At 45.5% G+C, this 61,781-nt stretch overlaps 3 protein-coding genes across 4 annotated transcripts; 1 reads left to right on the forward strand and 2 right to left on the reverse strand.

The window, feature by feature from the left end:
- Positions 1-821: 821 nt before the first annotated feature.
- RPA1 (replication protein A1) lies at positions 822-44,497 on the reverse strand. Of its 2 annotated transcripts, XM_063340367.1 has the most exons (17): positions 44,413-44,497; positions 44,071-44,118; positions 43,677-43,755; positions 43,023-43,131; positions 42,121-42,209; positions 37,446-37,532; positions 36,161-36,293; positions 35,088-35,190; positions 33,905-33,973; positions 33,568-33,760; positions 32,323-32,462; positions 30,497-30,645; positions 29,062-29,194; positions 27,807-27,983; positions 26,400-26,507; positions 22,571-22,657; positions 21,189-22,204 (listed from the first exon to the last, which is right to left on the reverse strand). In XM_063340367.1, exons 1-17 carry the CDS (start codon positions 44,443-44,445, stop codon positions 22,100-22,102), a joined length of 1,842 nt encoding a protein of 613 aa, XP_063196437.1. In that variant the 5' UTR covers positions 44,446-44,497; the 3' UTR covers positions 21,189-22,099. The 2 variants fall into 2 exon arrangements, with proteins under 2 accessions (XP_063196438.1, XP_063196437.1); XM_063340368.1 differs by lacking the exons at positions 21,189-22,204; positions 22,571-22,657 and adding an exon at positions 822-982.
- Positions 44,478-51,322, forward strand: SMYD4 (SET and MYND domain containing 4). The gene is made up of 10 exons (XM_063340366.1): positions 44,478-44,753; positions 44,845-44,992; positions 45,120-45,209; positions 46,328-47,480; positions 47,780-47,962; positions 48,265-48,431; positions 49,118-49,250; positions 49,693-49,809; positions 50,168-50,291; positions 51,007-51,322. Exons 1-10 carry the CDS (start codon positions 44,623-44,625, stop codon positions 51,155-51,157), a joined length of 2,397 nt encoding a protein of 798 aa, XP_063196436.1. The 5' UTR covers positions 44,478-44,622; the 3' UTR covers positions 51,158-51,322.
- A 501-nt stretch (positions 51,323-51,823) lies between these two features.
- SERPINF1 (serpin family F member 1) lies at positions 51,824-58,953 on the reverse strand. Its single transcript, XM_063342264.1, has 8 exons — positions 58,852-58,953; positions 56,231-56,316; positions 55,618-55,819; positions 55,383-55,538; positions 54,384-54,587; positions 53,443-53,585; positions 52,613-52,823; positions 51,824-52,232 (listed from the first exon to the last, which is right to left on the reverse strand). Exons 2-8 carry the CDS (start codon positions 56,306-56,308, stop codon positions 51,973-51,975), a joined length of 1,254 nt encoding a protein of 417 aa, XP_063198334.1. The 5' UTR covers positions 56,309-56,316; positions 58,852-58,953; the 3' UTR covers positions 51,824-51,972.
- Between the last annotated feature and the right edge of the window lie 2,828 nt (positions 58,954-61,781).

The following is a 61,781-nucleotide window of genomic DNA, read 5'->3' on the forward strand; positions in this document are numbered from 1 at the left end:
TCTGAGCAACCTGATCTAGTTGAAGATGTCCCTGCTCACTGCGGGGGGGGTTGGACTAGATGGCCTTTAGAGGTCCCTTCCCACCCAACACATTCTATCATTCTATGATCTCACAGAACCACAGAACGGCGGGGGTCGGAAGGGACCTCTGGAGATCACCCCATCCAACCCCTTGCCAGAGCAGGGTCACCCAGAGCAGGTGGCACAGGAACGCGTCCAGGCGGGGTTGGAATGTCTCCAGAGACGGAGACTCCCCCACCTCTCTGGGCAGCCTCTGCCAGGGCTCTGCCACCCTCACAGCAAAGAAGTTCCTCCTCATGTTGAGATGGAACTTCTATGGTCAAGTTTGTGCCCATTGCCTCTTGTCCTGTCCCCGGGCACCACTGAGAAGAGCCTGGCCCCATCCTCCTGACACCCACCCTTTCAGTATTTATAAGCATTGATAAGATCCCCCCTCAGCCGTCTCCAGGAAGGGAGATGGTAACTCTCAAGATCAGCGAGAGAGGAGGGAAGCGCGCGGGAGAGGCAGGAGCAGCAGGACAGAGAGGATACGTGCAGGCTGGAGCGGGTGCGTTCAGCCTTGTAGAGGGGGGGGACAAAAAAAAAAAAAAAAAAAAAAAAAAGGAAAGGTGGTCATATTTGACTCAAGAATGAAGGAAAGACAGCTGAGAAATTATTAGAGGCAATTATGTGAGCAGAGTACGTGAAAAGTAATCCCAGCTGCAGGGAGCTGGAGGGGGGAAGAAATCGTGATGTGATTCAAGGGGGCCCAAGAGAAAAAGCGCAAGAGCGGCAGTGACCTGGTTTGCAGCTGGATCCATTTCTATTTCTGCTCGGATGCCGGAGCCGAGCCTCACCCGGCGTGCTGGGCTCTCCGACGGCTTGCGTGACTCCTTCCCTGCCTGGTGCAAGTGTCGGGCACGTGCGTGTTCCGCGCCTCATCTGGGAATGGCGTCTGCCTTAGCAGCCTGCACAAACGCAACTGCAAACAAAAAAACCCAATCCTCCATTAACACGAACCGTTCTCCTTCCAGCGGAACTATGTTTTTCAGTCCAGTATCATCCCCTGTCCCCGGGTGTCAATATTTGTCACATATGCTAATCACTTCATTTCTGTTTTCTCTCTTATTTTCCACATCCTCGCCAATGAAAGCTAATTCGTTGTGCTGATTCTGATAATTTCGAGTCATGCCACTAAATACAGCGATTCTCGGATTCTTTTTTTTTTCTTCCCCCCCCCCGCTGTGTAACTTCCCCCAAGTTACGCTGTTTACAGAAAAACCAACAGCAGCTTCAAACACCGGGGCAAGAAACCAAAAAGCGGCTCCTACATCAAGTCAGATCCCAGCTCCTCAGGCTTCCAGCACATCTCAACACAGAACTAGAGCAAAAGGGCAGATTATTTAAAGCCATTGCATGTAGGCCAATTTTCACTGCAGTTCCTTTTGGCTCTGATTTTCAGGCCCCAGTGGAGTGGTGAAGTCATGAATAAATGCAAGTAAACTGAGCTTATCCACTCTTATTTTGAGCGGTGGAGTTTACTCGCCTCATGCTGCTTCAGCTGGAACACCAAAAGGTAAGTTTAAAGGGAAAAAAAAAAAAAAAAAAGGGAAAAAAAAAAAAAAGCTGGGGGGGGAAGCGGGGGATAATCTCCCGCTGCCCTCGCCTACAGCGAGTCCAGCACGGAGCGAAGGCAGGGCCGGGATGCTGCAGACCTGCGGCGTTTCACGCGCCGGCTATCGACCGTCCCCGGTTATCTCCTGATGCTGCGGAGGGGCTGGAGGTGGTGTGTCCCCCCGCCCCCAGCCCCGCTGTGCGATGGGCAGGGTGAGGGTCCCCCTGCCCCCGCCGCGCAGGAGGGATTTACGGCGGGTCCTAGCCTCAAACGCGGCTAGCAGAGAGCCTCGCGCGAGGAGAAGACGCCCTCAGACGATACTCCCCATCAGAAGGCAGCGTCCGGGTGGAGGAGGGCGGGATTTCTGACCGCAAGCTACGTTACAGCCTTCCAAATTGAAAATAAATAGAGCAAATATTTGAGGGTTTAAGAGGTCAGCGTTAGCCTCGGAACACTTCACCTGGCCATCAGCGTCCTTCTGATTAGCAAAGCAGGACCAACGACCCAACGATGCTCACCTGAGGACTCTCCCAGGGACACGGCAAGCTGAAGACGCAGACGCTTTCAGAGCTGGCCGACTACAGCACTGCAAGGGTCGTGTCATGAATTAAATATGCTAAATACCCTATTTTGCTCCTCAGATCTGGGGCCGTACTTGCCCACTCGCCTGGTTTGTCCAACCTACGAGCTCCTCTGAGATCTGCCCCAGAGCAGCAGGGCCTGCGGAGACCCACGTAGACGGGATCTGAAGTCTACAGAGATAAATCCATTATGATTATCACATCAGGGAAAAAAAAAAAAAAAAAAAGAAAGAGGAAAGACACCCTGCCATCTTATCTCCCTGCAAGCAACCCTTCCGCTTAGCTCTGACCATAGCGGAGTGACTGCCGCACTTGTCTCCTCGTGGTCAAAACAGCAGCCGGAGCCAGTTTCCTCAAAGTTAAAAGAAAATAATAATAATGGAGTCCCCACATTCCTGCTGTGTTTATAAAGAGATGTTTTCTTCCTGAGCTATACAGCATGGCGGGCTTAATCTGAAATTTCTTTCTAATCATAGCGGGAGTCCCAATTAACGTGTTGGGTAATCGTTCAAGTAGAACTGGAGTTCCGCGGCTGCAGCAAGGCGAGGAAAGGCACAGGACCGGGGTACCAGGGGATGGGCAGGGGACCAGGAGCACACCCGGGTGCCGCCGGCATCCTCGCACCCACCGCCGGGGAAGGGGGGCAGCAGCTCCCCCTCCACGCTATTGACGGGTCCCCGAGCTCCCCAGGCATCGGGGACGCAGCAGCTCCAAGAAAACCCACACGGCGAGGGAGCCAGCGCAACCGGCACGCCGCGCAGCGCCGAATTGCTTTTCCGTGCACCTTCCCAAAGGAAAAAGAAAAGAAAAGAAAACAAAACAAACCCAACCACCATCACAGTCGCTCCTGCTTCCATCTGCAGGCGTGTAATCCAACACATGTGCTTCCAGCGCGCAGGCCCGGGGGGGGACGGGGACCTGGCTCTGACCTACTTTCTTTTGTTGCTGGAAGTGCTGATGTCTCTGCAGAATCCAGCGAGCAGGCAGGAGCCGGGCGTAAGGGTCTGGCTTCACCTCTGCCTTACGCCGCTCCTTACATCACCGCCATGGCCAATTCCAGCCCCAATTAGCCTCGATTTACACCGGGTCCCGGGCAACGGGACGCTTCGACCTCGTCCTGCCTGCGAGCAAGGGAAATCGCCGTCTGTCAGGCAGCGGATTTTGGGCACGCAGGGAGGGGTTACCTGCAGCCTCGGGAGCTAAACGCTATACTTTTACCCGGAGGATGCCGCTGCGGTCAGCACACCCCAACAGCTTACCCAAAGCAGCACGCAGACGGCCTGGCTAACTATTCTTATTTTTATTATTTTTCATTCACAAGGAAGTTGGGTGCGAGTTAGGCACCGCGCTGGCCTGGAGAGCAAAGCTCTTTAAAATCCAACCGTATTACACTCAGGGTGGATCCCGTCGGCAAAGCGTTAGAGAAACGGCGGGCAGGCGAGCTCCGAAAAGGCGCAGGCTTCCTCCTTCCGAGAGAACAGGTCCCACCCTCCTCCAGCATCTCCTGTCAGGATGCTGAGCCGCAGCCCTGAGGTTTGGGAGTTACAGGCTCGCTGCAGTCGCTGGGGCTTGTATAAATTGGTCTTCAGAGAAAACCAGCTCCACCGCCGTACGCAAAAACCACTCCTTAGTAACCTACTAAAGAGCTTCCCTTCAATTCCTCTTCCCTCTGCTGCCGGGTACCCGGGATAAACGTACTGCCTTGATTTTGCAGATTCGGAGATAAAAGGGTGTTATGTTTCACTCGCATCCTTCAGACCTTGGGAGGCGGTTATTTGAAAGAAGCCTTCCCTTCTGCCACGGCTTAAGGACGGACCATTTTAATTGATTAGCTTGCCCATTATGGGTAAGCAGAATAACAGCCTGGCAATTGAACGTGGGTCCTTGAAATGCAGAGAGACATCAGCCTGCAGTGCATTTGCAAGCCTCAGGGGCTAATTTCTGCCCTTCCTGCTCTTCCAGTCTCTCAGCCTGGGATTTACCTAAGCACACTGGATGCGCCTCTACACCAGGCGGGGTTGGGGTTGGGGTGGGGGGGAGGGAATTGCTTCGCGCCCCACGTTCAGCCAACAGATTCTAATGATAAAACAATTTCAAATCCGCACTTTTGATTAAAATCAAAGCCATGGAAAAATCAGGCTGAGGTTCATCTAATGAATTTTCTTTCCCAGACTTTAGCTGAAGCCTGCCAGGGACTAAATCCAAGGGGGTAAAGCTAAATTTGACAGTCTGAGAGTCGTCTTCACCCCAACTCCTGGAGCAGGCTTAGCAGTATAAACAAATCTGGCGTGGCCACCACGAAAATAATCCCATTTATTTAGCAGCAACAATCTACTGGGGAGAGGATAAGAGGCATTTGAAGACAAAACCAGCAATCTCAAACCGCATATATACGAAATTAAAGGACGTAGGTAATTAATTGTTTGATAAGATAATAAAATCTGCGCTAAGCTAGGGCCATATGAGTCAGAGACATCAGAGGGAGAAAATATGTTCATCACTCAGTCCACCTCTTTACCAACACATATTTTCTAGCATTTGTCCAGTGTAGGTTTTTGTTTTGTTTTTTTTTTTTTTTTTTAAGTCAATGAATCAACTTTTTTGATATTCAGCCCAACGCCAAACAGGAGCTATTGGCATTTGCCGAGGATGAATAACTAACTAGTAACGGGGCGGTCTCGTGAGATGGGCCAGGAAAATCCTGGGAGAGGTTCCCCCGGGACACAGCCAGCTCCATCACGCTACCCTCTTGCTTTCTAAAAGAACATATATACCTACGTATATATCTCTCGTTACGCCGATGACAGCCGCCCATCCTTCACCTCGCCGCCGATGCTTTTTTGCCTGCTGCTGCCATCTCCCCTAAATACCAAGTGACTTGTTTTGAGAAAGCTCATTTCTCCCGGCACCCTTACCTCACTCTTAGCAACCTGCTATTTAAAGTCACAATCTGTTGCAGCAAACCAGCTTAGGAGCGTATAAACAAGCTGTTATGACCCCGCCGCAGGAAGGGGAGGAAATGGCCTATGCTTTAAAGTCAGCTGCCTTCAATAATTAGAAGCGAGTAGACAAACATGAAAGCAATGATGCTTCAATGTTCTGTTATTTAAAGGGTACGCCGGGCGCTCAAGTCCCTCGTTACCACCCAGGTATGCGGATCCCATGCAATTAGTCAAGCAAAGAAGAGCGTCACCTGCCACGGGAGGGGGGTCGCAAGCGTTTTCACCATGGCTGTCACTGGAAGAAGGACGTGGGGCTTTTTTTTTTTTTCTTTTTCTTTTTAAACCCATCTTTGTTTCTTAGCACGCAACATCAGCTGCTTCTCACATCAAAAACCCTGAAAGGTTTTTATTAGTCCCAATGCTCTGCAGAAGAATTAAGGGGTAAAGAGCGCCTATGTTCCGCTCTGTCCCAAAGAGCGGGAAAGGGAGGAAAATTAGCTCTTCCGCGGCAATACGGCAACGTGCGCGTGCCTTGCTTAGACCTTCGGCAGCGGCTGGCGAAGTGAACGCGTCCACACGCGCCACACTGCCTTTGCAAAGGAGCAGCTTCCACGTTATCGGCCTGAGAGGGGGAAGCTAAAGGTCCCACGGAGAGCACCGGGAACGTTTCTCGTGGAGCCGGCAGCAGAGGAGACGCTCTCCTCGCGGAAGGCAAAGCGGGGCTCTGCTTCGTTCCAGCCCTCCCAGATGGGAAGCAGAGAAAAAGGCAAAATCAGCACTAACATCACACCTGGGAAGCTTAACAGCGCTGCGCGGTTTAAAACCGAACGGGGCGCGCATCTCCCACCAGGCTGCCGTGACATTACGCTCGCAAATAACCCTCGAGTGCTTTTAGGGTAAAAGCCTGAAACTTGTTTGCTGAGGGACTCGTTCGCATCAGCATCCCGAGCAGGGAGCCGACTTCTTCAAAGCAGTGCTCTTCAGGGAAACACAACGCCACGGAGAGCAGGCGCTCGGCTCTTCCAGGAGAGATTAAAGAGGAAAATTAGCGAAGCTACAGTTTATGCCCATACCAATAAGAGCAGGCGTTTACCAGCGCTTAAATAATTAAAAAGATTTTTCACTAGTGACCAGGTTGTCACTGACTCATCCCGCAGCCACCCGTGGATGCAGGCAGCAGAGTGACGGCTGGGGGATGGCGCCCGGGCTCCGCTCCGAGGGCGTTCGGCAATCCCGGTGTTCCCAGCACAGCGAGCTGCAGGGAGGAGGAGGAGGAGGAGGAGGAAGAGAGGAGGAGGAAGAAAGGCTGGAGGAAAAGCCCCCTTCTTTCCCCAGGAAGCACCGACATGATTTCCTCTGGGATGGGACCCAAGGTTTGTTTGGAACAACCTTTAAGCTAGACCACGTAATACCGGCTACATTAAAATGCGGAGACTTTGGGAGCAATTATCCCAAAAAATAGCACGTCAGGCAGCGCAGTGCAAGCAGGCAATTAGGCTGCATGTTAAGAGGCAGAATCCAGGCATTAGCACACAAGCCGGCGCGCGCGGGATGCGTACCGCATTTAGTGTATTTACAACACATGACCTAATAGTAAAAGCAATAATTAGCTACTATTAATACCGATGGAAGAAAACAGAAGGAAAGGGAAGCCGCAGAGCCGAGCCCAAGTTATTTATACAGAGGTGGCTAACGCAAGCCGGGAGTAAAGATGGCACGGCGTTGCGGCGCGAGCGCGCTCGTCCCAAGCCCCAGCCATGGAAAGTGGGGGACGGGATGGTCCAAGGACGAGGGACGGTCTTTGGAAGCCTCTGCAGCTGCGTCACGGGCGCTCCTGCTCCTGCCGGGAGGACGGGTACTCCAGGCGGGAGGAGGCGGATCCGAGTCCCACCTCCATCGCCGCTCCATGTGCCCAGCTCGCACCTAAGAGCCGCTTCTCTCCGCGGAGAACCTCTCCCGGAATTTCCAAACGCCATTTAAGTTCATACGCAACCCCGCGGAGGGCGAAACAGAAGGATGACATTCCTCCCTGCCTGCCTCCCTCCCTCCCTCCCTTTCCTTTTTACTTATTCCCAAATATTTCCAGGCAGCCGGGCAAGGCAACGACCGCAATGATGCGAAGCAACGCAGCGTCGTCTCCCCGAGCAAGAAACGGGACTGGCTCGAAGCTTTTGTTAGAGAGAAGAGGGTGCTTTCGTAACACGGCCCTTTGTTCTGCCGGAGGAATTCAACCGCTATAAATTCGTTCCCCTGGTAAATGCGGCAGTTATCAGGCATTTTACCACGGGATTCCTGGTCTCCTAGCGAAGTTAAATGCAGTGCCATTACAGCAGCACTTTAACGTGTAAATATTACATTCCCGGTTCTTTAGGAGACGTTCATTTAGTGAAACAAAATCCTGCTAGTAAAACACCTGATCAAACCCTTCAGCCCAACTGGCCCAGTAATTGCTCCAGGACTGGAGGGAGTCCAATGACTGGTTGCGATTTATGACCACTTTAGGGGGAAAAAAAAAAAGTCTACCTTGAAGCATCCGCTAAGGAGTGAGTTGTAGATGAGATCATGGAGTCCATTTACATCGCAGCTTTCTATAACGTTAAGTGGCCACTAATTCGTGCTGAATTCCTTTGTAATTCTGACGGAATCGCATCTGACAATCACATAAATAGCAAAAAAATTCCTCGGGAATAATGTTACTACAACAAGGAGTAAAAAGGCAAAGGAATGATTCATCTTTCATGGTGAGACATGCCCTTTTCTATCATCTCTACTCACCCAAAATAATTCGCCCGGCCCAAATTTCGCAGCCAGGGCTGACAGCCACCAAGTTGTAAAGGGGTCGCTCTCCTGAGCCACCACCAAACCGCGGCTGCAGTTCGAGGGGAAATACAGTTAAAACACGAAGCTGTGAGAAAGCATAAGGACAATTAAGCAACGAGATGAGCCGCCTGGGGGAGGCTGCAGGAAAACCTTGATGAAGCTTTTCCTGCAGGCAGGGGGCTGCATTAAATGACCATCATCTCCGCTGTTATTAAAACTCCAAGGGTCGCGGTCGGAACCGGCCAGAGAGAACGGATGCGAAATATGACCATTTTAACTCTTTAAATTCAGCATGGAGAACGGGGATTAGAAAAGGTGGGGGGGGGGGGGCGGCGAAAAGACGGACGATGCGGGAAAAAACCAGTCGTAATCGTATCAGAAGCCTACGGTCCAGCTGGAGACGTGGAAAATGGCAGATCCAGGTTCAGAATAATGTCAAAGAGTCGGAGTGGTGGGATCCCTACAGATTTTAAGGGGTTTGGTGCTTTCTCCTTCCTGCAGCGAGGGTTCCTCCTCTCCGTGCTCTGGAGCCAAGGAGTAGAGGTGGCTCTCGGCATCCCTCTGGCTCCAGAGAGCAAACGGGCTCGTCCTGCCCTGGAAGGAAAGCGGTTCCTTCACTCCCAACACCACCACCCCGCTCCAAAAGGGCTTTAATTAGAAAGGCCACCATCCATCGGCATTTGAAGAGCACCAAAAATTGAAACGCCAGCTGAGGTCGAGCCTGCAGAGGGACAGCTTTGGGGACAGCAGATTCCCCTCCTGCCTCCGCATCGTCCCTCGGAGAAGAAATGCCTGGGGACATCTCCTCGTCTTGCTCCATGGACCTGGAGACGGCGAAAAAAGGAGCCGTGTTGCGCCTGCCTCAATTAACCAAATAGCTTCAAACTTTGTTATTTGCCTGGCACCAGTAGAAACAGGGCCCATATGCTGAACTAGAACAAGAACTTGTTTGAGGACTTGCTGCCTCAACCGTTGAGATGCCAAAAGCCAGATGGGGGATTTATAACAGCGGGAGGCTGGCTTCCCGGGCAGGGGCAGCTCCAGCACAGCGTGTTCCTGGAGCCAAGCGACAGTCACCAAAGCTGCGGGAAAGGGTTAAAAATAAAAGCGAGCAACTTTCTTATCACGCACTCCTCGCCTTCCACTAAATTAACGTCGGAATCAGAAATCAGACGACGCTCCAGGCTGCCTGAAAATTGTTTTTACACTTCTAGTACGCCCGTGGCCAAAACCTAGACAATATACGTTCGGTGTGAGGTGATTATTTAATGAATTAAAGGCGCAGATGCATTCGGAGGAGCCGAAGCTCCGTTCTGCTGTTCTCCTCCCGAACAAAGACTTCAGGACCAGCTTCGCCCATCACTCCAAGAGCAACAGCATCACTGAAAAGATGCTCGGGCTGATGCCTCCGCTCTTCGGGAGAGCAAACACGCCCGCCGTCTCCGGTTTGGGCTAAGCGGCGTGGGTCTGATGCCAGGCAGCGGGATATACAACGCGAAGTCCCATTTTCAGATTCCCGTCGGGCGCGATCGTGACGGGTTGGGAGTAGCAGCAGCAGCAGCATCTCTCCTTAAGGCCGTTAATAAAGTTCACCTTCACCAGCTAAGCCCGTTCCTCTTTCCTAAAGACTGGAAGAGATTTCATAGCAGATTCATCACCTCCACCCTTTAATTCTATTTTTGGAGTCTATTGAACTTTTGCATATGTTGAAATGAAAAGAGTCTATATTAACACAACCACTTTTTTGTTACTGTAATGAGAGCCTTGAAACCACCACAAAGAGAAACATGCCTTTTAGCAGCTGAAACAAATTATTACAGCAACTGAGTCTTAAAAGGAATTTCAAGTAAAAATATAGTATTGCATGAAGTTGTTATGGCAACTGATGTTGTAGAGTAACTGCACTGGGGCAAGTTTTCCTCCTTCATCCTGCTCAGCAAAGTCTGGGAAAAACTTTGTGATAAAATTGTGCCTTAATTAGTCAAATAAGTCATAAATATAGCGTATCCCAAAATCCTTAACATTCCAGCCTCATGCAGTCTGCGTGCAGTTAGGCTACTAATGAGAAAATATATCTACTAAAGCCCCACTTACCATTAAAAATCCCATCCAATATTTTTCTAATACAATTTATCAATTTAAACACATTGCACAATGTAATATTCTGCAGCATTCCATTAATGTGATAAATAGCCAGGGAAAAAAACAAGGGATTAAACATACCGTAATGTAATCTAACAGTATTTAAACATAAATAAAAACTTAAGCGGGGAGGGGGAAGGATACCGTATTGGAGAGCAAAACAGAGCGCAAGTCCGGCTACGGCGCTCCGGATCGGAGTATTAATAGGACAAGAGGAAGCGGAGCAATGAGAAATGACAGTCAACTTCAGAGGATATAAAATTTCCATTAGGCTTTGTTATAAGATTACATCAAAGCAGTTCCTATGTTTTAATCTGGGGGAAGAGAAAGCAGCGACTTGGGGTCTGTGCCTGGGGGCTGCCTCTGTGTACTGAACCAGACAGTTTGCATAACGAACAATTTTTATTCAATCAGGATTTGAGCAGAGATAGCTCCCACTCAATGGGCCCTGGCACAAATGGGCTGGGAAATTGCTGCTATTCTTCAAGCTCCACCTGCTGGCTCCGGATGAAGTGCCGGTGGCTTTCCCGTAAGGGCCAGTTTTTGGGAGGGACACCAAGTTAAAATCCTTGCCTTAAATTATTGGGATTAAAAAAAAAAAAAAAAAAAACACAAAAAAAACCCCAACAAAAAACCCCAACAAAAAACCAGGCCAGGTTCTGCACTTCTTGCCTTTCTCAGTTAAAAAAAAAACACCCAACAAACTACCAAACCAAACCCCAAACCAACCAAAAAAAAAAAAAAACAAACGCCAAGCCACAAAAACACCCCAAAACTTCCGAAAAATACAAAATAAAAATAATAATATATATATAAAAAAACCCCAAACCAACAAAACCCAAAACAAACGAAAAAAATCCCCCCCAAAACCCTAAAACTCAAACTCCCAGCCCCTGTTTCTCTTGGGCCGCACCAATACTTTTGCCGGTTGAAGTGCGCTTAGGCGGATCTCGAGCAGCAATGGTGCTCCTCGAGCTATACGAAGCGCGGGAGCCGCCACGACCTGCCCGCTGGCAGCCACCCGCGCAGCGAGGGGACCCTCCCGCGCTCCCGGCGCAGCCAGGGACGTCGTTCCGTTTAGCTTGCGCCTTCCGCGCGGCAATTACTTATTTAAATCTTACTCTGCCGGTTGAGAAAACGCACTATGAACAAAGGTGGGTTTATGCAGACAATAGCTGAGCCGCTCAGGGTTTTTTTGTTGTTGTTTTTTCTTTTTTTTTTTTTTTTTTAAAAGACGGGCGCACAATGACTTATCTCCCAGGATGAACAGCTCTTATGAGAGAGCAGAAACAAGGTTTTATAGCCTAAGCCCTAGTTTCCGAGGGTTATTCCGGTGGCTGCGCCGCCGGATCACCTTCAGCTTTAGCAGCGGCCCGGAGCTCGCTCGCCCCGCGGCTGCAAACCGGGGGCCGCCAACGGCTTTAGGGAGAGGAAGAGCCCAGGAAAGCACGTGGCTGCACCGAAACCCTTTTGCTAAACCTCTAGGATGAGGGTTTGAGGGTTTCAAATATACACCTGGTAATTCAGAGTTAATTACCGCCGGCATATTCCAGACATTTCTGCCAGCACCTCTGGATTCTGCCTGTCGATGAGGCGCCGCGGCTGCTCTCCGGCTCGCAGAGAATTTAGCTTCCTGCCTGAACCGGGCAGGCTTTGCTTCTGACTGGCACCAAATCCCTTCTTCCTTTTTCCCCCGAAGAAAAATAGCTACATTTTAATCTAGACCTTCCAAAGCTCCTGCCATGCCCGTGACGTCCTGAATGCAGAATTATTGCTTTCCCTGGTTTTTGCTCATTTGTCTGGTAGCCTGGAGATCGTCGTCTCCCTCAGCCCCGGTACTTTTTTGGCTCGATCCAGAAATATTCTTTTATGAATTCGCCTGACAGCGATCCAAGGAGAAGGGCGTGTTGGAAGCTGATGCTGATCCGGAGAGACGGTTCTTCGGTTGGAGCGTTCCCGAGGCCCTAATGAACTATTGGCAGAAAGGGACTTCGGTAGGGCAATTAAAACTCGCTTCTGCGGGACGCAAAGGAGCACGACGACACGTTAACTGTGCCAAGAGCAGGGGAAGGTGGATTAACTCAAGGAACACAAATCGGTGAGAGAAGCCACTTCCTTTTTTTTATCCCCCTCCCCGCAAGCCTTACACATTAAGCAAAGCCGAAATAATGAATATGCATCGCAAGGTGTTTGCTACAAGCCCACTTAGAAAACGCAGAGCCAGGAACTCCTGGAAGGGGGATTTATGGTTCTGCAAGCTTGGATTGGGATGAACGCTCCCCGCCTTGTAGACACTGAGCACCCACCACAATAAACTACCTCTAAAGTTTAGTTTCAGGAGCAACCTTTGGGGGAAATGCTAAATTATCCACCTTAGGTTTGGAAAATTCAAGGAGAAACTGAGCTGGGAGAGGGGACGTGGGGCATCTCCCAGCTGAGATCCCCAAAGTCCTCGAAATACTCCAAAGAATAGGAGGCAAAGCATGGGAATAGGCTGCTGCTTGGGGACCGGCCCCGTCGTTAACACCGGTGTCCTAGGAAATGACATTGACAGGGATCATTAAAACACTGTGATGTTAACGGGGGGGGCGGGGGAATAATAAAATATCAGAAGTTAAGTATTAAAGTTTCACAGAGAAGTTCAGATTCATTGCTTCATCTTTTTGTATGCGTTTCCCAACAGTGACTGAAGTTCTAATCAAATGGTTGCTCTTTATTTCTTAAAAAGAAGAGGAAGAAAAAAAAAAAAAAGTTCCCCTTTTTTCTTAAATTTTGCTTAGCAGTGAGCGCGCTCTCCCCAAAACCCGATGCCAGAGGAAAGCGTAACGAGAGCGAGCCAAGCCAAGCTTTCTACAAGGTGAAGGCGGCTCCTGCAGCTTTCGCATCAGCAAGAGCCGGGGTGATACAGGCTTCCCGCTGCCTTAAGGGCTGACGCTCAAGGCCACGTCCGCTGTCGGGCAGCATATTAATGCCATTTCTTTCTTCAAACCCCATTAAGTCCATACGGCTTCACGGGAGAGGTTTGAAAATTAAGATTTTTGCGTTTGGTTTTTTTTTTTTTTTTTTTTTTTGGGGTCTTATTAATCTCTTTGCAGAAGGCGCACGCGTGGCGACGGCACGGGAAATAGGTTAAGGCTCCCAATAAGCTGAATGAGTTACAGGAGAATCAGGCAAGCGCGCTGACAGCCGGTTATTGCGACTCCTCGGCTTACGGGCTGAGGTACGAGTACGAAGGAAAACTGCAGGATCGAGTCAGATAAAACGAATACGTTGGTTTCGACTAGTCTGTAAGGAAGGGTCAAGTATCGGCTCGTTGGCGGGACCCGCTGCCAACGCGCAATGACGGGCTGAAGCAAAGGAGGACTGACATCACCTCGCCAAATTATAAATTCTGCTTCCCAATCTATCTGAATGGATTAACCTCAAAACATGAGATCCGGAATTTAAAGATTCAGAATTCAGAAGCTATTATGAGTCAAGAGCAGGAATTAGCATTTGAGTTATAAATATGCTCTAACAAACTGACAGGAGTCGGCTTGCTGTTCCTTCCCTTTCTTTTTTTTTTTTTTTTCTTTTTGAAGATGGTGGCATCGGGCTGGCAATATTTACAGATACAAACCTGGAAGTGATTTTCACATCCCGGCTGGATGTTAACGACGGGGCTTGTTGGAAGAACACCGCTCCTCGGCTTCTAACCGGTCCTACGGGGCAGCGAGCCATTATGGCCAGGGAGGGTGTCCCTTCCCGGCACAGGGGATGGGGTTTTTCCAAAGAAAAAGCACTTTCCCGGGACGCGGGATGCCGCCGTGAGCTCCTACAGGTCCTCACCTACCCAAAAGGCAGGCGGGAGAGAGGCAGACACAAGCACACCCTGAATAAACAGGAGCCACTAATATCAGAGAAAATCTCCAGGCAGTAAGTAATGAAGGCACTAAATAACTGTACCCGCTATTCGGATTTTCTGCCAAACATTAGCCAATTTAAAAGGCAGCAAGAGGCCTTTTACACGGGGAGAATTTCTTTTGAGCGCCGACTTAAAAGCTGAAGTTTGGCAGGAAAGTGTCTCGAGAAGGATGGGGGAGAGGTAAAAGCCAATTTTACCTGGTAATCTGCTACACTGTTTGTGTCCTGCCCAGACCACGCTTCATGCATTACCAACGCGCCGCGGCTCTGCCCTGCGCCGGGGGAGCGGAGGAGCTAATGGTTTCTATTACAGGCGGGAGCGGAGGGTGGCTGTGGCACGCACATCTGTCTGCAAAATAGATGTGAGCTTTGGAGGGGAGGAGGAAAAAAAAAAAAAAAAGAAAAGAAAAAAAAAAACCAATAAAAAAATGCCGAAAACACCTTCGTTCCCCAGCAAACGGGGGACGGCAGCGGAGATTTTTCGGGCCCCCCCTCCCCGTCGGTGACAGGCGGGTGATTGACAGGGCTGGGAGCTGAAAGCCGGCACGTGCTCCCACTGTAAATAGTGATGCTTAAAAGCAGCAGCCCTAACAGAATATTGCCCAGACTTCAACTCAGTTTCTCTAATGAGGATTTCCACACACACACACACAAAGAGTCTACACATTCCCCGTGCAAAGGGAAAAAAAACCACAGCAACCCCACAAAACAGCTAAATAAACAGCTGGTGAAGTGAAATACGAGGTTAGAGCCCTCTCTGATTCAAGAGAAGATTATTAAAACAGCTATAAAGATGGTGTTGGCATCTCTTGAAATGAGTTTGTTACATTCAGAAGAGGCAGTTACACATGACAAACCATTTTCTGTTTAATTAGAGGGCTCTGTGTGGAACACTTCCAGGCGGAGGAGGGGAGCAGATTGCTACCCAGCATCTCAATTACGGGACAGCGCCTGAACGATTCAACGTGCAAATGCTTTTAACTGACCGCAGGGAGAAGGAAGAGAAAAGGAAGAGAAAAGGAAAAGGAAGAGAGAAGGAAGAGAGAAGGAAGAGAGAAGGAAGAGAGAAGGAAGAGAGAAGGAAGAGAGAAGGAAGAGAGAAGGAAGAGAGAAGGAAGAGAGAAGGAAGAGAGAAGGAAGAGAAAAGGAAGAGAAAAGGAAGAGAAAAGGAAGAGAAAAGGAAGAGAAAAGGAAGAGAAAAGGAAGAGAAAAGGAAGAGAAAAGGAAGAGAAAAGGAAGAGAAAAGGAAGAGAAAAGGAAGAGAAAAGGAAGAGAAAAGGAAGAGAAAAGGAAGAGAAAAGGAAGAGAAAAGGAAGAGAAAAGGAAGAGAAAAGGAAGAGAAAAGGAAGAGAAAAAGGAAGAGAAAAAGGAAGAGAAAAAGGAAGAGAAAAAGGAAGAGAAAAAGGAAGAGAAAAAGGAAGAGAAAAAGGAAGAGAAAAAGGAAGAGAAAAAGGAAGAGAAAAAGGAAGAGAAAAGAAAAAGGCTTTGTTTGTTCAGCGGGGTTAAGGAATAGGAGCTTTTTGCTAACCTTTTTGCAACCAAAGTTGGGCTTTCTCGCAATACATTATTGCGAAAGGTCTATTTCTGCCCCAAGAATGGCTCCGACTTGCTGGCTGAAAGCAACTTCTATGGGGGAAACCACGACAGAGATACCCCCGGCCGCCCAGACCCGCTTAAAAGCTTTCGATTCTTCCAAACCAGGTAAAATAATACGCGGTTCATGAATAGAGAAGGACCTCGGTATTCACACCAAAGCGCCGAAAGTAAGCAAGCGTGGAAAGGAAATTCTAGCTAATCCAAGTTAAATATAGGTTATGTTAGCTGCATTTTACAAGCACTGAGAATGTTATTGGAGAAAGCTGTCATTTTTAATGACAGCACAAGCTCCAATTACCAGATAGCTGATACACTTGGGATTTGGAAGGGTTTTTTTTTTTTTTTTTTTTAAATCACTTGAAATCTAAAAAAACCTTCATTATCAGCTTCTGAGCTGGATGTAAATAACTTCACCTGGTGCTAAGAAGTTTAACATTTCACAGGGCACACGAACAACTTAAAGCCATTTCTAAGTGTAGCTTCAGCTTCCTGGCAATTTAAACACCGTTTACGGCAACTTGAGCCGCAGCAGAGGAGGGGAGGCCGGGCTGGAAGCAGAACCAGCCAGAGAAGACCAAAGCTCCGGGTGATGTGGAGACCCAGAGGTCAGCCAAAACGACGGGGATCAGCCCCCCCAGGAACCTGGAGCAAGGCAGGAACACACACCGGGCTGCAGGTCAGCTCTCAGTGCAAGGAGAAGATTCAATCATGCTGCTCGGCTTCAAAAAAAAAACCAAACCACTTTAGCTTGGAACAAACCCCACGTTATCACCTTGAGCCTCGACCAGAGCACACGCTCCCCGAGCGCGCCCAGGGGCTGCTTTAAAAACACAAACGCGGCTCCACCGAGAGGAAATCCTCTCCGGCATGGTACCCTCCCAGGGTACGACGATTTCCCACGTTATCGTCGCTCGCCGAGATTCCCAAAACCAAAAGCGAGCCCCAAAAGTCTACAACCGTCCTTCCAAAAAGCTGGAAGAGTCCGGTTTGCCAGCGGCGAGGAGCGGCTAGACGGACGCTCCGTCTCCCAAATCTCAGGCGACGGGCAGCAAAGCTGAACGCTGGAAACCAAAGCTAAATGCTGGAAACCAAAGCTAAACGCTGGAAACGTTCATTTCTCCCCTCCCCTCCCCAGCTAATGTGAAAGCCTTACAGTCAGCAAGAAGAACGGCAGCCTCCTGGCTTGTGGCAAGCAGAAAGTGGGATTGAATCATTACTTGAAGAAGAACGTGTTTCGGTGGCTATAAATAAAAACCTGCGAGGCACGTTGCCAAAGAAGCGCAAGTCAATACAGCTTTTCTATATGCGCTGTCAAACTTTACTTTTAGACAGTATATTAATTACATAGTCAATAACTGTGGGTTTCATTAGTGTATTAAATACCTCAATCAATAATATTTATCCTTCTCAGAGACAGTCTTCACCAAAAAAATAAAAATAAAGGGAGGAGTGTTTTTTTTTTTTGATCCTGCAGTTCAAAAAGTCAGCGCAGCGTACCGGCAAGGCTTTAATGGAAAACATAAAACACTGGAAACAGACAAAAATCGGATTATTACTCTTATTTTTCAGCCTTTTGTACAATAAGCCATGAGGGAATTCCAAGAGCTAAACTGATGGCAAAAAAATTAGATTTCTCTCTCTTAATTGCTCAACGGTGATGTCAGAGTGGACATGACAAACGGTCACAGCTTTCCTTTCTCCATCAGAGAAACCAGCAGCCCGGCTCCGCTCGGCCAACTTTCCGAGGAGAAACCCCGCAAAGAACCCATTTCTGGTGCGTCTCCGCGCCGCCGCCTGCTGCACTGCAGCTTTCCGGGTGCCTTGATCGTAACCTGGGAAAAACACATCCCGAGGAGAAATTCCAGACTCCGTGTGGGACCTTCACCGAGCCCGAAGGAAAATCACGTCGGGCAACAGAAAAGGAGCTCAGGAGGATTATTTTTTTTTTGTCTTTTAAAAATCTCCCTTTAAAGGGCAAGAGGTTTGGGACAAATTAAAAAAAATGCCTTTGCGAGTATCCAGTTTATTTTAAATAACTTGCAAGAACAGTTATACACAAGGACGGAAAAAGAGAAGTACTACAAGCAGCCCCGAAACACTCCCAAAGGCACGCTTTTGGCATGGCACGGAGGCTGGATTTAACAACAAATCAATGCACTATAAACAGGAAAAAACTAAAAACAAACAACACCCCGCCCCCCAAACACAGACACCTAAGTATTCAAATAAAACACACAGAAAAATGCGTAACAGTCCTCACGAAAAAAAGAAAAATAATCCATCTGGCGAGTCAAACCACCTTTTGGGTTTGTTTTTTTTTTTTTTTTAAATGTGCGTATGAATGAAACGTAAAAATATAAACATGAAAAAACAGACTGGGAAAAAAAAAAACAACAACAAACCAAGAGAAGGTCTGTGGGCCTCTTGCGTCCTTACAGATAATACATTAAAGAGAATTTCCACTCCTTGTAATGAGATTACTGATATTTACTGCGCGACTCCGATACTTGTAATGCATAATGTGCTGCAGACCCCTCCCCTCCCCTCCACACGGGCTTTGGAAGTCGGCAGCCTGCTCCCTTTCACGTTTTCGGGAGCCTTTCCTATAAAAGCGATATAAAAAAATTTCTCTCTCTTTCCCATCTGAGCCACCTAAGCAGCCCCTCGGCTGCCCGCGAGGCAACTCCGGCCGTGGTGAGGACGAAGCCCTTCGGGGCGGCCGCTCTTCTCCGAAGCGGTTCCATCAAGGGCCAGGATAAAAAAAAAAAAAAAAAAAAAGGCAAAAAGGAAAGATGACGAAAGAGGACGCGGAAGGAAAGTACGTCCTCCTCCCCCCCTCAAGATGTTATGCCGTATCTTGGGCAGCAGATGCAAATACCACCCAGAATCAAAACATCAGACTCATCGACTTCCACACTCATGCCCGGTGCACTAAAAGGACAATCCCGTGGTGCTGGAACACGGAAGCCCACACGCGCGCGCGCACACACACTCATCCAAGCTGCCAGGCACAGCATACAACCAGCAAACACACGCACCGCGCTCGCTGCCGAGCCCAGCAAGACCACCGTTTATTTTTTTCCAACAGCTCTTAGAATATATTACTGCTCAAAGCTTTATTGGGGGGGGGGGGGGGGGATACCCAACCACAACCAACCCCACCTGATGCACCTTAAAAACTCAAAGGGAATCTCCCCTCCAGAGACTCATAAGGGTCACTAACACTTAATTTAAACTTCCCGTAGGCTGAAAACATCGTTAAATCGTAACAGTGGGGGTTAGCACAACCAGCAAACTAGGCGAATGCGCGCTCCCCATCTTCCCTGGGCCACGCAGAACGCGCTGCTCTCCCGTAATTGCCCTCGCACCTGCCTGTTCAATCCCAGCAGCCTCCCCATTCCATCTTCGCTTTGCACGTTTAATTTAAAGCAAAACATTAGCAGCCACGGGAATCTTCACCTTGGCAGAGATCTAGTTGTGAAGGATTCCGGCGTCCTTTCAATTGAGCAGATACACATTCAGCCATCCCGCCCGGATAATGGTTGAAGCCATCCGGCAATAACCTGGACGCTAGCAGGGGAGATTTATGATGAAGGGAAGGAGGACACCGGCTTGTTTGCCAATAATCCCAATTAGCATTGTGAGCCCACTCACTTCTCCTTAATTAGCACAGTCAGAAGAGCCCAGAGCATTCTGAAGAGTCCCGTTTGCCATAGCCGGTGTCAGCACCTACAGGGATATGCCAGGATTTGGCCGGTTAGCAATGGGGTGGGAGGAGAGAACGGAGACACCTCCACAGCTCCCCTGCCCTCGCTCCTCAGCTGCTTCGGAACCCCACTTTTTCCTGATCGACTATTTATTAACCTGTTACCTTCAACAGCGCTAGCCTAGGATGGGGGGAAAGGAAGCAAGAGTAGATATACGCATAAATATTTTATATAAGTGGGAAATCATATCACACGCCACCCCCCCCCCCCCCCCCCATCAGGATTCATCCTGCTAAATTAGCTCTTCCAGGCCCCTCCTAAAAAAAGATCTCCATTCTCCTACTCAGCGGTGTAGTCCTCCTCTGTGCTCGCCCCAGCTGAGATTCTTTTTTGCACGGATACGTAGCAGACCAGAACCGTACGCCGCATTCGAGATGAGATCTCGCAGCAGAGCCTTATATAATGCTATGGTGCTTGTACAGCTCTACTAGAAATACCTTGCCTTCCACAGCTTGATGTTTTTATCATATACTAGCTGATTAAAGCATGATTAAAACCCTCCAACTCTTCAGTCACTAATGAGCATCCACTTTATGGCAGAGGGTGGTGGGGTTGTTTTTTTTTTTTTTATTAGTCCTCAAATAAATGACTTTTCTCACAAACTGTTTTAAGTTGATTTTCTGTTCCAGCTCTCAAGGTCGTTCAGCTGATCCCGTAAAATACCTTAATACTCTTGAGTATTGATACCTTCCATCTCTCCTGCTCTGGCTGATGGGCACGGTAAACCCAGCCAGAGGGACGCAGAGCGATTCCCTCTGGGAGAACGAGCTGCCCCAGCAGAGGCGGGTGCGCGACATCGTCTCGTAAAGCTGCCAGCAAATCCCTACCGACACGAACGCCCATAAAACCACTTCCTAGTCTATACAGGCACGAGAATTGGAAACAGCCCCCAGGAACATCTCGCGTTACCACTTGCTACCAGTCCCCTCAAAGCGGGATGGGGGGGACAGGAAGGGAGGAGCAGAACCAAAAGACTGGTTAGCAGAGTGGAAAGATAGATTATCACCGCTAACCTACCATTTGTCAATCCAGAACCGTGCTGAGGACTGTAATTTTCTAGTCAACGCTTTATAAGCAAGGTCAGAGGGAACAAATACTTCCATAAAAAAAAAATTCAAGACATCAGCAGAAGAACCCAGTCGTGATCCTCGGAATCCAAAATAAAAGAGGAAGGGGTTGTTTGTGCAATTAATGGGCCCAGAATAACGTCCTTCACGTCCATCAGTGGAAGTGGCATTTACAGTTCCTAAACATAAAGACTTAAGATGACAAACAGGAAATCAGGGGAAATAAAAGGGCACGAACTGAATACATGAAGAAGCACTGCTCCAGAGAGCAAAATAAATAAATAAAGTTCAGCTTTGCTACCAGAGACCCACTGCAGTATTGCCTGGATGCTTGGAGCTGTGCAGCAAATGCCAAGCTGTGAGCTGCAGCCAGGGAACACATAATTAATGTGATTAGGAGCACACAGAGCTAGCATGCTCTGCTGACTGAAAAGCCCAGTAGCATAATTACTGTTTTCTGTACTAGCTCTATGTCTGAACAAATCTCAAAGCCTGGTTAGTTTTAGACTGCTGTGTAAACGTCAATAAAAATCCCAGAAGTGCCAGCTCATCAGCATTCTCAGGCACAGAAATGGTGAAAATATCACTGCGTTTCCATGCTGTTAACATCAGGCAAAGAAGTCTCCATTCTTCAGCCTAACCTTAAGAGTTTGTAATAAGGTAACATCTCCCCCAAGTGAATGCTTATTATGAAAGCTAATTAATTGCTTTCCGGTAATGAGAAGTCTTTGGTGTTCAAAGAAAGCAAAATTCACTACACAGGAATTAAGCAGTGTTTATTGAAACAAAGCTCCCCCCATTTAAAGACCTGTTTCTGATTAATGTCATTACAAACAGAACCCAAGAAGCTGAACATACAAACATACAAAACACGTATAGGAAGGAAACGTATGCTCAAACCAGTCAAAAACCCATAGTATTAATTGAAGAGAAAACTAAAGCAATGCTTTGTAGTTGCCTAGATTTCCCTGGGGGATGGAGAGTCAATGCTTATCTGCCTTCCTCAGAAGAGACAATTTTGATTAATATCAGACCCATCTGACTCAGTCTATTAAACCCTGAAGGAAGGATATTCTTCAGATATAAGAGATAGGTCTTTGATTAATAATTCAACCATATTGCCATTCCAAGCATTAACAACTGCATGGCACCTGTGGAAAGGGAAAACCTTTGAATTCTATGGAAAGGAACTAACTTGCGCTAATAGACCTGTTCTCCTTCGTCCATTATCCGAAAGCTGCGCCGCACTGTTCCTCCTGCCCTCTGCTGAACAAGTCAAAGTGTCGAGGTTGTCATTAATTTCTTGCAAAGACGACATGATGGTTATATAATTCAGCTTTACATACAGTAAGAAAGCAAAGTTACTTCAGACATGCTGAATGCTTTGTCTAAAGATCCTGGCTATCTGTCTAAAGACTCCTCTTTAGCGCTGTAGTAGAGCACAGCAGTCTACAATATCGTGGCCGTTAAGAGTGCACTCTTACCTACCAGGGGCATATCTTCAGAGAAGTGCATTAAATCACTTAGCCCACTACGCTGGTCTACCATGCATGGTGTAACTAATGCCAAGTTGTCACACACAGGGTGGGGAAAAAGTCAGCGTAATATCATCTCTTGAGTTTTTCCTGGAAGCTCTGGCTTCTCTCAGTCAGCAGCAGCCTCCCCACTATAGCTGAGCATTTCTCCTGATGCTTGCGATCAACCTCTTGCTGTAGTCTCTGTAGTTCACAGGTTTGACGTCCACTGCTGTAGCCTTAATACGGGATTCATCCTGCGAAAGAGAAACACGGCATGTAAAAGAAGAACGCGAAGCACTCCAGGCTTTTGGTTCTAACCTCCTTCTGCCCCAAGTGACTTATTGCTCTCGGTATCGGGGTTGGCTGGGGGTGCAAAGTTGCCTCCCAGAGCAGCTGTGTTGTTTTCATTTGAAACAAGCCAGGCTTGATGAACCTGAGAGGGAGCAGTGTTAACGACAGCGCATCCCTCCTTCGGTGCTCAAGACTGACGGTATTTGTGTGAGCAAGTATCTCTGGAAACTTCTCCCCACAAACAGAAGAGGAGGAAGCCACCTCCCATGGAGACAAATAAAACTACAAAAGCCACATGCTACGTTCTTTGTCTTTTGGGGGATACTTACGTTGTAAGTCTCCTGTTTTACTCGGATCTTGAACTCGTACGTGTTGAAGTTTGCATTTTGGAACACTTCTTCAAATGCCTGCTCGTTCTGTGAGAAGGACAAAGACAGCTATCAGCTGCAGACACTCCCGGCTTCCAGCAGTACCGTGAACTTTCAGAACAGCTCACCTTTTGCTGATGTTGGCAAAACGGTGGAATCATGTAGGCAGAACTGAATCTTCCAACAAATTTTAGATGCCAAAACCATAAAGTTTTTAAGAAAAAAAAAAGTGTAGTTCAAGGTGAAAAGGTTTGAGCTACCTAAACAAAATAACCTGCAGTTGCACCGAATCTGCAACCAAGCGTACAGAATGAGAATACCACAAGTCTACACAAGATCCTCTTATGCTGCTGAACTGGCTAATTCTGATGCTCTGGTATCATCACAAACACTTGACAGAGTTAAATATTTCCCTATTAATTGTCTTGTTAGCCATTCTGTTTCTCTGCTTCTCCATCAAGGCTATACGTACCCTTCACATCCTGACACAGACCGATTTAAGAGAATGTTCTATAAAAAAGTGGATGCGTGTTTTGAACGTGCTTTTATAACCACTAGAAGACTGTCATATTTATAACATAAGCTGCTTCTAATTACCATATGAACACTAAACATCATCGTCATTTATAACAGACAATTTGTCAAAACAGTAGAAAAGAAGCAGGCAAGTTTTGGAGACTGTGGAAAAAAGTTTATTTTTGTAAAAATACGGATTTTTTAAAAATAAGAAGTAAAAACCTTTGGCATTCCACAAAAATCCTGCAGCCCCATGATGATCCCGACAAGTAATTATTAATGCTGTAATCTACCAGATGCACTTGACTTGATCAGTCACTCCAGCAGCAGACAGAGCATCTGATCTGGAATTGAACCCATCTCAGTTTCACTCCTATTTCCAAGTGTTACATCTGCTGTTTTTAAATGCGCACAGCACTATTTTACCCTACACAGCGATCCTCCGAAGGTTTGGAAAAGCACAACAAATGAAGGTGAACAGGAGTAGCTAGTTTCATAGACTGCAAAATTTAGGCATATCCTTCCTGAATATTAAAAACTCCTCTTCTGACCATCGTATGGATTAGAGGATAAAAAAACCAACTCACTCAATAAAGCATTTGGCTTCTGTTGCCAGCTCTGCCACAAACTATGCTAACCATTAGTGAGTGGAAAATGCCATTAGCATACCAGTCGCTGCCACCCTACGTTATCTCCTTTGCTAACACACACAGTGGAGAAGTAGATGAAAAACCGTGCATGCGTATCTACGCTGAGCGCGGTCACTGCCTGTATGTGGACTCAATACCTACTGGGAGCAGCGGAAAGACTCCCACCATCTTCACAGGACACTGCATCAGGTCTTCAGAGAAAAAAACACTACGAAAAGCTTACTGAAAACGCATCAAGTACCATTTTTAAAGGCTCGTAAAAGTGTCAAATCAAAACCAATTTCTCCTGGAGCACAAAGCATTCCCGCTGAAGGGCTCATTCCATATTATGTTCCATTTTCTATCCTCAGCCATTTCCATTAGGCAGCTCTTCAAAAGACATTACATGTTTGTACTGCTACATCGGATCTGCGGTATCTCCTTCCCCATCCAGGTCTCTTCAGCATTAAAAGTGACTATGAAATTTTGTCTGAACTCTAGCAGAGATTAAGCATGAAGTACGAAAACATTGACAAGTTAAGAATGTCTGAAAACGCAAAAGCACAAGCATATCTAATTCAAATGCCCTAGCAATACATCTTCTTACAGAAGAGAGGTGTCCAGCCTTCGTAATATCACAAAGCCTTTTAGCATCCCCAGAACCTTAGACAGCCAAAGAGCAGGAAATTTCCTAAAAACATTCTTGTATGCGAGCTACGGGAAAACCAGGGCTACAGCCTCAACAGTCCTTCCTGCTTCATTTCCTTCCCACAGCCAAGGACTGCGTTAACCGACAGCTGCTGTACCTCTGGAGCGCTGGTGTCAACCACCCTTAGCCTGGCAGCACAGCAACGCTCATGTACTTCAAAAGCTTATTATGCTTTCTAGATCGTCATTTCCAAAAAAAAAAAAAAAAAAAAAAAAAAAAGGACCACAACAAGCCCCCACAGATTTTATATAGCAGACAACTTAAAAAAAAAAAACACAAACAAAAAAACCCAAACAACAACAACAAAAAAAAAAAAAATCAGGAAAATATTTTGGTAGGAAGAAAGGAAAATGCAGCAAAGAAGCACATAGTGACAAAGGGAAGAAAATACTGTCTGTTAGTCTTTAATGGCTTACAACCTTAAAAGCCATTCTAATCTGCCAAAGAAAGATCCCTTAAGCATCTCTGCCAACGACTCATTTTACATGTCATAGTTTTCATATGACCCACAAAGTTTCTAATTATATTTGGGGGGGGGGGGATAGAGCCTTCAGAAGTGGGCTAACACGCATCAGTTCAAAAAGCTTCCTGCCTACTTATAAAGATACATACAAAGCGTTCTGGGACTTTTTGGTTTGGTAAACAAATTTTTGGAACACATTAGGGCTAATGTTGTTAGCATTTCTTGGCTAAAACAGTTTTTTTTTGCAGATTCTTCCAATCTAGGTAGAATGATAAAACAGTCTGTCCTTTCTATTGGAGTCAACGCGTGTTAAAGCTGTCAGCCCTCTAAAGGCTGTAGTACTACCGACAATTAATCAGCTGTCTTTTGAGGTCCAGGTGATAAGGACAGGCTGATCTCCAGCTTCTAACAGCCAAAAGAGCTCAGAGGTAGACAGACTGACTGTGGGAGCAAACTAGGGGGGAAACCAGGCAAATCTCTGTTCTCCAGGCAGATGGCCCGTGGAAAATAATCCTGAGGAGAGTAAACAAGTCCCTGCCAAGAACTTCAGGCTGGAGAGAAGCAGCGATTTGTGAACTTATAAAAGATATTGAAGTCCAACATCTGGAGAACAATCTGGGGCTGCCAGGCCCCTGAGCTGGCCTATCACTCAGGGAATGGGCAAGATCAAATTCCTGCCAAACAAAGCAAAATATCCCTTCCTTTCATCTGGCACTTCTGTATTTGTTTGAATCATTGAATCATAGAATTGTCAGCGTTGGAAGGGACCTTAAGGATCCAACCCCCCCTGCCGTGGGCAGGGACACCTCCCACTAGATCAGGTTGCTCAGAGCCCCCGTCCAGCCTGGCCTTAAAAACTTCCAGGGATGGGGCTTCCAGGCCCTCTCTGGGCAACCTGTTCCAGTGTCTCACCACCCTCACGGTGAAGAACTTCTTCCTAACGTCCAGTCTGAATCGACCCATCTCTAGTTTTAATCCATTCCCTCTAGTCCTACCATTACCCGACATCCTAAAAAGTCCCTCCCCAGCTTTCTTGTAGGCCCCCTTAAGATACTGGTAGGCCACTATAAGGTCTCCTCGGAGCCTTATCTTCTCCAGACTGAACAACCCCAACTCTCTGTCTGTCCTCATAGGAGATGTGCTCCAACCCTCTGATCATAATGCTGTTAAATTTCCACAGCAACTACATGAACATAACCCCCTGCCTTTGCCACCTCTGCTGGCTTCAGAGCGCTATACGTGCGCACACGGGGATGAAATCATGCCCTCTCATGGATCAGCACTGGCGTTCCACACACACACACCTCTTACATCTTTCTTTAAGTTGCCTTCAAAGTCAAGATTACAAGTGTATTTCCTTACCAGGTGGATCAAAAAAAGCAAGACATTTCAGGGCAGCCCAACAACAAGATGTGTGAAACACAGTTCAACTTCTAGACATTTACTAAAAATACAATAAGCTAATTGACTGACCTTTTCCTTCAGTTCTCCCAGGAAAGCTGCGTTTTGCCCAAGAATGAGTTCTGCTGTCTCTTGGAAACATGTCAGCCACTGATACTCTAGACTGTCTGCAATGGTCACCTAAAAAAACCCAAGAAAAAACCAAAAGGTCATTTCATCCAGTTGCCTCTTCCTCAAGGAAGACAGTACAAAAGAAACGTTCATTTCACAGCTATATAGAGTTGTAAGTCTCCGATAACTATCGGAGCCCTTTACACTGCAGGTACTTACCATCACTGAGGGTGGAAAGCAGTGACTTCCTACCTTTTTTGGGTTTTTTAAGCTCCCTAGAATGTCACAGTTAACTTAACGCAAATTAATATTGACTTCACACAGGAAGAGGCCAACACGATCACAGTGGTACACTCTGATGGCTATTCAGCTCCGTGCCACTGTCGCTGATGAGCTGTGAGCGAGAACACGTAGCCCAGAAACATCTACCAAGGGGGACACCAGCAAGACTGCAAACTACACTTACTTTGTACATACCTGAGTACTTGAGCATAAACACACGTAATACTGTTACGAGGAAACTATCAAAACATTCAAGGACAAGACAGAGCAGTAAAAAGACCAAGTACTAGCCTCACATGCATCTCCTGGCTGCTTTGATAATTAGGGATGAGAAAACAGGAGAGACACGCTGTTCTGAAGCCCTTGATTGTACCCTCAGTATCCCCTTTATATTCTGCAAGAATGATTCTGCTATGTAAAGTAGTTCAGGCGTTCCTCGAAGTTATCCGCTAGAAATTATTCAGAAGCAGTTTGTGTTGTAGTGAGACTGCAGGGATGGTTCCCTTCTCTCTGCATGCCCACCTGGCACAGCATTTCTAGAGAAGCAGATACAACTCTAATTTATAATGCAAAACAGAAGAAGGTTCAACACTTATGGTGTAAGTGGGCATCACGATAATAATCCTCAGACAACTTTCTGAAGCAGGCTCCATTAAAGCATGAGACAGAACAATACCTACCCCAAAAAAAAATGTACTAAATATAGGTAGCAGCTGTAAAAGTGCAATTACTGCTCTCCAGAAATGCCATTTTACTTCAGTTTATCTTCACTACTGAAGAGGCGTAGGCCATCTGTACTCTGCACTGCATAGTACACTTGGATACCAGAATCAACTGAGCTAGCATCAACTTTTTGGCAAAGAGAAAAGCTTTTAATTGGAGCACTAGGAAAACAAACTGCTAATCAGCTCAATGAAACATCCCTCACCCAGGTACGGCACGCAAGCCGTTTAAATACCCTCTAACCCACAGGCACCGCAGAGAGACAAGCAGCACTCTAGCACCCCGTTGTCTCCACAGATTTCTATTTAGACTGTACAGGGAAAACAGCGAGGAAACACGCTCTCCTCTAATCCATTTACTTACCAGAAGCATCATGCGGTACTTGAAGTTGGGGAATTCACGATCACACTTCTCACAACGATACAGCCCATTTTGTTGGTCTATCACTTTCTTATTGCAATCCTGAGAGGGACATGCCTGGTACATACAGTTCTCTTTGCGCAGATGTACTACTGTGGCCACACAGCTAAAATAATCCGCCTAGGAGAGCGAGTGTGCAACATTAGCCTCAAAATACTCAATGTTTTCCAATTCTGAATTAATCGCAAAGAAAGGCACCCTTACTTGGATATTTAGGATTAGAAAGCTTAACAGCTATGGATTATTGGGAAACTGTAAATCAACCCCTCTGTTGCAATCATTTTCAGGCTCCCATTATGTTAAATAAAGCCCCTACAGCAAGATTATTTTGTGTTTCCATTGCAGGAAACTCCAATTGCTACGTTTTCTTTAGATAAAGCATATTTGCTTCTCCATTGTGTCTGCTCAAATCTCTACTTTTTCACAGGATTAAGATTCTGCACTTTCCTATGCTTCTTTTGGGAGCCAATACAAAACCCAGAAAGCCTACTGTGTAGCATTACAGATAAGCGTTTGATTAAACTATAGCCTACAGAACAAAATACCCATTCACCATACCAAAATAATCATCCTAATGGTTTAAGAGCACGACCAAGACTTTCAACAGATCAACAGAGGTTGCTTAAGAAGCACGTGCAAAAATTCTCACAGAAAATAGCTGAATTACAGGTAAAGTTTTTTTTTTTTTCCCCCCCTTGGATAGAAGTTCTTGTGTATCCCAAACGGCTTAGCACTTACGTTTGAAAAAAAATATAATAAAATTTAAAAATAAGTCACGAAACAGTATAAGCCTAGAGAGGTTACTGGACGGGAATGCCAGAGACCTGGGTTTTATTCCTAGCTTTTCTATTGACCAAGTGTGCACCCTTGAAAACCGCTTCCTCCTAATGCACCTATTTCTCCTACAACACTTTGTGCTATTTATATAAACATCTTTGGGGTGAACTACCCCCCTCTCCCCGCTTTATACAAGCCTTTGAATTCTCTTGCAAACACAGTATCATGTTGCAACACCAGCAACAAGCTTGAATTTATTGGAAATAAAAAAATAAATATTATTTAATAGCATAAATTCTGAGACATTAAGCACATACTGCTCAACAACCAGACTACTCCAATAAGCAGAATGCCTGCGTAAAGTCTAGCTTTTTATTTTCTCCCCAGTGCACAAGGCTTGTTCTCGGTGGCCACGCTTTACCTTATCTCCTTGTCCCAAGTTCTCAGATTTGGCTTCAAACAAAGTTTTCCAATTGGTATTCATCCCAGACGCCGGCCCACCCCTCACATCGGAGATTGAGGCACATTCCAGAAGCTGGCCCTCGGAGTCAAACCTGGAACCACAAAGATGCACGGCTATTTTTGGATAGCAGACCATGCAGACCTATCAAAAGCTTACATTTAGTTTCATGTACTTAATACGTGAGGGATTATTTTATTTTTTTTTATCAATGATTGCAAAGGAAACAATTACAGTAATTTGTGTATATTGCAAACAAAAATAGCATTTCAGAGTAAGTTAATAGTCCGACTTAATTAGCACAGTATTTTATAAAGCCACAAAAGCAGGACAGCTTTGTTCTATATAACTGCAATTTGTTTGCCAGCTAGTGGTCAAAGCACGCACTGCATGCTTCTTAAAGGCAGTCAGATAACAAGATTTAAGGGCATCAAGATATTTCCATAATTAAAATTAAATTACATGGTACCATTATCTTCGCAGCAGCTTCAAAAGCAAAAGCAAATAGCATTGAACAGATTATGCTTCCTCTGTTAAAATAAGACAGCACTGCTTTTCAGCACAAGGTTGTACTGCCATCCCACTCTGGTGTTTTTTGCGAGTTGAGAAACACACCAACAAGACTCAAAAACTGAACTTAATTAAAGTGTGACAGTAATAGCTAAGATCCAAAATCAATTTTATCTTCAACAAGCCTCTGAAGTGCGGGAGAACCACAGCTCGACGACAAGTGGAGAATGCCATTATATTTTATCCATGTTTGGGTGATTTTACCAGAACCTGGAAATCCAGGATTCACAAATCTGATGCTGTCAGCACTTAACCCTATTCGTACATACGCCACAGCTCACCACATTAGTACTTACAGACAACAATTTATCATCTACAAAGCAACAAACCACCAAGAAATCACTTTGGTTTCCTGACAACAATAGAAGTGTTATTTTGCGATCTGGAAAATATCTGGTAAGGAATAGACACTGGAAGAAGTCACCATAGTTCCTCCAGTCCACGCTAACAGAATGCATATCAGATCGCACACAATGGAAAAAGCCTGTGAAAAAAAATACTGTTCTCTCAGATAATGCCTCAGAAAGCGGAGCTGGTCAAGTCTGATTTCATGCTGCCTTCCAAGGCTTTGGGTCAGCATGCACTACTCCTACTTCAATTTTTCAAGGTCTGTCATGGAATTATAAGTTTTTGAATTGAACAACTTAAAAAGGATAGCTGCTCGGGCTCTAGCGCTTTCGAGGAGGAGAAGTTTCTATAACCCTGGAACCCATTACCCTCTGCTACCTTTCTTTAGTATATACAGACTGCCAAAGTACAGAGAAACAAAATAAAAGAAATACTCCGCAGCAGGCTGGAATGAATCAACATAAACACAGGCTCATACCATCCTCGGAGCTTAAAAGCCTCTGGGCTATCAGGGTTGATGACAACTGTACTTGAGGACAGGACAGACAGGCTTCTACCACCGAAATCAGAGACTCGGGCTCCTTTGATGGCTATCACAGGTTGTCTAGAACCATCAAATTGTTCTGCCTGCATGTGTGAAAAAACAGAAAACATTAGTAGCATGCTACAGTAAAGGTACTGAACTTGCGGTCAGAATTCACAGATTATGACAAGAGACCAAACCTGAACCAAACTATCTCACTGTATTTAGAAGGTAAGGTTTTAAATGGTATCACTAGGAGTTTACGAAAAGGCAGCTAACAATTAAAGTCATAATCCAAACACCCCAATTCCCGAGGAACCAGAGAATCCTTAAGTCACACCACTGGTTTGGTTAAAAAAAAAAAAAAAAAAAAAAAAAAAAAAGAAAATTGGTCCCCTCCATTAGGAGTTTTACACAAGGATTTTAGAAAGGGAGATGGGTTATGGGAATGTAGCTTTTTACAAACAGAAGAAATTATTCGGTCAGCTTAGACTCTTCAGGAGATGAAACAACTCAGCTTGACCGAGCCAATCATGTCTATTCTACTACAACTTAAAAAGCAGAAGTGTAGGTATGCCAGCCAAATGCTTTTCCTCTACTTTCCATTTTCTGTTATTAATCTCATAAAGCTGCTATAATCCTGTTCAATCGCCATCAGTTTGTTATCTGAGTAAAGCCTGACACAAACAGAACCTCTTGGCATGAGAGAGGTTTTGAAAGGTATAGATTTTCTGGACGCCGCATCACTTCGCAAGCAAGGGCAGGATCATGTGCTTAAAGATTACACATGAGCTGGAGTTAGCAGTGCCATGCGCTGTATCCATGAGATACAAATAGACCACAAAACATAGCCCAGCACTCAGGGCAACGACTGTTACGAAGGAGATACAGGTTCTAACCCTAACTGTGCCAGCTGCAAGCCAGAAGTCACTTCCCCTCAATATTCGTTGCTGTCTCTATTCTACAAGCAAGCAAACCGACTGAACTTTGTAAAATGCAGACCCTGATCTCTGTTGGAAGAATTATATCAGGAATTAATTACCAGTAGCCTCTCCTACAACAACGTGCTTCAACCTCAAAACTTTGTGATATTGAGCTTCAGTTTACTTCATTTATATCAGCAGATGGTTAATGCTGTTTAGCTACCTACAGTACCAGCGCACTCGATCATTTCGCCATAAAGCATCACTGTCAAGCTGGCAGGATCACTCCCATTTTATAGACTGGGACATAAATCCCTAAGTATCTACAGCATTGCTGGAAAACAAAGTAGACTATTAAAAGGACAAAGAAGCAGTTTACTGCAACTACTCAAACTTTCAATTCCAAGGCTCTAATGCTATAAACTCCTAGTCTGAGATACAGCCTCTCAAGCCCCTAGTTATGCAGCAATTTACGCAGGGTAACGTGTATCCCACCCTACGAATACAATTCATCTCAAATGAGACAGCTGTAGCCACCGGGCTTTTCCATAATCAAACTGCAACTCGGATCCTTTCCTAAACTAGGAGCCTGTTATCTTCAGTCTTTGGGCTTGAGACATAATGTCTGCAGTTGTTCAGAACACATTAGTCAGATCATGTCAGCAGTTTGTCAGAGAAAGGTTAAGAACATCACACCTGAATGAAACCAGACAGTCTTTCACCTTCTCTCTGCCCCTGATCCTTAAACGCCCAGGACTCTGTCTCAGCGCTACACCCATCTCAGATGACAACAGCACTCTTATTTCCTCACCCTACACAAAGGAACCTTTGCTTAAGAACAGGTAAGAGAGCACATACCTCGTGTCCCCATAGCGTAGCTGTCACCAGTTTCCCTGATGTATCCATCAGATGCACGTTCCTCTTCGATACCTCCCTATTGTTAGCTTTCACTATAATTTTAGTGACATCTTCATAGCTCTTACAAATTCCAATTACATCTGAAAAACAGTTACAATTTAGTTAGTTACACAAGGGTCACAATCGGGGAATACAAGATCACAAGAGAAGAATTCAATCCTAGTGTCAGATTTTTACCTTGTATCCTAGCTCCCTATTCAAATCAAATCTGATATGGAAATTAAGCGTATTATGGTAGGAATGCTCCACTACAGAACTCTTCAGTGCTTTAATTTTGTTGACGAATTCATTAAGATATTCATGAATGCAAGCCTCACCGCATTAGCGAGATCAAGGCATTGTACTATCTTTTCCCATCACATTCTGTCAAAGGACTTTAGTCCTGATCCTGTAACACACACTTTTGCTGTTTAAGCCCAAATCTCTCAGGCAAGGGGTTTCCGAGTGACTGTAACACAATGAAGCAAGTGGCTAGAGCCTTCACTGTAGCTCCACGATTGTAACCTGCAACTTAAACAAGTCTGCGTGTTTGGGTAGTAAGAGTAACACAATTCCCTTTGCACTCGCTAAAAATATACCGGTTTTAATATTACAGATCTACCTTTAAAATTCCCAGCTGAATGCCTCTGAATCACAGGCATCTTGTGCCTGTGAAACCTGAGAACCCTCGCCCCCACCCAAGCCTCTGATTTTTCCGGAGTACTCTGCCCAACAAATTACAGAAAAACAAACCTCCGATACTTCACAAAGCAAGCCAAAACAGTCATGCAACTTGGACTTGAATGCAATGAATTATGCCAGAATCACTACGGCGATAATTAGATAGTGAAAGAAAGCAAGATCACGGAAGGTATGAAACGCACACGTGCTGAGCAAGGACATTTTTCTTTCAGCCCTTTTCTATGGAAAACAATGATCATAGTACAATAAACAAGTATCATTTACTGCCTTTAGTCTGAAGCACAAGTTTGAAGAAAAATCATTACATATTGTCAGCAGAACTTAGCAAAGACATCTTAACAGGAAAACTGCCTGAGGTATTTTTAATGGCAACCACGACTGGATAACTTCATTTAAGAGATCATAACCCTCAAAGCGCTGTATGCTCGCTACCTCCCCAGCATTCAGGACATAAAAGTAAAACTTGAAAGCTTTAGAGCTTGCCATTTTGTTACTTAGACTGACCAACAATTGAGTCTTTGGGCTTGTTCTCCAAGTCAGAGATGGATACAAACTCAAACTGAACAGATGGAAGATGCTGGGCATCATCACAGGGCACAACTGAAGTCTCATTAGTGAATGTAATCTCATAGTCATTCTTAACAGCTGTATATTGCTTGTTAGCAGTCTTCAAATTGCCTTTGGTAAAATAATATACCTACAGGAGAAAGCAACGAAACAGAGGATATTATCAGAAGTCAGACAGAGAGAATAGATTGTGTTCACCTTTAAAAATCCTTGCTATGCTGAAGTTCCTCTTTTCTAGCTCACGTCAGTCTATGAAAGCACAATGCTACCGTACCTTGTTCAATTCAATGAGTGGAAAGAACTTGTCTGCTTGATCATTGAATGCAGTCGCTCTAATCTCACCCTGCAGGAAAATAGGAGAGCTGGTCAAAACTGAAATTCGGCATGGAAAAAAAAAAAAAAAAAAAAAAAAAGAAGCCTTTGCAATGTTAAGTGTCATCAGTTCTACAGACGCAGCGTGCTCTGCCAGGCTAGCTCCAGGCATGCGAGAAACAAACAACACTCTCCTCGCATTTGTAGTTACAGCTAAAACAACATATTCTACACCTGACCATCAAATGTCACGTTCAAGTCTCTCATTAGCGCATCTAGAGCTTCAGAATGAAATGCGTAAGAACTACATATATCCCAGATACAACTCTGAAAAGTACTCGTAAAACTGGCGTTAACTGTTTTTACATGCAAAAAATATTTCAAATCGATCATGCAGCTCGACAAATTAGGACAGTGATACTTCCTGCTCATACATGTCAAGTCTTTAAGTAAGAATTAAGAACAATTATAAAATCACTAGATATAAATATTGGGTTTTTTAACAAAATGAATACAGACTGTATGCAGAGAAAACAAATGGCTGATGACAACATGTTACATTATTAACCTCACATTTTATACTAAACATAATCTAGCAGAATCTTGTTTGTTTTCACGACAGAAGGCTGTAATTTGATAAGAGGTTTGACAAACTGCAAGTTTAGTTGGATTAACCAGATACCGCTCCCCAAACAAACCACAGATGAAATTTCCCAGTATTACAATAATTTGTACTCCGATTTCCTCATGAAAATGAAAGCTTATAACTTGGAGGCAATGCTCCACATCACAAAATAACGTGTATCTAAGCCAGGATGAGATCTCATTCTCAATCTACAGGAAACCACCACAAACCTCAGTATTAGGTTGTCAGTTTCCATAAACGACTATATTTTGAAGCAGCAAAAATTTAGTCACACACTATAGACTTTGATGAAAAATAATCAGTAATGCCATACATTTAAGACTTCGTTCTGGATGAAAACTGGGTCGTTGATGCTCAACTTAATGAATACAGGAATACGAGCTTCAGTCGTAATAAGAAAACATTTCCTATAATACACTTTATTTCCTCTATTCTGTCTTTATGAAGGATTCATCAGCATCTGGCATACATTATCTTTCTCTCAATATACGACACTTACACTTTCATCAACTAGCTCTATAGAAAAGAGCTTTCCTTCACCACGGGAGTTGCTCCACTGGCGGATCTGGCCTTTTTGGGTAACACGAGCACAAATGGTCCACCTGAAATCGTGCAAGAAATCAGCGGTTTGAGTCTTTTTTTTTTGAAGAAGAAGAAGAGATTGAATTGACAAACCTTTGGAACCGGAATGTCACTATTTAAAAGCCAGAATCTTTCCACTGCACCTCAGCAACTCTACCTGCTTTTCTGCTGCTTTCTATTTTAATGGCCTCCACCATTAAAGGCAGAAAGTTGTACAGAAAGCAACAAAGCCAGCTATAAAGCATCTAGTACGATAATAGCAGCGAACAATCCTTCTGCACAGACGCAAGGCCTCAAATCTTTTACTCTTCTGGGGTACATTTCTCATACAGCAGTTTGCCTGTTCTGAAAAGCCATGCTAGAACTCAAGAGCTTCAATTATAGGATTCGCATTTAACTTGGGTAATCAAATCAGTTTGCATAACTTAAAAATGTCATTCACGAAATAATTACATCCTCATGCTTTTCAACAGAACAGTAGCCGAAGTGAATAGCTTACTGAGCTATTTTGTCATTAAGTTACCAAAAAGAAGGTTGCTTGAAGAAAAAAAGAGAAGTCAATTGATTTTCAACTAAAATATTAAAAACCTATCAAGCTCAGCAGGGTAGCTTCACCAAGACAATGCAAAGGCAAAATCTCAGATTGTCAGTGTTGATGAAACTAAAAAAAAAAAAAAAAAACACACACCAAAAAAACACCCCACACAATAAAAAAACACCCACAAAAACAACACCAAAAAACAAAAACAAGAAACAAAGAACAAATCAAAACCTATACAGTTGTTTTTATGGAGAGGGTTTTTTTGTTGTTCATTACTTTGGGGTGGTTTTGTTGTTATCGTTGGCTTTGTTTGTTTGAAGTTAACCAATAAACTCAAAAGAATTCAAAGAATGATTTGACAGAGGTTCATACATGAGAACGCAAAAAGAAGCTATTGTTCCTTCATGCCTGTGACATTGAGTAATCCCCGGCAAGCCACGAAAACTCACTTAGATTGGTATGGGTTCAGGCTGGCAATCGGCACTACTTTGGCCTGCGATCCCCCTGGTGTCTTCACCGTGCTCAGAGCACTCGCTTTACCGAACTGGTTTGAGGGAGCATGGTACTTCGGAGCAGCAGGACCTTTCAAAAAAAACCACATCAAAGCATACAGAATTGCAGCCTTGCAGACAAGAGCCAGGTTAAAACCAACTCGTGGTGCAAGGTCAGGCAGAACTTTTCCCACCACGCTACGGGGAGCTGCGCAGAAGGTTATACTTAACGCTGGGTAGGCACTTAAAGTTCCATTTGCCGTGCTGTGTGGGCACCACAGAGCGGCCAAAGTTTGTTAAATCACTTCTGCTCTTGGTCACAATTATTTTCTAGGCTGCAAGCTGCTGCGGAAGAGGCACTCTCAGACCTTTAGAGCACTTACATTGGAAGTGGAGATGTGCCCCGAGTCAATCACTTAAGCACGGTCTAAGTGGGAAACAACTAGTTAGCAGTAAATTCTCTAAAATACGGCACATCGAGCTTTAGATCTAAACCATTTGGGCAAACAACTAAGGAACGGTACCCCACAATCAAGTAAATTCCTGCCATAAAGCAATACTGCTAATTCTACACTGAATCTTGTTAATGTATAAATGTAGAGCTCATGATCGGCTTTAAGTACAGGAAGGAAGAGCTTGTTTTCTGCTGTAGTAAGCAAGTGTCAAAATTTTGCTATTTCAAAATATTTCTTAAACACTGGAGTAAAGAATACAGACAGGTTAAAGCAGTACCAAGAGCTAGGGCATTGACAACTCTTTTTTTTTTTTTTTTTTAAAGCAAGAAAGAGTCTACAGGCTGACATTTAAATTGACTGCCTTCTTCAGCATCTCACTATTTAAAGTCTTGGTTAAAATAACGCATTTATAGATGTACTATCAAAATTATTTCAGTCCTGTACCAGCTAAACTGTTTGGCCTCAATATCTCAGCACCGATAACATACCTGTTGGTCAGCTCTGGGTGTCCACAGAGCACTGGTTCAAGGATGCAAAACTGCATCAGATGGAATGTTCAGTTCACAATGCTGTTGAAGTTGTTTCTTTTTTTTTTTCCTCCTTTTTTAATTAATAAATCCAAGCATACAGTAGCCTCTTGAAAAAATTCACCCTTTTAAGCTATGGATTAGTCTTTAATGTAGTGTTTCTCGTGCACCGCCGTTATAGAAAGGATCCTGTTTAATTCTAAGCTGTAGTTTTGTACTGCAAAAATGGAAACCAGAATTCCCGCCCAGGATTACTCTTACCTGCTACTGACAAATTGCCATTTTGTTGCTGCGGTTTGCTGGGTGCTGGATTTGCAGCTGGAGCTGAAGAACGTTGCTGCCCTTGCCCTGGTAATCAAATGGAAAGAGATGTACGGTACAGTAGGGAGCACAGTAATTAAAACTACCCTTAAGCCATTTTAGAAATAAGCCTTGCATGAAAAAAATAATTTAAAACACAGAGAACACACGCTAAAATTCAGGTGTTATAAGACACAGCAGTAGCAAGCTATCTGTTGAACAATATTACTATGGAGGAATTTCAGTCAGATCTCTTTCCTCAAGCAACTGCTTTCTACTTTGAAGGATTTCAGGGTTGACAGTTATTTAAAAGGACAGCACTGAAGTAATCTTGACAACTTCTCAGTTTTTATAGGCTTCTATTGCTCTGACAGGTAGTTTCTGCTACTACCTAACAGTTAAGGTAAGAACTACAGGAGAATTCCCTCTTAAAACTCAAAAAAGGCCAAAAACCCACCGGGTAAAGCCAAACCTGAAGTTAACACAAGAGTAAGAAAACACCTGCTATGTTATATTTTATTTCCAAAATATTTAATGTGGGGGTGATGGAGTCATCATTTCAGCATTCACCAGGGACTCTCTTGGGACACAGCAGTGTACTGCATAGGGAGAAAAGTGATGCCATAGAAAGTACATATTGTGCATTTTTTTTTTTATTCCAGGACTTTTACTGGCCTTATAGCGATGACCAATTACAAGAGAAAGAGCTGAATGACGTATCTAGAGAAACAGTACATTGAAAGACTCATCCACAGTTCAAAAATTTGAATTCCTCTATAGAATAATTGTCCTATCATATTTTGCCTCCAGATGAGAAAATACCCAACCTTTTCCTCTTTTTAGATGCAACTAACTCTTTAAGCCATCAGTTTGCAAGAAGTCCTAGGCCTGAGCGGGCAAACCCCCCCCGATTTGGGGTATGACAAGAAAGACAGTCAAAGGAAGTGGAAAATACGGGCAGAGCAAGCCCATAAGCATCACGAGGAACAAAAGCAGAGAATCCCAGAAGAGAATGGCAAGGAAGGATGGCACAGAAGTCAGGTAAAGGAGCAGAAGCAACACAAGGAGGCCCTGATGTAGCGCTGCTTGATGTTCTATAGCCTACAGAGGGAACTGTCTAATTAGTTTTAACCCAAAATAAGGTCCTTGCACAAAAACCAATCTGCTCCTCTAACTTGCCGCAGTAGTCACATCGGTGAACTGGTGACAGCAGTCTCCCTAGCAACAGGGTGACGTCAAACAGCGATGTGTATTTACTGCAGAATCCGCTAGATGGAGAAGCCAGATTTCACCCTGCTCAGCTGCCTCTGGTACTTGGAGGACCCAGTTAGGGTCAGTGCTCAACACCTCAACTTCATTTTGTCTAAGAGGAGAAAAAGACCCCACACCAAAACGTGTTAAGAGAAAAAAATATGTCTGGGCAGGAAGAGAATATTCAAGAACAGGAACGTGCATATGGAACAGCAAAAGACTTCCTGGCTACTTTTGTTCTACATGGGTCTTCCCTAGGATTTTTAAATTCAAAAAACTCAAAACAACAAAACCACACACTAAAAACCAAATAAAAGCCACCACATAAATTAGAAGACCTGTGTATTATGAAACAGGAAATCATGTTTTAATGGTTGCCTACCCATAGCCTGGTGTTTCTCAATAGATTAAAACTATATTAACACATCTATGCATGTGCTCAGTACAGAAGTGGCAGAAATATCTCTCCAATTTTCTCTCTTGTAGAGTCTAGGGAATCCTAAACTATGATTTTTGGTGGCTGGTAGCTTACAGATCACTTAGGGTGCTCAGAAAATTTATTCCTCTGCCTGGCTTCCACAGTTAGTTTTTATTAGCAGAAGTTGAAAAAACACTTAGAATACCTGATCGCATCTCTGCTATATATACTGGGTTAGTCAAACCCAAGACCTTTGGCCAAAGCTAGCCTACCGCTACAGTGCCGTGGCGACAGAAGACCTGTCCGAGAACTGAGAGGCAGCACGGGGGGGGGAGGAAGAAGAGGAGAGAAAACGCACTTTGAAGGAACGCACAGCAAAAGGCAATGGTGGGAAGGGAAGAAGAAAGAGTCGATGTGAATGTATAAGTATACAAACGTTTCAATGCTGAAAGATTAACGACAGAAGTTAAACTTAAGTAGCAAGTAATTGTCATAGTAAGAAGAAAGTCCAGCATCAGAGTAATCTGAATGAGATTAATGACAGTAATAACGTTACCATCTAGTTTTCAACAAGAACTAAACTGTTCAATCTTAATTTTCAATACTATTATGAAGTGCTGCCTGAAAAGTTTTTATGATATGTATTAAGAAGATTGTGTCTCCAGCTTCCTTGTTAGACAGATTAACCACCTACTGCTCAAGCATAAAGGGGCCAAAAGTCAGCTTCTCACTCCCCAGATCCTACTGGGGTATTACAGTCTGGGAAAGAATATTCCTTAATCCTAGATGTAGCAATTTGAGGTCTGTATTTCAAGGAAGACCAAAAGTAGGACTAATCATTCTTTTTGAAATATTTGAACTTTTTTTTTCCCCCCATGAAAACCACAACGTGCTCTTAGATACTCATTCTGCATTAGCTGAGTGTTCCTCAAAAATACGAACTCTCAACATACACAGGAACTTAAAGAATTTGCACCTTGAAGTACACTTCTGCCATTTTATCAAGGCCTTCATGACAAATCAGGCAGCCTCGCAGAGCAGAAAAGCTGGGTTAAGCTTACCTCATCTAAACTATTACCGTCTTCTGTAACTGAAACCTTCTTTAATACCAAATAAAAGGGTATGAAGTCTAGAGAATAACACCAGTGTTAAAATGAAATACACATCGGATCAAATTTGACATCTCCTAACTACCTAGTGCAAGGCCACACTTACTACAGTCAGAGACCTGTGACATCTCCAAAAGCATTGAAGATTTGAAAACTTCGTTGCCGAGTACTTTAGTAATCCCAAATGAAGAACACAACTTCAATCAAAGTCATGGTAATTTTACCAAAATTTACACTCTTAAAGGTATATTTTCAGCTCAGTTCTGCAAGATACCACATTCCCAGTCGTTTCTAAGCAACAATATGACAACTGAAAAACATGATAGTTCACAAGCTCTTGTGTCACACAAGCGAGGGGAATGAGAGAAAGACACAAAACAGTCTGCTCAATAGCTATTCTGAAAATCTTGGTCTCTACAGCAACTGTGGGATCAAACCATAAAATCTGAGATGTCAACACATTTTTTAAACAGCAATTAGCTAAGTAACTATCAAAGGAACAAAGGATTCTTTAGGCTCATTTAACAAACGCCCCTCTAATTCCCTAGGAAAAAGAAAAGTTAATGAAGAAAGATGTCTTTGCCTTTGCAACAAAGTCTAATTTCTACTTCGATTAGCAAAGTAGATTTTTAAGCAGAATGGCAGTGTACCTACCACCCCCGTTTGTCCAAAATATCTTACAGAAAATTGTTGCCACTAGCGTGGGGTCCCTTAGTAATAAAAATATATTAACTCACTTCCACGAGGAAAAAAAATAATTCAAGAAGAGCTATTTGCTATTAAATTTCAGCCATTATCTGTACATACATCAACAACAGAGCTGTTCAAATATTTTAAGTGCTTATTATCCTCTGTCTTTTTTAAAGATGAGAACTGGAAGAACAGAACATACACTTGAACGTATCTCAGGGGGGGAAAATATATTAATTCAAAAAAACGTTAGCCTGAGAACTGTAAGCTCAGCACATGAAAATTAAGAACAATTACTTATGCAACATAATAAAACCCAAGAGATTCATGGCAGGTCAGATTAAAGTCCACCCAGCGCACCATCATTTTTCAGACGGCAGGGTAGGAACGGGTGCTTAGGGAAGTCTGTATGCCAGCCGTGTTTTCATACCGGTCTCTCATCTATGTACTTTGAGCAATCTAAGTTTTAGTGCTTCCTGAACCTAACATTCATGCAGAGGATGTATTGTTATGTTTAACAGCCTTTAATGGATTTTCATGTCTAATTGCTTTTTGAACCTGTGCCAATTTTTGGCACCTACCTCAACAAGTTCCATAATTTAACTATGCACTGTTTGGGGGTGAGGTAGAGCCTTTGTTTTATAACCACTACCTGGCAATATGAGAACTAAAGAGCATGAAGTGAATGTAGAAAAGAGAGAGAGATCCATCATTCTTTATTCATCCCCTCCATACCATCTCATAGTTTCATAGATCATTATTACATCTTCCTCCTGCTGTTTTCTTTCCAGACAGAAAAATACTAATCTATTTGGTTACTCATTATGAAGAGACATAGAATAGCTTCCGCGTACTTACTGGAACTCTAGGTAGAGACCACTAATGCACAATAAAAATCTGTCGATGTTGTCATAAGGTATAGATACTACCCAACACCATGTAGAGCCTGAAGCTTCAGTCATGGTACAGAGTTTATTAAAATATAAGCAAAAGCCATTTTGTATTCCACAAATAGAAAGGATTTTTAAGATCTGGATGTCACTGTTCCAGGCATAAGAAAGCTGAGTATGTCTGACTGCTGCTTTTTAAGTGAAAGAAACAGACAGCTGAAAGGCTATCATAACAGACAGTCTGTTGAGAAAGGTATTTGTTTACGGAGAACACTCACCTTCATTGTATGGCACTGGATTGCCAATATTCCCACCAACCTTATCAGCAGTTTTCAGAACATTTAAATCCATCAGTATAACCACTCTCCTACAAACACAGAATAGACAGCAATAAAAACTTTCACTCCCTACGCAAGTCTGTCAGACTGAATACCCTTTGCAGCCAACCATTAGGGGGCGATTCTTTGGACAAGGGATCTGGAAGACAAAAGCTCTCCACTGTCAAGCCCCTCATGAGGTACGAGTAAGCTTGAAACAGTATCACATTGCATCAAGGAGAGCCGATGGCAGGCTGAATGGGCACACAAAAATGACTTAAAACAACAGTTTTAAATTCTGGCATGGTTTTGATACTTTTACAAGAGAGAATATATTCCCTGCCTCCCTCCACAAAAATGCTGAATAAAAAGACTATGAACCTCAGTTTATTTTCTCCTAGACATGTGCATAGTTTTTCTATAATCGCTTCGCTCAGTTCCCTACTCATTTTGCAGCATCCTACCTCCCTTCTCTCAAATTTTCATAAAAGAAAGACCAGGTTCCACAACACCTAAGTAACAAGAAGTCTTCGCTGCTTCTTTTCCACAGCAGATAATTTTAAGTGAATTTTAATGAAGCTTTGTACAATTTATAGTATTCCAATTGGAAAATTTAAATTACTAAATCACTGCACTAGACAAATCTGAACCCACTGCAGTCAGGTTCTGTAATATTTTTTTTTTCCTGCTACTGCTTGTGCTGTGTACTTTCCCTCCTGCACCCTGGAAACTGAGTATTTTCAGAGAATCCCAATCGAAAGCATTTGGCCTCTGCTTAGCCACAAAAGACAGAGCATCTTGCTTGTCACTAAGGACAATGCAGCTGCCCTTCTGTAGAACCGTACTTTGAGAAACATATATACCTTCCATCTTTCAGGCTGTTGACAATGAATCTGTTAACCTGGCAAATACACTGGGCTGATAAGCGTTCCTCTTCCACCAGAGAGTTCAGCTGCGTTGCCAACATGAATGCTGCAGAAACAGAATTAAAACACTGAAATAATTAACACACGCTAGCCTTAAAAGGGGCTGCCGTGGCTGGCCACAACTTTTCCAGCCAGTCTAGTGTTGCATAAGATCTACAGCTTGCTCAGTTAGTTAATACATAGGAAACAGTGTAACCACTAACAAGTCATCAAAACTGAGCATAAACTATACTGTATTCAGTCCCCAAACCCGAGTGCAGTAACAGCTGGAATGATCATATATCAAAGAAGTCAGAGAAAGATTAAGCTAAGTTACTTTAAAATCAGTTACAAAAACATATATAGGTTTCTATATTTTCACTACACCCTGTAGCGAATTAAATGCTTAAAGCTCACAAAGAAAATTCCAGAAGAGAACTTTTGTCCATGTTAAAATGCAGTCGTACACTTCAGGGCCTGTGGTTCCTGCGTATGCCACATTCTCCTTCAATACTCATTTCATCACTATACACCTAAACACTAGACCTGAAACTTTAGCACCATTAGCTTCTCCATACTTATAAAAATCTCACTACAGCTTGTCGTACTCACAGGAGAGCGTGTTAACTCCATCACTCATCAACACTCGGTAACGCGGTGGCCCATTTCCTGTAGCAATAGCCCGTGTATTCTAGGTGGAAACAACACATTATTAGTTCTCATTTGTTCAGAAATTCTTCAAAAACATAAAGTGACGTTGTGCCACGGTTTGGGTTAGACTGGCCCTCAAACCAGGACATGTTGTTGGCAAATGACCTAGCTACTCAGATTTATTTTTGGTTTTGAGCATTGACATCAACAGCGTAGCCCAAGTCACGTAAAACGAAATTACGAGTACATCAGCCTCGCTGGCCTCCTTCAGAGGAAGTCCGGCTGCACTCTGAAGCCTGCGCGGAAGCGCGCGCAGTCACTAGCGGGGACACAGGAGGTAACGGGGAGTACTCACGATGACCTGCAGCACGGGCTTGGAGACGCACTCCCCCTGCATTATCGCCTGGAAAAAAGAACAAGAGATTCTCACAGGGGTGCCACCACCTCCCTCAGGAACGTTTCAACACCCGCTGCTGAGGCGCAATTGGCACAGAACGGCCAAAGACAGCGGAACGGCCGCCACCGCAGCTAGGGCCCTCCCCGCCTCCCGGGCCCAGGCCCAGCTCCGGGCCTGCTCCCGCCCCTCAGGACCGGGTGCGTGCCCAGACCCCTTCTTCCCGGACCCAGGCCCGACCCAGGCTTCACTCCCCGCTCAGGGCCGACCCCAGCCCCGTCCTGCGGTGCCCGGGCCCCTCACCGCGATGGCGCCCTCACTCAGCTGCACGCTCATGATGCTGCGTCTCCCGCCGCGCTCCGCCGCTGCCGCCAAATCCTCCCGCCGCCCAGAGCCGTGCCCCCTCCTTCCGGCGCGCCTTTACGTCACACGGCAGTACGGCGCTTCCTATTGGCTGCCCTGTGCCCGTACGGCGGAAGTGCTGCTGGGCGCTGCCATCGTGAGGTACTGGTGATGGCGCTGCCAGTGGAGGAGTGGCGGCTGTGTGTCGCCCGGCGCTGGGCCGCGCTGGAGCCGGCGCTGCGGGAGCGCTTGGCAGCGGCGTCGCTCCACGACACGCTGCGCTTGGGCTGCGGCCTCCTCCGGTGAGCGGCGGGTGGGGTTGGGAGCGGGGCGGGGCGGAGCGGAGCGGAGGGGGGCGGGGCGGGGCGCCGATCTGAGCCCCGTGTCCCGCAGGCCCGACGCGGAGGTGGTGGCTCTGCGGCGGTTGTGCCGCCGGGCGCCCGCGGGTAAGGAACCGGCGGCCGCTCGCTTCTACCGGGAGGAGGGAAACCGGCTGTTCGGCCGCCGCCAGTACGGTGCCGCCGTGAGGCTCTACTCGCAGGTAGGCGGCTATGGGGGGCGGCCCCTCACGGTGAGGGGGCCGGTGGGGCCTAGCGTGAGGGGATCCCGGGGGCTGTGACCCTGAGAGGATCTCGGTGAGGGACTCCGTAGCTCTCCCGTCTCTGCAGGCGGCGTCCCACGAGCTCCCCGGCAGCCCTGAGGTGTCTGTCTGCTTCGCCAACCGCTCTGCTGCCCTCTTCCACCTCGGACACTTTGAGGTAAGCGGTGGTGGGGCAGCGGGACCCACAGCAACACGGCCCGTCCCCTCCTCTCCGGGGGTCTTGGGTGCCCCCCGAGCCAGTCTGCACACCCAGAGGGTGGCCTGAGGCCTCCCGTGTAGCAGGAGCTGGGGACTGGGGCAAGGAAAAGCCCAAGCACCGTCTGAGGTGTTATCGTGCAATGTTCGCACACGGGGTGCTTCTGCAAACCCCACAATAACAGGTATTTGGCTGTTAGAACAGGAGACCGTAGATCAGATGTGCCTCCGATGCTGTGCTCAGAGCATCCATCGTTGTGTAAATTTTCTGAAGGGTTCCTGCTTTCCTTCTTCTGCGTCAGAAGGCTTTATTTGGCCAACAGATTGGCCGTGCAGCTGGAATTTCCTGATTGACATAGTTTTATTAAAATATTCTGCATCTTGGATGGAATAAAAGAGCACGAGTTTCAGCTAGTTTTTGCAGAATCACAGAATGGTCGGGGTTGGAAAGGACCTCTAGAGATTATCTACCAACTCCCCTGCCAAAGCAGGGTCACCCAGAGCAGGTTGGACAGGAATGCATCCCGGTGGGTTTTGAGTATCTCCAGAGAAGGAGACTCCACCACCTCTCTTGGGCAGCCTGTTCCAGTGCTCTGGCACCCTTAGAAGTTTTCCTTCATGTTCAGATGGAATTTCCTGTGTTCCAGTTTGTGCCCGTTGCCCCTTGTCCTGTTGCCAGGCACCACTGAAAAGGGTCCAGCCCCGTCCTCATGCTACCTGCCCTTTAGATATTGATAAGCATTGATGAGATCCCCTCTCAGTCTCCTCCAGGCTAAATAGACCCAGGTCTCTCAGCCTTTCCTCATAAGATTGATGCTCCAGTCCCTTGATCATCTTCATAGCCCTCTGCTGGACTCTCTCCAGTAGTTCCTTGGGATTCTTGAACTGGGGAGCCCAGAACTGGACACAGTGCTCCAGATGTGGCCTCACCAGGGCAGAGCAAAGCGGGAGGATGACCTCCCTCAACCTACTGGTGACGCTTTTCTTAACACATCCCAGGATACCATTGGTCTCCTTGGCCACAAGGGCACGTTGCTGGCTCATTCAAGTACATTTAAAAGGCCTTGTCTTTGTTTCTAGGTTTGCTTGGAAGATATTGCTAGAGCTGAAAGTCATGGCTATCCAGACAGGCTGCTGCCCAAGGTCTTGCTGCGGAAGGCTGAATGTCTGCTGTGTTTGGGGAGGTTACAGGATGCAGGAAACACCCTCAGCGTGGTGGAGAATAAAATTGCTATGGATGGGATCATGACTAGTGCTGCACGCCAGACACTGCTAAAAAAGTTAAGTCAACTGAAGACTAAAATACGTGAGAAAGAGAGCTGTCCAGAGCCTGCGCGAGAAGCATGTGGTGACATTCAAAGAAAGTCAGAGATCTGGGAAGAGAATGACAGTATTTCAGGTGCATCTTCATCTTTGAGCTTGAATTTTGATATAGAGAGAGGACGTCATTTGGTGGCCATCCAGGACATCCATCCGGGACAGAACCTGCTGAAAGAGGAGGCCTTTGTAAGCGTGCTCTGCCCAGGGGAGAGCGTTCTTCTGCAGGACAGTGATGAAACAGCATGGGATACTCGAGTCACTAACGCAGATCTTTATTGCCACCGTTGTCTTGCGCAGCTCTTAGCCTCAGTGCCTTGTCATGGGTGCAGTTATGCAAAATACTGCAGCCAAAACTGTGCAGACGTGGCATGGGAGCAGTACCACAGGACAGAGTGTTCCTTGGGAGCCCTGCTTCTCACATTAGGGGTCTTCTGCCATGTTGCCTTGAGGACTGTTCTGCTGGCGGGTTTTGCAGAGGTTAGCAGGCTGGTGGAAGGGTCCCGTGATAATGACAAGGACCTTCATAACCCTGAGGCAAGATGTGAACGTCCCAATGAGGCACCAGATACAAGAACTGGTACCAGAGGTATCCCTGGTTGTAACGACAATGGTCAGTACCAGAGTTCTTACCAAGCTGTCTTCAACCTTCTGCCACACGCTGAGAAGCACAGCCCTGAACATAAGTTCCTTTGCGTGCTGAGTGTAGTTGCTATATGCAAACAACTGCAAGAAGCTGGTCTAGAGGCTGCTGTTTTGAATCGGGAATCATCTGAGAAGTGCTCCAAACCAGAGATATATGAAAAAACATCGGGTGAGTTGTCTCCAGAGCTAAAGATTATGGCAGAAGCGATGCTGAGGCATGTGTTGCAGCTGCAATGTAATGCACAAGCGATCACTGTAATGCAGGAGTCGGGTAAGTTAAAACCTTTTAAGCACTTCTCTCTTGTCCTTACTTATCTAGCTTGTGTGAAGAGATTGAATTATCAGTTGTAAAAAGCTCCTGTTGCAGATAGGAATGACTTGCTTAAAATTTAATGGCCTCTCCCATGCTGGCCTGTTCTTTGGTGCACATGTAGAGGGTATTTAGCTATTATTTATCACAGCAATGTACCAGAAACCTTTCTATTGCTATCTGCAAATGGTCACAGTGCCCGTTGCATAAGTTGCGTGGGTTACTGAGCATTCGTTCTCAACCTGCCTGTTTGTCTTTAGGGTCCGGAGATGGTGCTGTTGTAAATAAGAAGCCTGTACGCCTGGCGACAGCCTTCTTTCCTGTCCTTAGCCTTCTGAACCATTCGTGCTGTCCCAATATCAGCGTGTCATTTAGTGGGACAGCTGCCACTGTCAGGGCATCACAGCCAATCCCAAGCGGCCAAGAGATTTTCCATTGCTACGGTAAGTATTAACTCTGTTTGTCTCAAGGTACAGACATCATTTCACCTCTACTTGGCGTGCTAACTGATTGCTATTAATATCATAATTCCCAGTATAATGTTGCTAGAGTCTTTCTTTTTGTATAAGCCTTAATCAAAGATATCAAAGCAAGAGTTTATCTCCTGAGCCCACTCTTACGTTTTCAGTCTCCAGTCTTCTCCAAAGGATGACATATCTAGTCTCAATTGTAACAAAGACAGGTTTAATCTGATGTTAAGAACTGTGCCTGTTCAGTGATTTCTACCCTTGCCATCCCTTTGCAGGGCCTCACCGATGTAGAATGAGGGTTGCTGAGAGGCAACAGCTTCTCAGTCAGTATTTCTTTAAGTGCCGCTGTCAGGCATGCCTCGATGAGTTAAAGTCTGACGTCAAGAGCGTGGTGTCCATGAGAAACTCATTCCTGTGTCCTAGCTGCCGTGCTTCGATGCAGGTAGTTCTTCCGTAGTTATGGTTGTATAACTTACCGGGATGTGTAACGTTTTGGTCTCTGGGAAATTCAAGAGTTAAAGACCTGAGTCCGTGACCTCTGCTCAGAAGGCAAAACCCCCTGTCGAGTCAAGAGTGTATCTCACTGTTCTTAGCAGCTTCCTTGTAATGTCCTTGTATGTCAGTCTTCCACTATTATAGGGAAAAAAATTGCCTTTAGTATCAAGTTAAAATTCCTTTGAACTTGCTGAGGGAACCTTAGAATATCAGACTGGGGGAAGGGGGATATTTAGGAAAGAAAATGGAGGCCTGAAGTCTAGAACAGAAAGTGTGCTTACAGGGGCTATACGTAGCGAGAGTCACGCTCTCTGCAGTTCACAGGATGTACATGAAAACAGCAGGTACCATGGGTTAGATGAGGAGACGTCAACATAGCATGAATCTTGTATGAACATTAGTTGTGTGCTACGCGACCCTGCTGTGGCCTAATCTATAGCTCACATAGTCATAGATATTCCTGGAAGTTTCTCATAAAATCAAATAAGCTAATAGCAATTTACGAGCAAGCCACTTAGTTTCTCGGTTGCACTCGTTAAACAATTTAGCGTATCTGTAACATGATATAGAGGTAACAGAGGTGGAAAGTAAGCTTTGAGTGAGCAGGAATGATCACAGGGATGATTTCTACAGGGAGAAGATGTGCTTTGTTGTTCAAATGAAGCTTGTGCAATCTCAGTCAGCAGAGAGAGCTTGTCACGCCGTTTACAGGACCTTCAGCAGCAAATCAAGAAAGCATTAGAACTGCTGAAAGACAGGAAGGCAGGTAAGGCCCAGCTTTCTGCTTTAAGGTCAGCAGGTAATGAGTGCACATCGGGAGTCGTAGTTCTAGCCATGAGATGGCACTGTTGCTTATGCAGTTGGGGTTTCCTGGCATGCAGCCTGGTGTCTCTGGGGACTTGAGCTTTAGGTTTTTTTATACCCCTGATCCGCGTGTTAATCTAAGTCACACGTTGTTCCATACTAACTAAAAGAACTCAGGGTAACATTGGAGTTACGCGTTCCTAGGCCTTGCTTTCCTGGAGTGAGTCTGGCCAACACTGTGTTAGAATAAGCAGGGTTGCAGATGAAGTCGATGTTGAATCCTAACCGAATCCAAATCGAGCTGTGTAAGATGCAAAGATGAGATTGGACTGATTTTATTTCATGGATCATGGAAAGCTGGAGACTGGCCAGCAGGATGAATTTTATACCCTGTTTTGCTATAGATCAGGCTATCAAAATGCTCCTGAAGTGTCAGACGGATGCTGGAAACTTCTTGTCTCCAAAGCATTTGCTGATGGGAGAGATGGAGGATCACCTGGCACAGGTCTATGCTACTCTTGGTATGGCATTGTCTTCTCGTTATCTTTAGTTTTGTGAACTTTGAATTTAACATGACTAGCCTTTTCCCTGACTAGGCCTTTCACTTTTCTCTGACTGTATTTGTCTAGTTTTGACAGCAGGGCGCTCAGAAAGACTGCTTTAGCCAAAACTGCGTTCCCAGCAGCCAGGGAACAGTAATGTGATCTCATGTTCTTGTAGATTCTCTGTCCTGGTTCTGAGGTCAGCAGCCTCCCAAGAATGCTGTGGATATAGTTCATCTTGTTTTGCATAGTGCTGTCAAATTCTTTGGGTGGCAGTAGCTCTAGAAAGTATTTCTTCGTGACTCATTTTTTGGTTTGTTTTGGTTTTTTCCATCAGGGAAGTGGCAGGAAGCAGCCAGACACCTGAAGAGAAGTATTGAGATTGTGGAAGCGCATCACGGGCCATCAAGTGTAGAAATAGGTCATGAACTTTTCAAGCTGGCACAAATTCTCTTCAATGGGTAAATTTGCTTTCATTCTCTGTCCCTTCCCTGCCACCACTTCTGTGTGGCTGACGTGATACCATGGCAGGTGGTCTTTGGCACCTTGCAGGGTGTCTCGCAGGACCCTGGGCAGTCTGGCACAGCTACAAAAGTTGGCCATTACTCAAGTGCAAGTTCTTTAACCCCACTGGGGTTCACTTTTACCTCTTGACTCTCTTTGGACCCATTACTCTGCTTTGTGCCTGTCTGTTCTTTTCTTCTCCCTAGCTCCGTTTATTCCCTGTCCTGTTGTTTTATTTTGACAACTAGTCACCCTTGGTGTTTATACGTCAGTTGTATAATGTTACTGACATTTTTTCAAAGGAGGAAATAAAATCCTCTTGCTCTATTTTGTCCCTCTTGGCAAGCAAATCCCCTGACTGCTTCTGCAAATCTAACAACACCCCCCCTTAACTGAATGAGTTTTAGCAGGAGCTGCAGTGATGGAAGTGGTGGGTACCTATGTTCAAAGAATGTTTTAAGTTTTTGTCCATCTCCTTACCTTTTCCCCCCCCATCATCCCTTTGCAGCTGAAGCGCACGCTGTTTGCCTGGCGCTGAAAGGCAGCGGAGGGTAGGATCTGTACCCATGAACAGGGTTAGGGTTTTGTTGGGGAGGGGTTGAAGGTTCTGGAAGTCAAGGGAGCTGAATTAAGTATGTTGTGTACTCTGTTCTTATTCTTTTCCAATTTCAGATTTGCAGTTTCTGAAGCTCTGAGCACAATTCAAAGAGCAGAGAAGATTTTGTCAGTGCACTGTGGTCCTCAGAGTACTCAGATCCAGGAACTACAAGAGATGAAGACCTGTCTGTTAGAGCTTCCCAGAAGCATCCTTCAGAGGACTTAATTTCCCAGTCAAGGAAGCTGCAATGTGATCATTCATCAAAGCTAAGTTTCATGTGGTAAGGTAGTCATGTAGTACAAGCTGGAAGATCATGTGTAACAACTTGAATGAAATCTGAAATGCTTTTTAGTGAGACTGATGTAAATAAAATGACCAATTCTAACATGAGGGGTCTGTGTGTGGTACGGTGGGAATAGATGCTGTTGTATAATTTCTGCATGTGTGTTCAAAGCAAATGTTTGAGCTGCTCGTGTATGGGTGTGTTTCTAGAGATGTGACCCTCCTGTGTGTGGTAGCCTGTTGGTCACGGACATCCAGACCATGCTGCCTTTTATTTCTAATGCTATGAAGCACTTTTCTTCTTGCCACCATGAAACCTAAATGGTTGAAACGGGTGAGGCAGCAGGCTGGGAAGTGCAAACTTACAAGCTTTAAGAGGGGACACTACAGGACTTGGAGGGCTACCAACACAGGCCTGTCAGTGATGAGGAATTCAGTTTAAATAAGTGGTGTCAGACTGGAAGACAGGATAGGAAAAAATGCAGTATACGTGAGATGATGCTTGCGTGTAGGATACAGAACTGCATTGGGGCTCATCTGGGGAAAACGGGAGCGTGAAGGTGTACGACGTAGGCAGACAGTCTTTCAAGGGAGAATACTGGGGCTTGCTGAGATTAATAGCAAAAGCTCTTTTATTGCAGCATGAAGGCATAAGATTTGCAAGTTGTGTCTTTGTGCAGCAGAGCAGGGAGCCAGTATCCCTCCCAATACCACCCTTTCCATTTGGGCCCTACCATTGCCGATTATTGTGAAGGGATCTAAACGCTCCTGGGATCCAGGATCTTGCCAATGAAGAGGAGGGTTCCAGTGGTATCATCTCGCAGTACAAGAAGGAAAGGTCTGTCCACGTGATATTCTATGGGGAAGGTCAGACGAGCAGCGTTCACCCCAGGATTTGGCGTGGACCTTTCCCCATCTTCACTAAGCTCCAGAACTGCCTTGTGTTGCACATGCGATAGCTTAATAGGTTTGGCAGACATCTTGGTGAAATCAGGTGATGTGAAAAGGGATTGGAGCCCTGGAGGAAAGAAAGAAAATTCCATTAGCTGAAAGCATAGACTGCAGGTGGGGGAGCAGTACTGCTAATGCTGTGGTCCAGGAGGGCACGTAGCTGCTCTGGTAGAGTTTATTGGGGGTAACAGGGAGAAGAAGCTTACGTCTGTTTGTACTGAGCTTCTCTCTCTCAATCTCAGAAGTGTTGTATGAGCTTGGTGGAGAGATGTGATAAAAAGTTGAGGAGTCCTGGACCAAGGTGATTTAATTGCTGGTGACATCTCTACAGACTGACAGCAGGACCTAACTAATAACCCACCAGCTTCAAATTCTTCTGAGAGCAGGAAGCAACTTGCCCACTGCTTTGAGCCCTGGCAGTCTGCAGAGGGTGTGTGAGATACATACTCGTCTCCTTTAGTGTGCTGCCAAGTGCCTCTTCGTAGTTCAGCTTTAGTTTGGGCAAGCTTAGCACAGCGTGGACTGTCTTCAGCTCCTTGTCTACGTCGTGGACAAACTCAGAAGTAAGGCTTTCCTCAATCAGAGTCATGTTCTGGATCACCTTCGTAGGCAGGAAGAACATGGCACTGATGCCCTCGGTCAACGGCAGCTGGGCAATCTGGAAGGCCAGTTACAAATAAGAAAGGGTCACATCAATAATAAACAGTTCTACCCATCCCGTACCAGGCACGGGCCTGAATCTCGACTGCCTGGTCAGCCTTTCCAGTTAACATTTGGTCTTCTTCCCTATTTGCTTTTCTCAAACATGATGGTTCCCAACCCCTCTGGTGCCCAGGCTTTCATCAACCCGTGCCGCGCTCTTTCTGCTGTTACATGGCAAGTGCTTTCTCTCACCTGTTGAATCCTGTAAAGCAGTATTGCTTTGGGGGATTCTCAGCTGGAACACCTTTGGGCTCATGCTACAGTGAAAGGTTTGTTGAAAGAGGTAGAGATGGCAAAATTTTGAGGAGTGTGCCCTCCCTTCTTTTCCCAACTTTAGGTCAAGCAATATCGGCTAGCAGGGCCTGTGCGTTATTTAAATTCTGGACCGCTTGTCACATAGCCAAGGTAGAAGAAGGATATTCTAAGAATCGCCACAATGCCTTTCAAAATAGGGATTGCAAAAGTAGCCTGATGGGAGGAGCAAGGCTGTCTTCTGGAATGGGTTAACAGGTAAGTGTAGCTGAGCCTGTTCCTCAGTAGGTTTAGAAGATCTTGTGCAATATGTGCTCTCTGACCTTGCAGTTGAGTTCTGAGTCAAAACCGTATCGCAGTATGGCTTTGGGGTCTGACATCATGGACACCTTCACAGTTCTGTCCTCATCCAGATAGAAGTCCTTCAGGGCAGTCTTCTTGGTGTCAAACTTGGTTTTCCACACCCCTATTTTTTAAAAGATAAAATGGAGGATTTTCTGGAATAATAGCGTATGAAACGGGGCTTGCGTCTGTGGCTGAGTAGTCTTGCGCTTTGTGTATATATACAGTATTTGTGCTTTCAGAGTTGAGGCATAACTGAATGATGATAGAGATGGAAATAGCCTGATCAGAGCTACTGATTTTCTGCCACTCTTTGGCCCCTCCTTTGCATCTGAGAATTGGCTAAATGGGAAATAAAAAAATCAAGCCAGCGTATGGGTGGAGTAGCTATTGGGAAGTTGATGTTTCCTTATGTAATTGCAAAACTATTTTAAAGGGTAGCAATTGTGTCAATGCATATAAAGTGCTTCTCTCCCCACCCTTTATTTCGCCCCTTGTTTCTAAGCAATAATTCTCCAGGACACTGGCTGACGGCACATTCTAGAACAGCTCTCTACTATCTCCCTCCATTCCCTCTACAGTGGTAAAAAGGCTCAGTACGCTCTTTAAGCTGTGCTTTCCCTAAATGGTAATACTCTGCCTCTTGCCGTGGAGTTTTGTGAGCTTAAACCTTCTTCTCTGGTCTCTTACTGCAAACAGGTCAATTCAGCTTCTCAAGAGTAATAATTTCTCCCTCGAGGACTATTTCTGTTCAGGTAGTGTGCGTTTTTTCTTCCTTACTAAGCATTCTCAAACACTTTCTTCTTACCCTGTGTCTCTTTGGCAGTCTGTTTGCTCCATTGGAAGTGAGAACATTCCCTCACACCTCTTCTAATAAATGCTTAATAGACCCTCTCTGTCACCAAGTACACAACATTCTTACCCTTGAAGTAAGCAGCCCCAGCAAGGAGAATACTGACATCTGAGGGCAAGTCCTTCATAAACCGCATAATCCTTCCCTTTGTCTGCTGTCGTACCCAGTTGTTGATTTCTTGGAGGTCTAACTGGGTATTGCCGCTTAGTGCCCTCAAACGCATCTTGTAGGACTTCTCTAGTTGGCTGTGAAAACCAGGCTTCACCCTCAATCCTGGGAAACAAAAAGATCAATATTGCAGCGAGCTCCCTTATCAAAACAATCTCGAGGCAGCAGATTGCAATCCAAAGCCCAGAAGCACTTCTCTCATAAAACATCTGTGGCTGTGTGTATACAGAAACCTGCTTTGAAGAAGAGTGACTGAAGGCACATGGAGGAAACTGATCCAAATCCTATAGCCACCCATGCTGGGAGTATGGGATAACTCTCTTCTGAAAAGTAAAGGAAGGAGATAAGAAAAGAAGGCTTGGGTACAGCTATTCCTACACCAGTCTCTCTTCTTTCTCCAGCTTGCTTTATGAGTACGGCTTACTCAACCTATTGGATTCTTGGAACCGGCAGGTTCCAAAAGATAGCTCTTAACTTTTTCAGCAGATGTTTATTGCATGCCGAAAGCAGACATTTCAAATAGTTCTGCAAGGAATTAAACAAAGGACTGTGGCTGAATGCTATCACAAATGGAAAACGTGATTTGTGGTTCCTGGAAGTTAGCAACACCTGCCAGAAAATCTAGAGTGAAGGCAAAATTTTCGGCAAGTTTCTTCAAGGTCTTCAGCGTGTGAGCTGCTCTGTCACCGGTGTCTCTGTGTGCATAAATCTAGTCTTCTATCTGTGTGCACACAAACTCTCCAGGCTTTTTCTGGAGCAGCGACAGCATTCCATGAACTGTCTGCGTCCTGTCTCAACAGTATGTCAGAGCCAAAGCTGTTAGTGTGGTGTTATTCAGCGTGTTCTACCTGCTGCTAGTTAGTTAGTTAAAATTTGATAGAGGGGAAAAAGGACTTTTACTTTTCTCCAAGATGATGCGGGAGGCACTTTTCATGCTTTTCTCTGGTCCAATCACACTGGTCAGGAGGTCCTTGTAAGTGTTGTGGACCTCAGCTTTGTTAAGCAGATCGTAGAAGAGAGCGCGAGAAATCACGTCTTCTGTTCGTTCTCCAGCCCCTGCCAACAAGAAGGCCAACAGCATGAGGGAAGGCCTGTCAGGCCAAAGAGCGTGTGAGGAAAAGGGGCAAGGACTCACCAAGCGAGAGACCAGAAAGTGCAGTAGCCAGGCTGAACGGAGACAGTAGCACGTTGGCAGTGGCTGTCCGGCTGGATTGCTGACGGTACAGGTCATAGCCAAAGTTGGAGACTGCAGCTGCCAGCTTGTTTACAGGGCTCTTATAGAAAGGATCTTCCTCTTCGACCTCGCCAGCATTAGCTCCATCAGCGGTGGCAGAGTTCTAGCAGGTGCAAGGAGTGCTTTGGTTAGACTCGCAGTTTACATAGGATAGATCCAAGGTAGACATTTTGAAGGCAAGCAATCTACAGATACTCTCCTATGATCTACAGAAATACTGGCTTCATCTTACTAGATTTACTACTTACTTACCACTAGAGAGGACAGGAACAGTTACTTTACTTTAAAGTGGCAGCACTCGGATTGGAATCCACTATTTCTGCCCCATGTTCATCCCCTGATGTAACGACTGTGGTTTTATCTAGGTAAAGCAGGAGTTAGTCTCATTATGTTGCTAAATAAAATCCTAGTAACTTAGGAGGGCAGTGCCTAATCCTTGCATAGGATGCTCTAAAATTAAATTCCCTACTCCAAGTATCTCTCCCTCACGCTCTGCACGTTGTCTCCTACTCACCTGCTCAGTAGCCGAGTTCTGGGATCTGCTTGGGACAGTTAAGAGACCCAGGAAAAGTAGAACCACTGGGATCTGCATGCCTGAACCTACCGAGTAAGAACATGATACAGGTAGTTTGAGCAACCGAGCAAATACACGTCTGCCGCTACTGTTCGCTGTGCCAGGGACTGCAGTGACACGTGCTGCTGCTTGTCCTTCCCAATTGTGAAACACACACCTGATCTTAGCTGGGTTTTCTTCTCCTTCTTCTCCAGTTTGAAGTATCGAGCCAGCCTGGCCCCGATGACTTTAAAATTGGGCAAGCACACATGCCTGGGTGTGCCTGAGCACAAAAGCAGATGTGTGTGGCCCAAACCACACCGATGCTGGCAATTCCTGAGGGCCAAGGTCCAGAAAAGCACTGAATCATATATTCTGAGTCTTCGACTTTAAAAATGCAATACTTCAGCATTTAGAAAAGGTCACAAATCTGTATTGTTGAATAGGGCAGAAGACAAAACTGCCTGGTTACTGCTCTGCTGTACAAGTTACCTGCCTCATGCGGTCATGTTTCTTGTGCCTGCATTTACCTGGAAGGCTGTACAGCCTATACGCGTCATTTGCTTCTTATTTGCAATTTGGTAAAGTAGAAGAGCTTTCTTGAAAGACAGGAAGGAAGAGGGCTGGGAGTAAATACCTAACGCTGGGCCAGATCTAGAGAAGGAGTGAAAGACAGAGCTTGGCTTATTCAACATTTTTAATGGAGGTGGGAGAAAAGTACCAGACTCCCCAAAGCTGCTCCTTCTGTGGAATCCACTTTGAATCACTCCAGTATTGGCACGTGTGGCCCTTGCAGACAGATCTGTCTGGTCCAAAGGGCAGCGCGTAACCCAGGGTTTCACTGTGGGTAAACCAGAGCTACTGCACAAGTGTCATGCCCCCGAGAACAGACGCCACTGAGGCTGGTCTGAAGCAATGTTTATATAGATTCCCAGAAATTAAAGGAAGAGGGTTGTATTTAACTAACCCCTGTGATCCAGGCAGCCAGTGAAGGAGGAGAAAGAACATGTGTTTCGGATTAACTTTGGCTGTAAAGAAAACATGCCTGCTGGTAGAAATACAACTTAAAGCCACGTGGCTACAAGAGCCCCAGTTCGGGACCCAGTCTGTTCAGGCAGAGGTTTTACTTCAGTGAAAGGCAGTTCACTGTTTCCCTTTCCTGCCAAACCCCTTTTCTTCTGCAGGTAGTTCTGCCTTGGAGAAAAAGGTGTCGCAGTAGAGGTTTTAAGTTTTCATCTATGTTTAGTCAGCGTGATGCAGAAGTGGTACCCTCTTTTCCCTGTGCACTTGCATCTTGTGACCAGCTGCTATCCTAGCTGCCGAGCAGGCGAGGTATTCTGGTGCAGAAGATGCGTATTGAGAGGTTTTACCGTACTGGAACAAACCAGTGCGTTTGGTGGTATGATAGTGGATCAGATGTTGGGATTGCTCTTATCATTGCGGAGTTTTACAATGAATAGGCACCACGCTGAAAGAGAGATGACAGAAGCCCCACGCGAGTCTAAGTTAAACGGGTCTTAGGGAGGGCTTTGTGAGGATGCCTGCACCAAGCAGTACCCTTGCACGCTGAGCGGAAGAGATTTGCCCCAGTCTAGTTTAGAGATGGAGGTTTTCCATGGAGCATAACCTTTTCTCTGAAAAGAAAAAAAAAATTAAATAATCTCAACACAACCTCTGCTTCCAACTACACAGAGCTCCTGGGAGCATGGGAGCGGAGATTGGTTTTGCAGATTTGTATTGTTTTTGCCAGTACTGTCACCAGCTTCATATTTCTCAAACTTTGCCAAAAAGCAATTTCCATTTTAGAAAGACAAAGCCTTTTGCGTTTGAATTGGCCTGAACATCTGGATTCTATTTGCATGTCTCTTAGCACGCAGCCAAAAATGCAGAGAAAAGAATTTGGTTGGAGCAGAGGTGGGATGGTTTCGGGCACGATATTAAAATCTGTGGCTGCCTTTAAAGAGAAGAGAAGGCGCGACAGCATGCAGCGTGTGATGTTACAGTCGGGAAGGTACAGGAAGAAAACTTTGAGAAATGAGCTGAGAAGGAACTTTGTGCCTGGGAGTTGTCTATTTGTGAAGGCCTGCAGGTGCAAAGGAAATATTTCGCTTTCCTTCTATAGCGGTACAAGTCTCAGGTCATTTATAAACGCTCCTGATTTTAGGGGTGCTACGAAACGTCACCCACGGGTTCAGGCTGTTCACTGTGATTGCTCTGCCCCACAGCACTAACTCCTTCTGAAGCACCTTGCAACCGCTAGCTCCACAGCATTAGACTATCGCCAAAATTGTTACCGTCGCAAAGAAAAAGCGTGTTCCCGGCTGCAACACAGATGGTAGAAGGGCAGAAAACCACCCCGGTTCCCACGCACGGTTCAAAGAGGCAGGCAAAGAGGTGCCCTGGGATGCTGGTGGCTCTCAACCCTTGGTGAGACCCCCTCGTTTGGTGGGAATCCCACCCTTTACCACCTGCCGAAGAACCTTTCTTCCCGTTTCCCAGGTGCTCCGAGAGCTCCCCAGCCTCAGCCCCTGCCCTCCGCTGCCCTGGCCGCTGGCGGTGACCGCGGCCGAGCTGTCCCTTACCTCGGGCTCCTCTCGGCCCTCGCAGGCTCCCAGCGGCTGCGGGTCGGGGACAGTGTGGGTTTGCTGCGGCCACATCTGCTTTTTGCTGCTTCCCCCAGCCCAGCCTTCGGCTGGCTTCAAGTTACAGCTTCCCAGGGCTCTCTTAAAGTGCTCTGCTCCCATTTTCCGCTGCTGCCACCCTCCTGCTGAGCTGCGCTAATTTTTTAATAATAAATTTACTCCCAGCGATCGGGGTGGTTGGGTGGGTAAAGTACCGCTCGGAGGGGCAAATGCTCCCTGCCCTGTTTGAGCAAGGCTTTTATCCCTACAGTTTTGCCGTATAGGGAATTTCTTCTGTCTCAGAGGTATGGTTAATGCAGCAGCGTTTAATAGATTTATGGATTTATGTCCAAGATTTAACGGAGAGACTTGTAAAGTGGAAGCAGGATTCCGTTGCTGCTTAAAGCCGTTAAGGGGAAGATGTTCAGAAGTGGTTCTGTGCAGTGATAGTTACTAGTTAACAAGAAGTTATTAACATAATTGGCTTAAAGTTTTTTGGCTGAAAAGAAAGAGGCTAAAAAGCCAGGGATTCTTGGTAAAAAAAAAAAAAAAAAAAAGAATTAACAGAATGTTGTAGGAGCTTACTGAATGATAAATGATCTGGAGAAGGGAAAGGGGCAGAGGGGTTTCATTATTTTTTTGCATGGGGAGCACCCGTTTCCATCAAGAGAGTCTATTTTTCATAAGGATTAAATTGTAAAACTCATTGTAACTAGATATTGCAGAAGATGAAAAATAAATAGATTGGGGAGGGGAACCAACCCAAACCAAATTAGTGGAAGACAGGTCCACTGAAGGCTAACAATGGTCGGATGTAACGTCAGACTCAGCAGCTGGGCGATGCAACAAGAGAACAGTTGGTTTTCCTTGTCCCTAGTCCTTCTTGGCTTTATTTCGCATCCCCCCACCGCCCAGTCATTTGTTACTGGCTGCTGGGAGAGCCAGGATACTGGTCTGACTGGACACGTAGCCTGATCCAGGGCAGCTGTTTGTCTACGTGGAGATGCGGAAAGTAAACTGTAGTAATGTCAGTGCCCCTGGTGTAGGCTTGCACTGGGACATCTCCTTTTTGGGCTGCCAGCCTCCCTGCTAACAGGTAACGGGGAGTAACTCACGCTTGCTGGCACTTTTCCTCAGCAAAGAGGAAAGGGTGGCTTTAGAGGAGCAGTATCTGCTGGTTTTCGAGCTGGAAAAGCAAATCGGGTGGTCTGCCCTGTGACTAGTCTGTGCTTCAAAGGTGACCCTTTCTCACAAGAGGAGCAACAGCTCTGCTTTCAGCTGCTTCCCAGCCTGCTCTGTGAGAAAGCGTCTGCAGAGAGAGGTTTGTACTTGTTAGTCTTCCATCGTCGGCCCGAGCATGGGGGTGTTGGCTGCGGAGATGGCTTCTGGTGGTTTTCGTCTCTCTTTTTATACCTCCTTTGTGGTATTAAAATGCCCTTTATGGAAGGACCACTAGAGGAGTTTTTACATCTCGTCTGTATCTTCAACTACATCTGTTTAAATACAGGTTTGGTTTTAAACCATTTAAATCAGCGTGGCAGCTGTATAGAATGTTATTATAGACCAAAGCGAGCTTTGTTCCTGTAGGTGAAGGGAATCCCTGGAATGGTGCATTATACGCGCTTAACTCCACGCAAGGGCTTAAATGAGTTTTGTTAAATCAATACAAACATTTTACTGTTGTTGTGGTTTGGGGGGAAGATAGCAGGCAATACGCTGTCTGAACAGTGTTCACCTCTGCTATGGAAGAACTGAGAACGAATTTGCTCTAGTAAGGAAAAAAACACATTAAAGATCTTGAGACATTTGATATTCTCAGCCAGTTGTGCAGATGAGCTGTAGAGCAGACGCCCCGTGCTAGTCGTGTCCTTTCAGAGTAGAGCTCAGTCAAAATGAAAGCTTAGCAATGCAAAGTGGAAATTCCTGAGCAGAGACATTAATACTACTTTGCATTTTACAAACTGGCTCTTCTGGAGAGTCGGTGGAGTGAAAAAGAGTCTTAAGGTTGGTGTAACTGATAATTTGTTGAGCAAAGCACGGTCATGGAGGGCTGCTGTACTGTCAAGTAAGATGAAATTAATAGTTTGACAAGAATAGCTTGGAGGAGGAGAGATGGCAGAAAGACAGAAAATAGGAAATAAGAACCAAGCCGTTCAGGAAACTGAGAATAAGGGGGAAAAACTTTATAGAAGACGGGGAGCTGGAGGGCAGAGTCATGGAAAGGAAGAGCTGCTCTTCCAATTTTGCACAGGTTGCAGTGCAACAGGGTGGAATTCAGGGAGGCTGGCGCCGAGATTGCGGTAGCCAAAGCAAGACTTACCTAAGGCACGGGATGGTATTTCTGAATGTTAGGAATGAATCTGTATAAATAAATAAGCTAAAATGTTCCCTGTGGGCTAGAGCTGTGCCCTCATAGTAGGACTGAATTCTTGTGGGTTTACTTGTTAAAATTACACGGCCCCGTAATTACACCCTCTTTTTGAAGGGTACGTGTCATTGCATTGGTTAGAGGGGTAGACATTATCTTTAGCCGTTCTTCCCCTTTTAGACTGCAAGAAATGTGTAATTGCAGGTTTGAGCCAGGACTTTTTATTCCCCAAAGTCTCCTGCCTCCCCGAAATTCATGGTTAGTGAGTCAGTCCTTCTCTTATTCCAGCAGATGGTGCAGACTATTCAGGGACGGAGGCTCCCAGAAGCATTATGCTCCTTCCTTTGAGGGAAGGCAGACTTCCTGAGTGGGGAAAACGCTGCCAGAAGGATGGGCCTTGTGCTCTGTAACTGCTATTCCACAAAAAATAGAGCACCATGCTTTTTAACCAGAAGCTGAGGGAGATTGGAAGCAGAATCTACTATGGACAGCAGTTGTTTTGTACAGAAATAGCTGCGGCACG

Source organism: Chroicocephalus ridibundus, chromosome 7 (assembly GCF_963924245.1).
Source record: "Chroicocephalus ridibundus chromosome 7, bChrRid1.1, whole genome shotgun sequence".
Lineage (NCBI taxonomy): Eukaryota > Metazoa > Chordata > Aves > Charadriiformes > Laridae > Chroicocephalus > Chroicocephalus ridibundus.

Excerpts from the sequence above, each read along its gene's own strand:
- RPA1 (XM_063340367.1), bottom strand. The coding sequence starts at position 44,445 with ATGAGCGTGCAGCTGAGTGAGGGCGCCATCGCG. Across the intron at positions 43,132-43,676 it reads TGGAGTTAACACGCTCTCCT|CATTCATGTTGGCAACGCAG; the intron begins GTGAGTACGACA and ends CTGTTTCTGCAG. Across the intron at positions 35,191-36,160 it reads CTGAACCCATACCAATCTAA|GTGGACCATTTGTGCTCGTG; the intron begins GTGAGTTTTCGT and ends GCACGATTTCAG.
- SERPINF1 (XM_063342264.1), bottom strand. The coding sequence starts at position 56,308 with ATGCAGATCCCAGTGGTTCTACTTTTCCTGGGTCTCTTAACTGTCCCA. Across the intron at positions 55,820-56,230 it reads AGAACTCGGCTACTGAGCAG|AACTCTGCCACCGCTGATGG; the intron begins GTGAGTAGGAGA and ends TGCACCTGCTAG. Across the intron at positions 55,539-55,617 it reads ACTTTCTGGTCTCTCGCTTG|GGGCTGGAGAACGAACAGAA; the intron begins GTGAGTCCTTGC and ends TCTTGTTGGCAG.
- SMYD4 (XM_063340366.1), top strand. The coding sequence starts at position 44,623 with ATGGCGCTGCCAGTGGAGGAGTGGCGGCTGTGTGTCGCCCGGCGCTGG. Across the intron at positions 44,993-45,119 it reads CCGTGAGGCTCTACTCGCAG|GCGGCGTCCCACGAGCTCCC; the intron begins GTAGGCGGCTAT and ends CCGTCTCTGCAG. Across the intron at positions 47,963-48,264 it reads AGAGATTTTCCATTGCTACG|GGCCTCACCGATGTAGAATG; the intron begins GTAAGTATTAAC and ends ATCCCTTTGCAG.